We start from the raw sequence: 60,081 nt of genomic DNA, 5'->3' as shown, positions 1-60,081 counted from the left end.
TTTTTTTGGGAAATATTAATACAAGAAAACATTAATTGGGAAAGCCAATTTGAACAGAATTCGTGTTCGAAGGTAAAAATGGAAGAAAACTTGTTGGTTTCCACGGACGCCATGGTGAGTCTATTGATGCCATTGGCGTTTACTTTAGAACTGGTTCTGGTGTGTAACTGCGTTTGGGTAACGGTCCGTTACTAACGGAGGAAGGTTACAAGACTGGTGAATGGGTTCATCAGACTGAAGTCCATGTCGTGTCTATCTGTTATCACCAATGTAATAAAAGACATATACTCTTTATTTTTAATTTTCTCTTAAATTAGATCCGTCCTTTTGGATCAAGTGTCGCTCCAAGTCGTGGGTGTAAGCAGTTCAGCTTTGTTGTGAATTAATGTGTAAAATAAGCTCCATATTTTTTGGTCATGAATTAAAACGATCCCTATTAATGCTATAGTATAAAACGAACACAATAAAATGGGATATAAGGAATGTCAAAATGTTAGAATTATATGAATTAAATTAAATGTCAAATGCTTAATATTGTTAAGGAATGTCTTTTAGTTATGAGACAAAAAAAAATGGATGCTTTAATACCTCCACCAAGACCAATCTTAGACGTTAGAATAAAAATTATAAGAAAATCATATTGGTTTTTTTTTTTTCTGAATAGCTTCGACGTGAATTATTTCATATATAACTAATTATCTTCGAATTCAAGTCCACAATCACACACACGCCTTGTGTGTGGTTTAGGTTTTTTCAACTTCTCTATATGTGGTTTTGTCCTACTTCTGTATGTGGTTTTCTTGTGTGGTTTGGATATATTTTGACCGTGCTATGTCTCTTTGTTGTGTTTGAATTGCAATATTCTTCGTTTCTGTTTTTTTCTGACTTAATAGAGTTTATGAACAAAGATTTTGTGAAATGATTTTTTTTTTTTTTTTTGTGCAATGATTTTCTATATTTCTCAATCAGTACTAAAGTTTGTGAAGTGATCCAAATCAACTCCTTTTTGTAATCATATCCATGCATTTTATATCTAATTGAAAAGTAACGATTCAAATCTAGTAGAAGACTTAATTTCTTTTTCTCCCACATAGAATACTTAATTTAGTAAATAAAAGTTATAAGAAAATCGTACAAAAATCTTCTACTAGATAGCTAATGTTTTTTTTTTTCTGATACAGACCACACGTGAATTAATTCTTTACAAAAACTTTCTCCGCCTTACGTCCACAAAAACACACATCCACTTGAAAGTTCGTTTCATTCCGCATCTTATTAAGTATGTAAACAATTGTCCTCCCAATTAGTTTTTTGAAACTAATTTTAGTTTGTTGTTGACAAGAAAAAAAAAAAAAGAGATATGCCGTAATATGCGATTCGAACCATTTACGTAGTTTTACGCATTAAAAGTGTCATCATAAATACGGAAAAAGAAGTGTCGTCGGTTATAGATCATTGAAGGTCTTTATTTTCTTTTTCTTTTTTAAATTATCATTTATTATTATGAGAATGAAAAACGAATTATTGTCGGTTGTGACAGATAGAGAGACTAATGTATTAATTATATAATCTCTTAAGTAAAGCATGGATTAAAAAAAAAATTGAGAACATAGATAAAACATATCTTTATTTTGTATGTGTAATTTTACCATCTAATCGTTTTATCGTTCAACGTTTGTATCTCAATTTGGATTACCGTTCATAGATTTGATTAACCGCACAACATTCAAACTGCATTATATTGCTCCAACACTCAAATCGAAGTCACACCTAAATCTCAGCTCAACCCGTAATAACCCATTAGCTTGCAACAAGTAATATCCAGAACCAGTCAAGTAAGGACGGCGAGAAAACCCCACTCAATTAAAGACAGCAAATTTATAACATATGGTCCAACTTAGTTTAGTTATTGTCCAACCAATTTATAGTTATTTGCATCATTAAAATATTACATTCCCTTTTCCCTTAATCTAAATAGTTTGTCCCAAACAAAAAATGGACTTTTGATGAAGCCACTCGATGATCTTCAATCAAAACGATTCATATATACTTAACACGGTTTCAAATTCCCTCTCAGGCCTCTTGGAACCAGAGAGTTAAATTTCTGTTTTTTTTTTTTTTTTTTTAACTCGATAGACATATCTAGGCTTACAAGGTCAAAAGTTGAAGCGCTGATTATTAATTATTATCTTGCTTACAGCTAAAGAGAGCAATTATAACATCACAATTATAAGAACAAGAATCTCATCAGGTCTCTTAAAGCTAAGGTTTGGGACATGAAAATTCCAAAGTTTTTAAAGAAAAAGAAAAAAAACAGTATGGCAAAATTTATCTGGTGCTATCTGGCAATGAATGTTTACAAAGGTAATGATTTAAATCTAGTTCTACGATGCGATTCCTATATCAGAGAATTGCTATGGAATCCATTAGCCTTTAGCCATATATGCTTTCTAAAGTTAAAATAAACAACTAAATTATAGTGTGAGATTCTAGTTTGCCCCAAAAAAAAAAAGAAATAGTAGAGATTTTAGCACGTTTCATATAATATTAAAATATGTAAAAATCTACAAGAGAAAAAATCAGATGGAGATTTTAGAAATAAAAATTATAAGAAAATCATACATCTTTTGCAGGTATTTTTTTTTTTTTCTGAATAGCTTCAACACGTGAATTATTTTCTATATAACTAAATATCTTCGACTTCTCGTCCACAATCACACACGCGACTTTAAATTTGATTGCATGTGTGTGGTTTAGGTTTTTTTCGACTTCTCTCTAAATGTGGTATTGTCCTACGTACTTCTGTATCATGTGGTTTAATTTGATTGTGTGTGAGTGTGGTGTGGTGGGTTTTCTAGTGTGGTTTGGATATTTTATGACCGTGCTATGTCTTTTTGTTGTGTTTGAATTGCAATATTCTTAGTTTATGTTTTTTTCTGACTTTAAATAGAGTTTATGAACAAAGATTTGTGAAATGATTTTCTATATCTCTCAATCAGTACTAAAGTTTGTGAAGTGATCCAAATGAACTCCTTTTATAATCATATGTAGTCATGCATTCTATATTTAATCAAAAAGTAACGACTTAAATCCAGTAAAAGACATAATTTAGTAAATAAATGTTATAAGAAAATCGTATAAAAATCTTCTACTAGCTAGTTATGATACAATCCACACGTGATTTAATTCTTTATAAAAACTTTCTTCGTCTTCACGTCCACAAAAACACACAGCCACTTGCCAAAACTTCTAGGTCTACCTAACACCAAATCTTCATTATAACAAAATTTAATTTCTTTTCGAACTTCACGTACGTGTACCGTCCACAGTCCACACTCACACACACAGTATCTAACTTCAAATCTTCTATATATACACATACGTAGTAGCATTATAACTCCACATCCCACAGCTCTTTTCCAATCTAAGGGTAATACAACGTGAGCTCTTCTATTATTCACATTATGATAATTCGATATGATTCATCCTTGCTTTCTTATTCTATTTATAGTTTTGCTATATACATACGTTGTCACTTGTCACATAGGTAATAATTAGGAGAAGTACGCTATAATAATAGAGTTTGTGTTTCTTCTTCCGTTGTTTTCTTTACCAATAAATTAATCATTAAGTATGCTTGTTGTTCCTTCTTTCTTAGTGTGTTTCTGATATATATAGGAATTTGAATGTTTCAGTTTTTTGCATTGAAGTTAAGAGATCGAAGCAATGTCTGAGAAGATGGAAGCAATGGGAGGTGACAAGGGAGGTGTATTCGACGATGGTGTTTTCGATGGTGTCAAGAAAGTAACTGTCGGACAAGAATATGATTGTCTGTCTTATATAAAGATCGAATACGAAAAAGACGGAGAATCTTTTACCCGTGAATACGGGAAGAAGGGCGATTCACTAGAAGAGGTAGCATAAACATCATGGCTTTGTGTTTTAATTTCTTTGGTCGTTTTTTTTTGTCTTACAAGTTTATACATTAATTGTTTGTTTCCAACTGAAAATGAAACCCAGTTTGTTGTGGGATATCCATACGAATTTATCACATCAGTTGGTGGAACCTACGGATACAGTTACAACTTTGACGTAATGGCGATTCAAGTGCTAGTCTTCAAAACTTCTTCTGGGAGAAGTGTTGAAATATCTTGCGACAAAACTTTATATTCGGGGACAGAGTTCAAGCTCGAGGGTAAAAATGGAGGAAAACTTATTGGTTTCCACGGGCGCTCTGGTGATGCTATTAACGCCATTGGTGCGTATTTTTTTCCAGTGCCCGCACTTACACTAGAAAAGGTTGAAAGAGTGGGTGGTGACAAGGGAGATGTATTCGACGATGGTGTTTTCGATTATCTCAAGTCAATTCATGTCGGAAGAGGCTCTGATTGTCTGACTTATATCAAGATTGAATACGTTAAGGATGGGAAGTCTGTAACCAAAGAGCACGGGACGAAGCGCGGGAAGATATACAATGTAATATAAACATCATGGCTTTTGTGTTTTCTTTAGTCGGTTCTTATCTTAGATCAACCCTTTCAAAGTTTATACATTAATTGTGTGTTTCTAATGGCAATTATGACAGGTTTATTTGAATTATCCAAAAGAATGTATCACAGCCATTGGTGGAAGCTGGGGTTATAGTGAGGACTATACGGCAGTGGTGATTAAATCGCTAATCATCAAATTTTCTGAGGGAGATTCTTTTCAAATATTCAACCAGAATCGTTCAATGGGGGATAAAGAATTCATGCTCGAGGGTAAAAATGGAGGAAAGTTTCTTGGGTTACACGGGCGCTCTGGTCATGCTCTTGATGCCCTTGGTGCATATTTTTCGCCAGTTCCCGCACCCGTACTAGAAAAGACTGAAGCAGTGGGTGGTGACAAGGGAGATGAAGTCAAAGTCGGCATTTTCGATGGTGTCAAGAAAATAATTGTCGGAAAACACAATGATTGTGTATCTTATATCAAGATCGAGTACGAAAAGAGGGGAGAAGTTAAATCCTCTGAGCACGGGACGATTCACGGGGAACTAAACGAGGTAATAGAAACATCATGACTTTGTATTTTCTTTGATCGGTTCTTATCTTAGATCCACCCTCTTTTAAAAGTTTATACGTTGTTTTGTTTCCAACGTAAAATGAAATCCAGTTTGTTGTGGATTATCCAAAAGAATGTATCACATCCGTTGGTGGAAGCTATGGTCATAGTGATGAATATAAGGCAGTGTTGATCAAATCTCTATTCTTCAAAACTTCTTATGGAACAACTTCTTCAACTTTTGGCGTGCCGAACTCACCTGGAAAAGAGTTTTTGCTCGAGGGTAAAAATGGAGGAAACCTTGTCGGGTTCCACGGGCGCTTTGGTCAGACTATTGATGCCATTGGAGCATATTTTTGGCCAGTTCCCGCACCCCAAAAGAAGGAAGCAGTGGGTGGTAACAATGGAGACGAATTCGACGATGGTCTTTTCGAAGGTGTCAAGAAGATAGTTGTTGGACAAGATAATGAGTGTGTGTCTTATATCAAGATCTACTACAAAAAGGATGGAAAAGTTGAAACCCGTGAGCACGGTACGGCTAGCAAGACACAGAACGAGGTAATAGAAAAACATCGTGAGTTTGTTTTTATTTGGTCGATATATATATACATTGTTAATTTGTTTCTAATGCCGAATGGAAATCCAGTTTGTAGTTGATTATCCAAATGAATGTATCACATCCGTTGGAGGAAGCTACGGTCATGTCGGGCATTATAACGCAGTACTGGTCGTATCGCTATTCTTTAAAACCTCTAAAGGAAGAACCTCGCCAATATTCGGTCAGACTAATTCATCTGGAAAGCCAGTCGGAACGGAATTCTTTTTCGAGGGTAAGGAAGGAGGAACACTTCTTGGGTTCCATGGACGCTCTGGTGATGCTATTGATTCCCTTGGAGTTTACGTTTGAAATGCGAATGGGTGATGGATGCGGTAAATGGAGGAACTTAAAGGATGAAAGTTACGAGACTGGTGACTATGTGTGTCGAAGTTTTTATCACCAATAAAAGACTTATCTACTCTTTCGTTTTATTTTTCTCTTCATTTTGGATTGCATTTTGTGTAAGCATTTTAAATTTTTGTTGTGTTTCTGTGTATAATAAGGTCCATTCTTTTGAGATCATGTAATGTTTATCTGCTTTTTCATAAATGATGTTTCTTTACAAATCTAGTTTTGAAAATTTATTATCAAAATCAAAAGCTCTCGTCTTCCGGAAATTTTATGCGCTTCAATATTTGTAATTTGATGTCTCAAATTAAATAACTAAAAATATTTTATTTACTTTTTTAATTAAAATATAGTTATATATTCAATCTTTTTTCTCACCTTGAGTTATTTTAAAATTTATGTATTATATATAATGGTTGTACTGTTTTTATGCTATGCGTTTAATAAATACGATTGGTCTGATACGGTCAAGTATACGGCCATAATATCGTATATATATATACGGTAAGTTTTCTTCTTTTTGTAAAAGACGTTCGATCTCTTGTTTTGATATATGATTTATGTTGTTTTGTTTTATCATCTATCGTTTTTGATTAGCTTATATACTTATTACTTTAATAGTGCTTATAATTTTGATGTTCACGTACGTGTCTGGCATTTCATATAGAGAATAAGAGAACTATAATTTTTTTTTTTTTTTTTTTTTTTTTTTTAAATCAAACGGGCCTTCTTTTATTATTGGGCCCCTTAATGGGCTGATGCACGATAATACAAGGGGAACAGAGGCTTTAGGCCCACTGGAATAGTAACCTTCACCGGAAAAAAGAATCGTGTCCTATTGACACCGAGTTGCAGAAGGTCCAATCATCATTTCCGGCGGATGCGAGAACCACAACTTTGCAGCAAATCGAAGTATCTAGTGAACGGGGAGGAAGCATCCGGCTCACGACCACCGTTCCTTTTCCCTCGACCAACCAGCCCGCCACAAGTCTCCCGGTATGAAAAACTTTCCGACGTCTCGGCACGTTGATGGTAGCTCCCGTTCCTAGCAAGCTCCAGCTTCAGACATAACCTCTTTTTCCCAGATCTGGGTTTCTTCCAGTTTGCCGAATCAGATCTCTCCACTCCGGCCTGGCAGACGCAAGTCACGGTGACGAGAAGGACCGATAACTCAATCGGAGACCCAAACGCCCGAAATCCGTGACGGCCTTCAAGATCCATACGGATCTACCGTTAACCGCCAAAGCGCTTCAACAACCCACCATCTCCTCCGCCGACTTCCGCCGTGAGTGCTAAGCCGATCTGACAGATGAGCCACGAGAGCGACCACTGCTCCTAACCGGCGTCTTCAAACCGACCAGATCTGCAGCAACGCTCTCCTTCTGTCATCCTGGCTTCACAATCACATCAACGGAGGAGGAACCACGCCCTTGTCGACAGAGGGAGGAACACTAATTCACCTCTTCATCCCCACAGCAAATCGAGAGAAACTCAAAGGCCTTTTAGAAGAGATCTGGAAAAAGAAGAAAACTTTTGAAGAGAGAGAAGAGAGAGTTTTTTGTGGAACTATAATTCTTATAACGTTATACTATGTTACAAGTAAGAACGAAACGATATTACGTATATGGGTTTTGCTTGTCAAAGACAAAGAACTATAAAAGTAGCACATAAAGTTTATCCGTAGCGTTAAAAAAAAAATTATAAATCGAAATCTAATTACAGATTTACTGTAAAAAACTAGTCATTTTGTAAATAAATTTTCACTTTTATCCTCACTGATCCACAATTAGACCAACTCCAATGATAAATTTTTAACAAGTATGTTGGTAATATTCTAATTACAAAAAGTACAAATATTGAAACTAAAAACTTATGTAAAATTTATCGTTCCAATGGTAAAGTTTTTAATAAGTTACTAAACACTACATTTTAAATAATCAGAAAATTTGTTTCTCTTTTTCTTTTTCTTTTCCTCCACTCAATCATAAGTAGACACATATATCTAAGAAACAATTTCAAAAATTCTTAGCAAAAATTATTTCTTATCTTATTACATGTTTTTGATTTATTTTTTCTCTTTTTAATTCTTAAAAATTTGCTAAAAAAACTTGCATTGGAGTTGCTCTTAGTTTCCGTAAATGGAATATATATTTGCGACAAAGGAAAGGCCTAAAGAAAATGTTATTGGGCCTTCTTTTGTTAATCAGAGTGGCCTTCGCAGTTGGCGCTTTACGCGATTCAGTACCGGAGTTTTTTGTTCGGCGATTGTAGTAGTGGTGGTAGATCGGGACATATTCGCGGTGGATCTAATTGATCTGGATCTGATTATATAGCTGGATCCGGATCCGAATCGTCTTTGCTGATGCAATTGTGCTCAGACTTTTGAGTAGTTTCATTGATCTTCGAGGACTGTGAGAGAGAGATCGAAATGTTGCGCGCGAGAGCATTTCGGCAGACAAATAGTAAGATTGTGAAGATACAAGTACATCCCACGCATCCATGGCTTGTTACATCGGATGATTCCGATAACGTCTCCGTGTGGAATTGGGAGCATCGTCAGGTTAGCTTTTATGGAGATTCTGGTTTCGCTTCTGAATTCCGAATCGTGGATCTTTTCAACGTTTATGAATGTTTTTTTCTAGGTGATTTATGAAATTAAAGCTGGTGGAGTTGACGAGCGCCGTTTAGTTGGTGCTAAGTTAGAGAAGCTTGCCGAGGGAGAATCCGGTGAGCCATTAACAACTTTGTTCTTGTCAATGTCGTATTATATTCTGTTGAGTTGCTCTGTGTCCTGACTGAGATTCATGTTTTGCTTAGACTATAAAGGCAAGCCCACTGAAGCTATTCGAGGAGGAAGGTAAATAGATATTTCCCGCAGCTATTCAATTTGCCCATTTCGATATGAGGAAAAAATTGACTTATCCGCTCAATTTCTGCTCCTACAAGTGTCAAGCAAGTGAAGTTCTATGATGATGATGTGCGTTATTGGCAACTGTGGCGCAATCGCTCCGCAGCTGCTGAAGCTCCATCAGCTGCCAATCATCTCACATCTGCTTTCGTTTCTCCTGCTCCAACGACTAAAGGCAGGCATTTTTTGGTTATATGTTGTGAGAATAAAGCCATTTTCTTGGATATGGTGACCATGCGTGGTCGTGATGTGCCAAAGCAAGAACTTGACAACAAGTCACTTGTCTGGTAAGTTCATTCCGTTTTTTTTTCCTAAGTTTGCTTGATTCTTGGAACCCCTGGAAAGATGTTCTATTACTGTCGGCGTCGAGTCGCTTGAATCCTGAAAAAACCTTCATTAGTTAGTACGTTGAAATTTTTAGTCAAATTTAGACAGTGCATGAGTTGATGTGTGTGTGTGCTTGTAAGTATAATGGATACCATAGCACCTTGTTGTCTATTGTTCCAGTTAATGTTCAAACAGTCTTTCTACTTCTCCGTTTATTTCTGCTCTGTAAATTGTTAGAATTCTTTCTTCTCTTTGCAGCATGGAGTTTCTTTCCAGATCATCGGGTGGTGATGGCCCTTTAGTTGCATTTGGTTCAACTGATGGTATCATTAGGGTTTTATCAATGATAACATGGAAGGTTTGTTTATCCAAAACTTGGATGTTTGTTTCGTTATCCTGCTGTTATCAATCTTGTTAATTTCCCTGAATGTTTACTTCCTTGCAGCTTGCACGTAGGTATACTGGTGGCCATAAAGGATCAATTTATTGTTTGATGAATTTCATGGCATCTTCTGGCGAAGTAACTACAAATTCTCTCAAATTCCCCTTCCTTTTTTTTGCTTTGAATAGTTTTCTGAGTTATATGACAGATGGAAGTGTCATGCAATGTCATATACTTTGGGAAAACATACGCAAGGCCACCTGCTAATGTTGACTAAGATATTAAAAGTAAACGGAGTGGGCATATCGTCTTGGTAGTTTCTTACATACATTAGTTTGTCTTTCTATGATCAAATTATCACATTCTATTAAGCGGGGAGTTCAGACTGCAACATGCCTTACTCTATGGATTATAATTCCAAAATCTAGCCTTAGTTTCTTAGATCTTTAACTACTCAATAGAAGTTTGTTTTCTTCATAATGAGTTTGAGTTAACTCTTATGGATAGCATAGCATTAAGAGCGGGATGAATTTGGACATTGGCGTCTCTTTTCCAAATTGCTTGTTAATACTCTACTCGTTACATATCATGATTAAGTTATGTAGTTAGCCAATTTTCTACTAATACCAGCCTTCTTTTCCTTTATATTATAATTTGACATTTTAATGAACGCTTATCAAGTATTTTCTCTCCGACATACATGTGCAATACATGATACCAGCCATTCTGTATCTAATTGCAATTGCAGGCACTCCTTGTTTCTGGTGGCAGTGATGGCTTACTTGTACTGTGGAGTGCCGATAATGGCACTGACTCAAGGGAGCTTGTACCCAAGCTTAGCTTAAAGGTATACTTTTCATACCTACTCTTCAATGCAAAGTTCAAGAGTTACTGTAGCTGTTCAAGTCTTACGCCTGACTAGATTGGCCAGATTAGGTCACACCTGAGTAAAAGGCACCATTGTTCTTAGTTTCAGTGAACCTTCTGAGTTGATTTCTGTGCCTGTTTCTGAATGTTGGATAACTAGCATTTAGAGTTTTTCGTACATCCTTTTGTAATAGGCTGTGTAATGTTCATGGGAGTATGACATACTCTTATTGTTATTTTGGTTTAATAGAAACGCTCTTGTTTTTTCCTAGTTGAGTCTATAAGTCCCACTTCTCTGGACTGTTTATGTCCTTCCAGATATGGCTTTTGCAAAAGATTTTGCTCAACCTCTGCTGATGTTTTTGCTCTGATTATAGGCACATGATGGTGGAGTGGTGGCTGTCGAGCTGTCAAGAGTAAGTGGCAGTGCTCCACAATTGATTACAATTGGTGCTGACAAGACATTGGCCATATGGGACACAATGACATTTAAGGTAATGTTGTATCTCATGTATGGATTTTGCGTATTTTGCCGATCTGTTTTTTAAACATGCATGTCTACTTTTTCTCTACAGGAGCTGCGTAGAATTAAACCTGTCCCAAAACTAGCTTGCCACAGTGTTGCATCTTGGTGTCACCCTAGAGCACCAAACCTCGATATCTTGACTTGTGTTAAAGATTCACACATCTGGTATTTTTGGTTAAAAGATTTGGTAACGTCTATGGTAAATATCTTTATGTATATTAGAGGAGTCTAACTGTTTGTAATTTTTTAGGTCTATTGAGCATCCAACTTATTCAGCTCTGACAAGGCCATTATGTGAACTTTCTTCTTTGGTTCCGCCTCATGTACTAGCAATTCACAGAAAACTTAGGGTAATTAGCTCAATCTTCCATGTATCATGTTGTTTCTTTCTGCCTGCTAGTTGCATTCTACGTTAGTAGTTGATAATTATTTTTTCTATTACTGGGATGAGCATGATAATTTCTATCTTAAGCTTTTAAGAGCTGCATATCCATTATATGTGCCCCACAAAACATTAGCTGGGTCAAAATACTAAGTTGGTGATCTGTATAGAACTACACTTGGCAATGCAAAGATATTCTGACACAACTAGACTAGGAACAAGACAAGGACATATGCAGTCTGTGATAAAAGTTGTTACTTCTTGTAGAACAATTCCATGTATACTTAAACCTTACCATTTATAGAAGCAGACTTTAGACTGATAGCTGTTTGAACACTGAATGTATCAAAAATGAAAAATGCAATAGAGAAAAGAGAACACTTGAATGATCATAAAAACCAGATGCTGCACACAAATTTTGGAAGTTATTATTTTCCAGAATGTGCAGATGATAATCTGGGTATATTTCTACTTGAAATTGCCAGTAGATTTTCAAAGCTTGCAGGTTCCTTTTGCTTTGTTATAATATCATTGCTTCTTTCGCTTTAGTGGCTTCTATACATTGGCCATATAGTTACTTATTAATTTTATCTTTTCAGGTCTATTGTATGGTTGCACATCCTCTACAGCCACATCTCGTCGCAACTGGTACCAATGTTGGTATTATAGTTAGTGAATTTGATCCTCGTGCCATTCCGTCTGCAGCTCCTCTACCAGCACTATCTGGAAGTCGGGAGAATTCAGCTATATATATCCTTGGACGAGAATTAAAGCTCTTGAACTTTCAGTTATCCAACTTAGCCAACCCATCCCTTGCCAATAACAGTGCCTTGTCCGAACCAGGGTTATCTAAGGGAGACCCAGGTGAACAGTTGAATGTAAAGCAGACCAAAAAGCAGATTGTGGCATCTGTTCCACATGACTCATACTCAGTTCTTTCTGTAAGCAGTTCAGGGAAGTAAGTTTCTCAGCGAATTATACCATATGAATAATAAATTTCGTAGCAACTAAGCTAGTTATATTTCATGTACGTGTTGAATGTTGTTGGGTTTAAGCCAACTAACTTTATTCTCTGGTTATAGGTATGTGGCTGTTGTATGGCCAGATATTCTGTACTTCTCTATCTACAAGGTTAGTGACTGGTCCATTGTTGACTCTGGAAGTGCAAGATTATTGGCTTGGGATAAATGTCGAGATAGGTTCGCGATACTAGAGTCTGTGTTACCTCAAAGGATGCCTATGATCCCAAAGAGTGGTTCATCGAGAAAGGCTAAAGAAGCCGCTGCAGCCGCAGCTCAAGCGGCTGCTGCTGCTAGTGCAGCTTCATCAGCTAGTGTCCAAGTTCGTATTCTCTTGGATGATGGTACCTCAAACATTCTAATGAGATCTGTAGGAGGTCGCTCTGAACCGGTATGCGTCTTTTACATCAATTTTCATTCTGTAATCTTTTTTTTTATGGTTTCCTAGCCATCTTCGATATTCAATTTATTTTTTTTCATTTACATCAGACCCTCATCACGTACAAATCCGTTAATTAAACTCTAGTTATGCTTCTAAGAATTTCTGTGCTTTAGTTTGCATCGAAGATTTTGAAAATATACAAATTCAAACATAGAATCCAGTAGTTTAGTAAATTTACGTTCAACCAAATGGAATCGAGTAGTTGCTGAACATTAGAATCGTACGTATAGAGAAATCGACCTGACTTCAAGTGGTGGTATATTTTTTCTTAGTTTTGAAAACTTATCAAAGGCAGAATGTCACTGCTTGACTACTAAGTTAAGCAACAAACTTATGCTTCAAAAATTGTCCTTGCAGGTCATTGGTCTACATGGTGGTGCTCTACTTGGTATAGGCTATCGCACGTCCCGAAGGATTAGTCCTGTTGCTGCAACAGCTATTTCAACCATTCAGTCGATGCCGCTCTCGGGATTTGGAAACAGCAATGTTTCTTCCTTCTCAAGCTATGATGATGGGTTTTCGTCGCAGAAGTCTGCTGAGTCTGCACCTCTGAATTACCAGCTCTACAGGTGATTAGGGTCTCGGTTTTTTTTTCCAGAATCCAAGGGTCATTTCTGTTAAAATTTTTTGTTATTCTCAGTTATATTGACATAATCAGAATCTCTGAGATGTCTGGTAAAATAGTTACTATGGTTTGCTGGAATGATAAGCAGTGTTCACCTGTAATCTATACCGATCCCCATAGTTACATTTTGGATGCTGTACTTTGTGTTACTTTGTCGTGGTAAAAGTAATTCAGTTACTTATTAATCTAAGTGGAAGTTTCAATTTGTAGTTGGGAAAATTTTGAGCCAGTAGGTGGTATGCTACCTCAACCAGAATGGACAGCATGGGACCAAACAGTTGAGTATTGTGCATTTGCTTATCAACACTACATGGTCATATCGTCCTTGCGCCCTCAGTATAGATATCTTGGTGATGTTGCCATTGCACATGCTACTGGAGCTGTTTGGCATCGCAGGCAGCTATTTGTGGCTACACCAACCACGATTGAGTAAGATTGTATCTCTATATATGATAAGGATTTTTCCTCTATTTTATGTCAATTACCTTGATTCCTGCTTCCACTTGGATAAGACAACCTAAAAATCGAATTTAAGAAGTGACTTGCGACTAATGTGTATCAACAGTTATTGATGATCCAGATGGTGGATTAAATCAACAGTGCAAAGATTATTATTACCTATTGAAAAATAATTTATTTGATTCTGACTTCATTAAGGACATGGCTACCTGATTCTGTTACTTTCGAAAACAAACTATCTGGGGAGTAACTAATACTTCTTCCATGCCTGGATTTCCAGATGTGTTTTTGTGGACGCGGGAGTTTCTGAAATTGATTTAGAGACAAGGAAGATGAAGGAAGAAATGAAACTTAAGGAAGCCCAGGCTAGAGCAGTTGCAGAGCATGGAGAGTTAGCCTTAATCACAGTAGAAGGTTCCCAGGCTGCAAAGCAAGAAAGGATATCTTTAAGGCCCCCCATGCTGCAGGTGGATATTTCTTGCTTTTTGCATGGGATATATGTAATTATAAGAAGCTTTATTTTTATTTTCAGGTCTAAGCTTGTTTTCTTGTACTGCTTCTATGTCAATCCTTGTCAAAGTAATAAGTCTTCCTCATGAGTATACTTTTTAATTGTAGGTGGTGCGTTTAGCGTCTTTCCAAAATGCTGCATCTGTTCCACCATTCATATCAGTGCCAAGACAATCTAGAGGTGATGGCGATGACATTGTGGATGAAAGGAGGACCAGTGAGGTAGCTGTAGGTGGTGGGGGAGTCTCAGTGGCTGTTACTCGTTTCCCAGTGGAGCAAAAACGACCAGTGGGGCCTCTTGTTGTAGCTGGTGTACGAGATGGAGTTCTTTGGCTCATTGACAGGTACAAAGAGTCTTCTGTTCTTACCTGCAGACAGACTGTCTCTTGTTAAAACATTCCTTGTTGGATGCAGACTGTGAATTGGTGAATTGTTTATATTCGTTGGAGCCTTTATATACTCAGTTAGATTATGAATTTTCCTTTTCATTCTTAGTACGCTCTAGGTAGGCTCATTGACATCTCTGACCTTTTGCAATTAAAGGCTTCCCAGATTTTACCATGCTTCCACATTTAATATTTTGAATACTATATCTTGCCATATCGCCATTCTAGTCACTTGAATGATTATATAAATTTTACACCTTTGTCTGACACCCCCATTTTGATGGTAGGTACATGTGTGCACATGCCATATCACTGAATCATCCTGGTATCCGCTGTCGCTGCCTTGCTGCTTATGGGGATGCTGTTAGTGCTGTTAAATGGTATGAATATGTTTCTCATAATCTTGTGTTAACGTGTGTAGGAAAGTAGCTGGAATGCTAAATTAACATTTTTGTTGCACAGGGCAAGTAGGCTTGGGAGAGAGCACCATGACGATCTGGCACAATTTATGCTGGGGATGGGATACGCGACAGAAGCGCTTCATTTGCCTGGTATATCTAAGAGGTAATTAAGCATGTACCTTTTTGGTGCCGCGATAATTTGGTTCTTACGATGCACAGTTTCCTCTAGTCTCTGAATTGTTTATGCTGGACAGTAGACATAATTAGGTGTTCCACGTATGTATTAAATCCATCATCCTAGCTGTCAACTCATACCAAAATGCCATCAATGATTATTTTCACATTGCCTTAGGTTCGGAGTTTGACTTAGCTTTATGTTTTCTCAGGCTGGAGTTTGATCTAGCAATGCAGAGCAATGATCTTAAGAGGGCTCTTCATTGTCTTCTTACAATGAGTAACAGCAAGGACATTGGACAGGATGGTGTAGGCCTTGATCTGAGTGACATTCTCTCTTTGACAGCTACTAAAAAGGAAGATGTTGTCGAAGCTGTGGAGGGAATTGTGAAATTTGCAAAGGAGTTTCTTGACCTTATAGATGCTGCAGATGCCACTGGGCACGCCGACATTGCTCGCGAAGCTCTAAAAAGACTGGCAACTGCAGGTTCGGTCAAAGGCGCTTTACAGGGCCATGAATTGCGAGGCCTTGCATTACGCCTGGCAAACCATGGAGAATTGACACGCCTAAGTGTATGTCTGCAACTTCTCTTTCTTTCAGTTTTGGAATTGGTTTATGGCATATTTTTTTTAATCTGCAAGCCCCTAATCGAAAGACTATTTTAACATTGTTTCAGGGTCTGATAAACAATCTGATCTCCATAGGCCTCGGGAGAGAATCAGCATTCTCTGCTGCAGTTTTGGGAGACAATGCTCTCATGGAGAAGGCGTGGCAAGACACGGGAATGCTCGCAGAAGCCGTGCTTCATGCCCATGTAAGATTTCATTTTATTTACCTTTTTAGTTTATAAATAAACTTTGTATTGTTGTTGACTTCGCAACTGTAATTTATTCACACAGGCACATGGTCGTCCTACTCTAAAGAACTTGGTCCAGGCTTGGAATAAAACGCTGCAGAAGGAAGTTGAGCAAGCTCCATCTTCTAAAACCGATGCAGCTAGTGCATTTCTGGCTTCACTCGAGGATCCAAAGCTCACGAGTTTATCTGATGCATCCAAAAAACCTCCAATCGAGATTCTACCTCCTGGAATGTCTTCAATCTTCGCTTCCATTTCTGCTCCCAAAAAACCTTTACTCACACAGAAAACTTCACAGCAAGAGCCAACTAAGCCATTGGCGCTCGAAGAACCGGCTAAGCCATTGGCTATTGAAGCTCCTCCATCTTCTGAGCCAGCACAGACCGAATCAGCACCTGAAACTGCTGCAGTTGCTGAGTCACCCGCACCTGAAACTGAAGGCGTTGCTGATTCAGCGGAACCTGAAACTGCAGCGATTGCTGAGTCACCAGCACCTGTGGATGAACCAGTGACAGAGACAGTGTCTGAGCCTTCTCCCGTAGAAAAGGAGGAAACTTCTTTAGAAGAAAAAAGCGATCCATCTTCAACTCCAACCATAGAAACAGCTGCACCCACAGAAGATACTAGCCAAACAACGCCACCCCCTGAATCTGTTACAACAACACCACCTGAAACGACTACAACAACACCGCCTGAAACTACTACAACGACAGCAAAACCAATAGAGAATGCAGCAACTGAGAGGCGAGCAGTAACTAGTTATCCTCCAATAAGAAGTCAGCCAATAGACTTTGATTTCTTGAATGGCTAAACCAAAGTTTGCACAGAAGATCCCTAAACGAAGACAGCAGAGTGTATTCATAATCAAAGCTTTGTGACCAAAATTGACTAGAGGAAGCGGAGGATGCCTTCATGATTATTCACAATTGAGTTTGATGTGTTTAGTTCTTTCTTTTTTCTTCTTCTTTTTTTTTTGTATTGTGTCGTTTTTTTTTTTTTTTATATAAATATCATTTATTGACATTATTAAATGGTTTGTATTATTATTATCAAACAAACCTCTCCGAGGTTATCTGTGAAGCGTGTAAAACAGTTACAGGAGAATTTATTAGTATCAAAATGTTTGTTTTCACCAAATCGATAGGAATGGATCTAATTTTCCATTTGCCACATGACAACAACCGAACCATGGAACTTCGAATTGGACGTATTCGTAGATGCTACAACAAATGTTTTAGATCTGGCTCTTCACGACCGACTTGTGAGACCTCGTTGTCAAGTGTATAACAAAACCGACTTGAAAGCCTCTGTACCATTTAGAAGTATTAAGCTTGAGTTGGTGCAAAAGGAGAAAAGCGAGAGATTGGGTTGTTGCTTCTGTAATCGTCTGATTGGCGATAAATCCTCTCTTCTTTCTCATCTCTGTCTTCCTCTCTTTCTCTCTCTCTCTCTCAGCCCTAAGAGAGAAGCAAAAGGCTCTGCGCCTTTTCTTCAAGAATTCACCAGAAAAAGTTTGAATCTTTAACAGAATTAAAGGTTATCCTGGAAAGCTATGTCGCATATGGTGTTTCAGAGCGCCGTCGCTCCCAAACCCTTATCTCCTCTCAAACCCTGTTTACCTATCCCTCGTCCACTAGCCACTCTGCCTTGTAAGCTCCGTCGTGGCTTCGTTAGGGCGTCCTCCTCTTTTCTTGTCGATGATTCAGTTTCGGGTCTCGAGCGCTGCTTACAATTGCCTTCGGGAGTTGAGTTAGGCCCATCTTCCTCTGCTTCTTTCTCTGCAAGTACTCAGATGTCTCCTGTGATGAAAGGGAAGTTTGGTTCGGTAGGAGCTGTAACTTTGGAAAAGGGGAAGCTTGATATGACCCAGAAGATATCTGAGACCAGCCCTGAGGTCTCCTCTCTCCTCCTCTCGATTCTTTCTGGTTAATAGTTAATTTGGTGAATTGCAAGAATTTGGATTAGTTTGGTGAAATTCTCTCTAAAGACTCTGCCTTTTATCTATGGTTTTGCTAAATGAGCATGACGTTGCTTGTTTTATCCTCTCTGTTCTTAATTTTTGGATGGTTCATCAAGTTGGTGGTAGTGAGAGTGGCGATTTAATCATTTTTCTTAGAGGTTCAGAATTTGTTAGGAACTATGAGTGTCACTCGACTCAGTCTTTACTAGTGATTGTGAACTAGATTTTGGTCCTGCTTCTATGTTCGATGTAAAGGTAACTTGATTCTGAATCAGACACTACTTGATTTTAATCCTGATAAGTTGATCATTTATTTAGTATGAAGAAAAATCTTAGTTCCTTGGAAAGATAACTGTTTGTAGTGAATCTAATTTCAGCCGATCAGAAAAGAGTAGCTTTGTAAATTTCTATATCATATTTCATTACAGATTGCAACTGGAGGAGGTGGTGGAAACATTGGAAAGAGTATCAATAACGGTGGTGGCGATGGAGGAGACGATAATGGTGATGATGATGATTACTTTGATGAATTTGATGATGGTGATGAGGGAGATGATGATGGACTTTTTAGGCGTAGGATGTTCCTTGCAGAGGTATGAGAACTATACTCTTGTGTTTTTTTTGGTATTTTTCATATATTTGATTGTCATAGTGTCACGGAGTAATGAAATTTTATGTTATGGTCCAGCTTTTTGATAGAAAATTTGTTGATGCTGTTTTGAACGAATGGCAAAAAACAATGATGGATTTGCCTGCTGGTCTCCGTCAAGCATATGAAATGGTGAGATATCCTTAAAGATTTATGTTATCATGAAATGGTCATTTTGGGATGCTGACTTACTTGAACTTGCGGAAACTTGTGTCCAGGGTTTGGTCAGCTCAGCACAAATGGTGAAATTCCTTGCCATAAATGCCCGTCCTACAACAACTAGAATGATCTCCCGTGCTCTTCCTCAGGGATTGTCGAGGGCCTTTGTTGGCAGGTAATTTTTTTGGTTTCATCTGTGATCCATCTGTACATGTGGACTTCATTGTCTCTAAATTATAAGTTTCTAAATTGTCATACTATGTGCAGTCTTGACTAAGTGACTGTCTTGTGTAGGATGTTGGCGGATCCTGCATTTCTCTATAAACTTCTTTTGGAGCAAGCTGCTACGGTTGGATGCTCAGTTTGGTGGGAGGTGAAGAATCGGAAGAATAGGTATTTTCCTTTCCACGTACCCAAACTTTTAAGGTTTTGTTGCTTCTGGTTTCTTGTCCTAAATTGTATTCTCTATGATTTGCAGAATAAAAGAGGAATGGGATCTTGCACTTATAAATGTTCTTACTGTATCAGCATGCAATGCAGCTGCTGTTTGGTTGCTTGCTCCATGTCGTTCCTATGGAAACACATTCCGGTTTGACCTGCAAAATACACTACAAAAGCTACCAAATAATTTGTTTGAAATGAGCTATCCTCTTAGAGAGTTCGACTTGCAAAAGAGATTTCATTCTCTTTTCTACAAGGCCGCAGAATTGTCCATTCTTGGACTTGCAACAGGAACTCTCCAGGGTTCCTTGTCAAACTTTCTGGCAGGAAAGAAGAAGAACAGGTCATCATATATCTTCTGTTTCTATCCTTGGATTACAAATGCCTTGTTTCACTCTTGCACGTCTCTATTTTTTTTACCAGCTCTTGCTTGAGTTATAACTTATTGTACATTTGTTCTGACAGAGTATCTGTGACGGTACCATCTATCAGCACGAATGCTCTTGGTTATGGTGCATTTCTTGGAATATATGCAAACTTGAGATATCAGCTGTTATGTGGATTTGAAAGATCGGTGAGCAGCCACTTTGATGTCATAGGAGTGGCACTCTTCTTTAGCACTGCCTTGAGGTATTCCTCTATTTCACCCACTTTCCTCTCCCACATATGTACATAACATACATAAACAAAACATGTCAGCAGTTTGGATTTTGTATTGGAAAACCTCTGTCTTAGGACTTGGAAACCTGTAATCTGTGGATCAGAGCGTTGATGAATATGAATGGATCTGGTACAGGATTATGAACGTTCAATTAGGGGAAAAGTCAAGACAAGTATGGCTAGGTGTGGAGGCAGACCCACTGACGCAATCTGATGATCTGCTTGCAAAAGCATACAACCGACCCTCAGAGGAAGCAGCAAAGCCATCTTCAAGATGGTTTATCTCAAAGAATGCAATTATCTCAGGGCTACTCGGGAAGAAACAAGAAGACTCAGTTTCAGATCCTCCAAAGGCTCGACGAAAAAGGATTGTGAGGAAGAAGGTGGCTGCATCTGCCTCTTAGATAACCAATAAAACCTCTTAAATTTCGCAATATTCAGAGTCCATGAAAGAGCAACAGTGAGGTTATGTTGTTCATTTGAGGCGCACATGAAAAGTTTTGTTGCCAGAGGAAGAAGGGTCACCAAACTGGGGGAATTGGGAAAGCTATATAGCCTTTTATTCTTCATGACTCAAATCTCTCAAATTTTAAGTGCTTTTGGGGAAAAGACATTTCTATTTTTTTTTAAGGTGTGGTGATATGCTATCTCTGGTTAAATCTCAAATTGCCACTATGTATTTTCACCTTTATAATACCTTTCTCAATGCTTTTTAATAAATAGCCACATCTTTCATGTTCGTAGTGCTTTTCAGTTTACACAATACTGCAAAGTTGGTATATAATATGGTGTTCAAGTAACCTTTGTATGTATAATGAAATTTTATTTCGTCCGGTCATATTTTAATTTTGTCCGGTCATATTTTTTCTGAGCAAAATATTGAATGAGCAATAGTTTTATTCTTGTAGATAAACAAGATCCTGGAGAATAAAACTGCAAAATATATAAATTGACAATGTTATATGAGCTTTTCCTTAGCACATTACAAAAAGTTGCATATGATACAGAAGTATACGATGCAATTAATCTAAGAAACTCCACGAACCATTCTTCAATGGTTAAGGCGACCATTAGAATTCAACAAAGTGGCTATCAATGGTCTTGAGCTTCTCCAACTCCTCTCTATCAGCGATTCCAGTATCAACGTACAACATCTGTATGTATATGATAACAATATTTCCCAATCACACTTAGACAAAATTCACTCAAATTTATTCCGAATAACAAAAAAAAAAAAAAAACATATGGTGGATATCAGAGTTCGACGCTGAGACCTGATACTCGGGACACTTCAATGTGTGAGCTCCTCTTTTAAGATATCCTTCCCATCCTTTCTTCTCTACAAGTGCTTTCTCTATAGCTTTAGTAAACTGCATCCACATTCAAGTCTCACCTTCATTAATCACATTTGGCGATACACAGTTTCCTATTTATCAAAAAACAGTATACTCACATCAGCTGAGTCCAAAACCAAGAGATTGTACTGAGGAGTAAATGTAGTTCCTTGCAACCGTCTCTGAATCCCAACAATTGTCCTTGAGTGTCCTTCATGTTGGAAATACAACGGCCTGCAGTACACACCATAACATTGACGAACCTCATATGTAATGTGTTTTGAAGTTATAAAAGATAATTACAAGAACAAGAACTGAAACAGAACCACTTACCCTTTGTTTGTCATATGAACACCAGAGGAAACATTTAACCTATTATCTGAGAAGTAATTCCAAACCCAATTCATCAAAACCGCTCCTTTGGTGATCCTAGAAGAATTAGAACCATGAGAGTCAACTGATTTTCCTGTCCCACTTCCGCCCGTTTTAACCACATATCTGTCCATGGGACCATGTGACTTTACCTTGGGAGCAATAGCAGAACCAGGAACAGAAAGATACATCGATTTCGATTTCTCGGGAGCAAAATCAACAATCCTAGCTCTTAACCCGAAAGAGCGTAACAACGCAGCACATTCAGTAGTTCCAATCCATCTCTTTGAACCGTAGATTTGAGTTTTAAAATGGAGAGCTCCAGAGGCATCAAAACCCTTGTTCCAGGCCAACTCGAGCCACCGCTGGAGCGAAGGAATATCAGGAACAAAGTCAGAGCCACCAAAGAGAACTCTTTTAGCTTCTTCTCTATGAGAAATCAAATGAGAGCATTGCATCTGAATGTTCTTCCATCCACATCCCCAACCTTTATCCTCCTTTGAGGATTGAAAATGATCAACAAAGCCACATAGTAAACTAGTACTACACTCTAAAGGTTTCGACTTCGATTTAAGTTCTGATTCCAAACAGTTTCTCAGCAAACCAATCAAACCACCATGACCAACACTATAGAATTGACTCTTGGTCTGAGAATGAACCAAAGAGGCAACACTATTGTGCAAACCTAAGGAATCATCAAAGTTCTGCAAAAAGGAAACAACTTTATCAATTGGGTCTTTCTTTACGCAACCTAACGCAGAAGGGTTCTAAGAAAGCATTACAGATGATGACGAAGGATGATCAGAAGAAGAAGAAGAGGCGAGTTGAACAGCCAAGTAGTGATCGCTATCGATTTGAGAATCTGTTTCGTCGTCTTCGAAGTGGGAATTCACATGACTGAGTCAAATCCTCCGCCATAACCCAGAGAGACACATCAAGACCTCTATTGATGCCAACTAAAGAGAGCATATAGAAACAGAGAAAAAAGTAGGGTCTGTTTGTATTACCTTTGGATTAAGGAGGAGGAAAGCGTAAGGTTGCAGACAGGACACAAAGCTGACATCTTTTTCTGTTCCTCCTCTGTTTTGTTTTCTCGCCGGAGGAAATTAGACAGACACAGATTGTTGAGATCCTCAGACGTTGATCGAAACGGCGGCGTTTTATTTGGAGTGCGTGAGGCCGTGTCCGTGAGGGTGCATTAACTATCACTAATTAATTCTCTTTTTGGACTTTAAGTCTTAATTATTAAATTTTCCACAATTATTAAGTTAATTCTTGACTTAATTATTTTAAGAAAATTTCCTTGGATACCACATTATTCGGTTTTTCCAAAAATACTACAGTTTTTTTAAAACAAAATACCACAACAATTATTTTTTTTCAAAAATACCGTAAAACATTAGAAATTGAGTTTTGAAGGTGTAATTTTTGTAATTTTTGTAATGTTTGGAGTAAAGTTTAGTATTTAGGAATTAGAAATTATTTTTGAATGCTAAAAGAAATATTTTTAGTTTTGTGGTATTTTGGAAAAAAAAATGTATTTTAGTGGTATTTTTGGAATAAACATCATAATATGTAGTATTTTAGAAAAAAAAATACTCACTTTAGTGGTATTTATTTTATGTGTTAAAAATAATATAAAACTGAAATTGAGATGAAGTGAGAAAACAATCTTACAAAAATATTTTTAAAAAGTTAGAGATAATATCTCTCTAAACACCTAAACACCTAAACGGCTAAACCCTTACCCTAATAATGCATGCTAATATAAATAATGTAAACGAGATAAAATGAGAAAACATTGATGTAGTTTCTCAATTCTCACACGTAGAAAAAGATGTTCGGACGACTTTTGTTAGTTATCAGCTCAATATCTGTTGCGTCCTATGCGATATCCATACTAACACAACAAACATCGCTACGATTTATAAAGAAAACAGCCAAACGTCGTCGTCGTCATCAGATAATTAAAGGTGAAGACAAGATCAGTGCGTTACCGGACGATTTGCTCGTGCATATATTGTTGCGTCTCTACACAAAGGATGTACTGGCCACTATGATTTTGTCAAAACGATGGCAGTATGTTTGGACAATGGTGCCAAGACTAGGGTACACAAACATCAATGACGATGATACTAATAACAGTTTATTTGGTCGTTTACTTGGTCGTTTCTTTCACAAAAGTGAACATCAACAACGATGTTTATGGCGGTTTATCGACAAGTCGTTACAACTCCACAAGGGACCTTTATTAACATTAGTGATAGAACTGATCGGCCCTTCTAGATGTCATGTTGATGTAGGAAAGTGGATTGCAAATGCTGTTGATCGTAGGGTTTGCGAGCTACTGTTGAGAATCACGTGGACGTCCTTGGAACCTGCCAATTTGTGTAAGAGCCTTTACACATGCGATACGCTTGTTAAACTACATCTTTCCGACAAGATTATTGTGGATGTTCCTTCTCGGGTTAGCCTCCCATCCCTCAAAAGAATTGTTCTTTCTAGGCTTTGGTCGAACTGTCCTATTCTCAAAAGTGTGTCTGTGGATAGACATCCCCATGACAACGTGAGAAATTTCAATATAAAAGCCCCATCTCTGGAAAGCTTGTTATATTATAATCTTTATCATGTAGTAGTGCACAATGAAGGAATATGGGGATCTTTGGTTATAGATTCTCCGGCTTTAAGAGAATTTTTCTACCGTGATTTTTCGGGAGATTCTTGCTCGATTGAGAACAAGCCTTGTTTTCATAAAGCAAGTATCGACTTTGATAGTTACCCTGATGACAAGTTTATGAGATCTCTTTCCTCAGTCATGTATCTCGAACTAGATTTAAGTGGTGCAACGGTGTGTATAGAGTTGTTTCAACCTCACTCTTTTTCTTATTTGTTAATTACGATTACAATAAACTAACGCTTATCTATGTGTATGTTCGTTCTTGACTTCATTGTAGGCTGCATGGTGTAACGCTATCAACTTCCCCAAGCTAGTGAAGTGTGCTCTAACACTTTTAATTGACTTAGACTGGTTGGAATTACTAATGGGATTGCTACAAAATTCCCCTAATCTTAAAGCTCTTTTCATCTACCAGGTTCATAGTTAGTTTCTTTCATGTCTGTGGTTAGACATATGGACTAATAAAAAGCAAGTGTTCACTTTATGTTCGGTCCTTTTTTTTTTTTTTTTTTTTTGATAAACCCTATCGGCTGATCCGGTCAGCCTCGGTAGAAATGCTCTGAACTGCTTCAGAGTGGACTTCTCCCCAAAGGGCCACGACACTGTCTATCCCGAGTTTGTAATGCTTTCCGACTAATGCCAGGGGTAGTCAGGCCGCCTGCATTTCTGACTACCAGGTAAACCAATTGGGCCAAGCCCCAACTGACAGACTTCCCACACAACAATGATTTTTGTTTTCAGGGTGGATCGAACCTGGGTTAGTTCCTTCCAACCTTTCCCCAATTCTCCCTTACCACTGGACCACTGCTGTGCGGGCATGTTTGGTCCTTTTGGTGTTGGTTCACAGACATTGATTCGTCTTGAAGAGGACTTCTAACTGTCATGAGTTCCGTTCCCGGTTGTTTCTCGAGCCATCTCGAAATCTTCGAGTGGACAGGATATATAGGACGATCCAAGGAGAAAGAAACCATAACATATATCTTTGCCAACTATAAGTGTTTAAAGAGAGCTCATTTTTCTATGAAATCAACCTGCAAGGATATAGATAGAGAGAAGATGATGAAAGAGTTAAAATCTATGTGTAGGGTTTCCACTTCATCCCAACTACTCTTCTCCACTTGGAATTTCCGAGCTTTGTAAGTGAAATTTGTTTAGTGTGACTAAAATATATCATAGATAATATACTTACGTGCGATTGTCGTATAATTGTTTTAGTTAATTAGAGAGATCTAGATAGAGGATAGCTTTCTTGATTTTTCGAAGATTTAAAACAGAATATCTGTCAAATTTCTTTTATTAATTAGGATAATCGTTACAAAGTTGTTGGGCAAGCTACTTAGAAAAACTTTTCTTAACAAAATTTTAGGTTAAGAGCCCTTCAATAAACAAGGTCTCATGTGGAGTTACAGAAGTACTAATACATCCAAAATTTTGTATGAAGTAAAACTTTGAAAAAGCGAATTGAAATCGTTAAATGTATATTTTGGGAGCTATAAGAAAAATTGCTTTTGTGACCCATGAAATTGTCAAAAATCAGTTGTTAAATACTTTTTACGATGGTTTTTTTTAGACGATGAAGAATTGTCACAAATTTGTTGACGCTTATTGTCATTGGCCACATATGGATCACAAATGTGAAACGATTTTGTGACTATTTTCAGTAGTCCTAGATCAGCAACTAACTAGAAGCATTATATACTAGGATCCAAAATTTAAGACCAATACGAGACCAGTATGCAACGTTGTACAGTCGGACTAATTTACAACAAGTTTTAACGTTGTACCCTCGTGACCAAACTGTGGTCTAGAGAAATTGCTATACAACTGCTATACAACTAAGCCATAAAAGGCCTTGGCCCATTCCTTTAAACTTTCATCTTCCTAATCTAACTAGACAAGGATCCACCACACTATATATGCTATCAAATACCATATACAGTATATATTATATTTTTCTACCTTTTTTTTTTAATGTTGATCTTCCAATATTATAAAATTGGAACTTATTTTCTATGTTTGTTGATATAGGGATGACCGATGGGGCTCAAGTAGCATACTTATTGACGTGATTGAGTGTTTTAAATATCTAATTAGGATATTTATGATAAATTTATTAATTAATTAGATATTATAATTTTTTTTCTTTTTGGAGATAGTGATCACTGATCAGCATTCATTGAGCATAATTAGCATATTCCCAGTTAAAAGATTTCAACAGTTGGTAACCGGCCACTACGTGTTTTGCAATAATTTTTTCTGAATTTGACACATTATTATAGATTTCTTATAGTTTTGTAACTCTCAGTCTCTCTCTCACTCACTTTGATCGAATAAATAAGAAAGTATAGATTTTTTATTTTGGGCAAAGTATAGAAAGTATAGATTAACTCTGACTCATAAACCAGTAAAATTGTCTTGCATTTTACCGAAGCAATCCGGATTTTCCCATTGTAATTTTTTTTTAAAAAATCTAACTTTACATTTGGATCAAGCGAATTCCTCGATACTAAAATAAATTCAAATCAATTTTAAAAATAAAATTCTAAAAACTTTTTTCTTGTCTAAAATAGCATAAGATAAATCTAATGAACCGATCAGAAATGTGTGAATGTGAAAAAACTAGCTAGTGAAACGACGTATATACAACGTAGACGTATGTTGGAACTACGACAAGTCATTGTTTACTTTTTCTTGGCGTATTTTAATTATGTCATAACTTCCTTTTTTTTGTATTAGTTTGCGATGTCCATTTATATATGTCTTTTCATAATTTTGTATATTCCATACTAATATATGGGTTATATGTAATAAATAGTATTATAAACGAATAAAACAAAACGTGAATAGACATACTAATATACTATTTGGTGCAGGTAAATAAGTTCTCAAATCTTGAGAAATTATGTTTCCCAATGTAATATATAATTGTAAACTTAACACTATGAATTTTTCAGATTTTTTTTTAATTTAATCTTAATACAAATACTTGAATCACCCTCTTTTTGAGGTTGGTGTGTTGTCAAAACATGATTCACAAAAAGAAGACCAAAAATATGCACTTCCCCATAATACATACACCAAAAAAGAAATAGCTCATAATAAGCAAATCTTTTAAGAATATGAAACATCGAAGCCGTAACGATCTTAACTATACAAGAGTAGTTGTATAAATCGTGACAGCCCTTGACTTTGGGAGATATATAAATTAATGTCCAATTCAGAGAACGAAGTGGGAATGTGGGTTACGTCGACAAGGGCCTTTGTGCTCGAAGTTAATGGCCGAATATATTAGTGGAAAAGATAAAGTTGAGAAAATGATTTCCACAAATTCCTTTTTGACCAATTAAGAGAAAAGTTAGTGGAAAGAAAATTGTTTTCTCCATATTCTATATAGAGCAAAACAACCAAAATACAATAGCAAAACGCAAGAAGTGTTTACATTAGTTTTTATGGATATGGAATTGAGACTATATAATTAGAACTTATAAATAAAGTTATAAAATAAAAGTATTCCTTTAGTTATTCCTTATGTATTCTTCTTATTTTACATTTATACCTCTATTATGAGTATTATGAGGATTTTACTCAGCTCATATTAGCTTTATACTTTAGCTTATATTAGAAAACATAAGCATAGTATATAATACGATTGTAATACTCATTTTACACTCTAAGGAGAATAAAACATATTTTTACGATTCAATCTCTCTCTCGTCTCTCTCTTTAGCTCATCTTTTTCGTTATGAGTTTGTTAAACTCTGAATCTTGATAACCTCGACAAGTTACGTATTCTTTTTTTTCTTAAAAATCACATTAATAATCTTTTGATTTGTTGTTTCTCAAATAGTTGACCAATACGCAAATCTTTAAAACTTGAAAAACATATATATTGAATTCTAAACGCTGAATTGATGATGACCCACAATGAATATTGAAAAAAAAAAATTATGGTTATGTACTTATTTAGTGGATATATTATGTTATAATGTAATCCAATGCAAGGATGGTTATGTAATTATGTTAGGCAATAAAGAGTTGGTGGATACAAACATGCATTGATGTCGTATATGAATGCACATCTTAATCCTAACAATAAATTGTAGGTAAATAGTGGATAAATCATATGGATAAAACCAACATACATACATAAATAACATGTTATGAAAAATTCATCACTAGTAATCATGTAATCATCCAAAATAAGTTATAATCCATTATCTTCATTAGCCAAAAAATCTATTGTCATTTATTTAAATACTCAGTGTATAATTATAAATACTCTATTTTCAAACAAAAGAAAAATAATTTAACCATTCATTTTACTACATTTTTTGCCATATGTATAATTGAAATAACAAGATAGTATATAACTCAATCAATCAATAAATTAGTCTATATATGAAATTTGTAAACTTCTTTTTTTATATCTTCTCTAAATACATATTCTCACTATCCAATAAAACAACTGTAATTGGTCCAGCGTCGATATCGGAATATAAATTTTTTTAAAAAAATGTTCTAGAGGAAGGAAAAAAATCCCACCAGAAAATTTTTTAAAAAGGAGAACAAGAAAATATAAGATACATTGAACCTAGACATATGTATACCAAACCAAACCTCAGTCTATTAATAAAGAACGTTTCAAGAACCAAAAACAGAACACAAAAGCAAAACAAAACTAAACTCAAAAGACACAAAGAAAGAAAAAAAAACAGTATTTTCAAGAAAAGCCTTAAAATGGGGAAAGGAGGAAACTATGTGACGGTATCGACTTCAGAGGTGGAGGAGCTACGGAGGAAGAACGGAGAGATGGAAAAGGCGGTGGAGGAGATGAGGAAAGAGATGTTGCAACTGTGGCGACGGACTCAGGTGGCGGAAGAGGCTGAGGAGCGTCTTTGCTCTCAGCTAGCCGAGCTTGAAGCTGAATCTTTAGACCAAGCTCGTGACTACCACTCTCGTATCATCTTTCTCGTGAACGAGCTTACTCGTCTCTCTTCTTCCGAGTCAGCCTCTCCGTAGGAATAGATAGAGAGATAGGTTTCTGTTTTTACTTGTTTTTAGATTGTTGGATGTATCTTCCAATATGTAGAGTTTTTGTTTTCTTGCATCGAAGTTTTATCTCTTCGGAAAGTTCTATGTAAAATTCACACAAATTTAAAAGAAAAGATTCAATGTGATTAAGGGTACTGTTGAAATGGAAACTAGTCTTTTGAAACTGAAATTGTTGGAAAAAGGTGACATATGAGAAAAAGTCTTTGAAAATAAATCAAAAGATATTCAATTTATTGGGTTTGCAAAACTCTAATTTTGTTTAGAGTATAGTTAAATTGAAAAAGAAACAAATTGGTGTTTGTTCAAAGAAAAATACAGCAACTTTTTGTTCATTTCCTCTTAATTAATCAATATGTCATGTCATTTTTTATTTTAAAAAAAGAAAAAAAAATGAAGGAAACAAATTCTACAGAATTTTTATTTTAAAAAATTACATTTCGGTTTGATTTTATATTTCATTGTTGACATGACATATTGTTTTACTTTTTAATATAAATATTATTTCGATTAAAATATAATTTTAATATATGCAATTTATATATTTTGTAACAGTTTTTTTTTTCTTTTAATGAGCTCATGGCATGAAGGTTGAAAATTTTTTGTTCTTTCTTTTCTTATGTCGGAGAAAAAAGTGTCTTTATTCAAAAGATTCGGCGACCAAAGGGATGGTGGAGCTAGCTAATGTAATAGTTACCTGATCCGTTGGAAAATATCTAAACTCAAAGATCCCCAAACTATATGATATATGGCGGATCACATCACATGCCTTGGGAGTTATTTTCATGAATATGCATTTATATCGATTGGGCTAAATGTCGATGTGATACCTAACGTTTTCGAAATAGATTATATGTAAACAAATTAGGTTCTTAATTCATACAAGTAAAGTTTTTTGAATGTTTAATCTCTTGTGTATATATAATGTATAACCAAATTTATGTTTAATCTTGTCCCTTTCGCTTTTAAATTCATAGCTGTAATTTTTACGTTTTAATTGTAAACTCTTAAAAAGAAAATAGAGAAACGTCATGAAGACACATGGAGAAGTTAAACCATCGTTAAATCCAAAACACTACAAGTTTTACTTTCTTTGTTTTTAATGATGAAAACACAATGACCACTCACGACCCACTCGATCAATGACATTTCATATAATTTATTAAATTATCTTAAGAGTATTAATTTTTCTTTTTTTCTTGTTGGTAGGATCTTTAGAGTATTAATTATTCTTGTGTTAAAGTTTCTTTTGATTAACATATAGTCAGTAACCACAAGGAGTAGATATGAAAATAAGAAAATATAATGAGATTCATTCATTACTGATTACCCTAAGCTATAATTAACCATTAAAAAGAAAAATGTTCTAGAGGAAAGAAATAACTTAACCATAAATAAGAACGAAAAACAAGAGATACCAATACATGTACCCACCCAAAAAGCCACGGTCGTAGAGAAGTCTATATAAGGAACACTCAAACATACCAAAACAAGAAGAAGAAGAAGAACAACAACAACAACAAAAAACAAAGAAATCATCAAAAGCATAAAAATGGGGAAAGGAGGAAACAATGTGAAGGTTGGTGCAGCTTCCGAGGTGGAGGAGCTACGACGAAAGAACGTAGAGATGGAAAAAGAAGTGGAGGAGATGAAGAAAGAGATGTTGCAGCTTTGGAGGCGGACACAGGTGGCAGAGGAGGCCGAGGAGCATCTTTGCTCTCAGCTAGCTGAGCTTGAAGCTGAATCTTTAGACCAGGCTCGTGATTACCACTCTCGCATCATCTTGCTCATGAACGAGCTCTCTCGTCTCTCTTCTTCTGACTCAGACTCCGCCTCACCCTAGACAGATAGATATGTTTGTGTAATGGACATGTTCTTAGAATTGTTGGATTGTGGATGCATGATGTATCTTCCAACTTGGTTCATATCAATACCATTTTGTATAGTTTTTCTTTTCTTTTTTGTTATTGTAAACTCGAATTTTCCTTGGACAATCAATATAGTTGATCAAAAACACATCGTTGTTGTTTGCTCATCGATTTGTCTATACCGATCATATTCAATGTTAAATCTAAAAAAACAAAAACTATGTTGTCTGAAAAAGGTGATGGATTGTAAAAGTGTTTTGAACGTAAAGCAAAAGATGCTAGAAAATATTGAAATGAACAAAATTAAAGACCTCTAAATTTCTTTGAAGATTTTAAAAGCAATAAAGAAATTATTTGCTTTTCTTCTTCATTTTGTGTTTTTTCTCTTCTTCTCTCATACCCAATTGTAAGAAAAGTATAATATAACTATCACAATTATAGTTTGCTAAGAAGATAATCACTAAAAAAAGAAGAGGGATCGAGCTTTGACAGTGAGTCTCGAAGTTTTTTTACTAATCTTGAATAAAAACAAATGTGTCTTTATTCAAAAAGATTTGCCGACCTATGGGATTTGTGAAACTAAATGTGATCTTTACTAGAAAAGAAAAAATATTGAAAGCAAAACCTAAAAGAGAGGATATATATATGCTAATTCGTAGGCAAATGAACAAGTCCCATATATGTATGTATGACATATGACCTCACATCTACATGGCCTTCATTGCGAGTCATTGTCAAGACTATGTGTTTATTATATCAATAGTTTTAGATGTCGATGTGATACCTAACTTAATTATTATAGAAAACAAAATCACAATCCGAAAGATTTTAATGTTGAAAGAGATCATTATTAGGAAAATTTAACAACTAGTTTTTTTACGAAAACTTTAGGATGGTCATGGTTTCAACAACTCAAAATATGATGAGAAACTACTTGTGGTTGTTTATCTAATTCATTTTTTTTTTCTTGAAAACATTATTATATGTATATGTTAACTTGCCTGAACCAACTTTATAAAGAAAATGTCATGAATAAGGGAAAGCATATGCAATAGCCAAGCACATTACAATTTTTCTTTAAAGCACAATGACAAAATATCTCATGAGCCACCGACGGCAATGACATTTCATATTGTTTATTACATGATTTTTTGGCTAATTATTTTAGTAAAAATTTGTTAATTAATTAACATAGTCATTAAGCACAAGGAAATGTGAAAAGACTTACAATGACGTTTCATCATTATACTAACACTATAATTTAAGTAGCAAGAGATTCAACATGAGCAAGATCTTATAAGGACTTGCAACTTTCGTAATCCATCATGAAGGTACATAAGTGGAGTTGCTTGGATGTAAGGATTTGCATCTTTCATATAGGGATATGCTTCTTTCGTATCCACATTGAAGGTGTAGAGGTTAATCCACTATATAGTAAGGCCTAAGTTTCAAGAGTAATACAGTCGAGGTATATCATTTGAAGAATATATTTGATGCTTTATATCATCAGTTTTATGATTACCGAGTGGTTTTTCGTTATAAGAAATCTAACATGATAAGTTCGTGTAATCGAATCAAACATATAGCTAATAACATCAGCCAATAATGATTAATAATAGTGCTTGAGATCCTTATAACATCATCTTACAAAGATTAACGATACTGCCGAAGACAAGCAGAGGCTCTCTAGTCTCAACCACGACCTCGTTTGCCCTTCAGCTCAGGGTCCCTGTATAATCACCAAATTCGATGTCACTTTCATTGATTTCACATATTCATGTCACTGAAAATAGAGAGGGAAGTTGTATTCGAACCTTTGGATGTGATCAAGTATCAGTAGCCTTGGTCCAGGCGGGATGCTCGCGTCTTTTAGCGCACTAGACACACAAACATAGTTTTGAGGGGCATAAGATGATTCCAATATAAGACAGTTTTGCTTTTTTTTTTAGTTGATACAGAAACGAAATCTCAGAAGCTCAAAACAGTGTAGTACCTATCAGTGAGCAATGGCAGAGTTGGGTCTGCTAATAAACCCTTCTTGAAGTTTTTCTCATACTTCTCTAGGCCCAGTTTCAATAACATAGATCTTCCCCGGGTGTAAAATGGATCTTCAACGCTTGGTTTAGAGAACCTTTGACCCAACTGAACAAGACCGAAAAGAAGAGAATAGAAACTGATGATTAATGACATGCCTAACTACTTTCAAGAAGACCATAATCTCCTATATATATGATTACTCACCTTAAAAAATACTCCTTGGAAAAGAGCGAAACCAGCGGCAGTGGTGATTGCATTCATAGGTTGACCTTGTAATCCTGCGCTCACTAAAGAATATGCAACCCCTGATCCGAATGCTGCGACCACACTGCACAATTCAAAATCATCACTCTTTCCACCCGAGTTTTAACAAACAAATAAGCCACTGTGAATCATCATCACACATCAAAGATTTGAGTTTATGTTGTTTCAAATATAAACACCCTACACAGGAACAGTGAATCACTTAAAACAACATAATGAATCATAACAAACTGATTCGATATGAGATTGTACTGTGAAGCAATAAACTGATCAAAAGAACAAAAAAAAACAAGCAAAGTCAAAAAATTTCCCCTGTCATGGAATCAATCCTGTGATAGAGACTGATTAGGACCTGTAACTAAGTTGAAAACATAAACACTAGTTGCAGACACTAATTGTCTCTAACATGAGGTCCAAAATTGAATTCTAAAATTAATTCACTCCTAGATCACTGTTTGAAATAATAGAATCAAGAAACAACAATTCACAAACACACACACACAATACAAACATTAGTGATAGCTACAGCTCAATACAGGTTAAGATTCATCTCAAAATTCTCAAAGCACCAAAATGAAAACTTACGCAGATTCTAAATCCTCCTTGCCTCTAATCCGTTTCATAACACAAGCTATACCAGCATTAACACCAGTTATAGCAGCAAAGTTCCGAGCTTGAACCAAAGGTCCACCAACAAGAGCCTACAAACAAAGTTTTCACAACCTTTAATAAGTTGAAAATGACATAAACCAAAATTAGGGTTTAATGGAGGTTTAGGAAACCTGAGTTTGCTTTAACGAAGCCATAGCTTGAGGGTCAACACCAGCTTGAGGCATTTCAGGGGAAAGAGTACCCATTAGACCACCGATAAAAGCTCCCTGAACTCCTCCCATGGCGGTGACTACGGCGGCTTCCACTGGTAGCTTCTGTTTTGACAACCATGATTTGAAACCAGTCTCAACCTCCTTGAATTTGATTTGGAACTGTTGAATTGGATTCTGTTGATCCTTCATTAAGCTCATCACCGCCATTGTTTCTTGCACCTTGTCTCCTCCGTCTTTCCCCATTTTTTGGTTTTTTTTTTCTTTCTTTCTTTTGTCACACTTCTCTTCTTTCTTCCTTCTTCTCCTTATCTCCCTCCTTTTGCCGTTTCCGTGTTTCTAGTTTCTACGATATCTTATTGGGCCTTATAAGAAGCCCATAATATGATATTATATTAGTTTATTGGATCTATTACATCAATCTTTAGGCTTATTGGGCTTTAGGCAATAGTCTTGTACCATTGCGAACAAAAACACTTTGGAAACGCTAACAAGCAGTTTTTGTGCCTAATCTTCTTCCCGCGTCTTTCACACAAACTTCAATCTCGCCGCCGGCGAAACCTTTGCTTCTTCTCTCAGTCAATTCAGATTCCTTTTTTAGATCTCGTCGCCGGATTTCAACGTCATTGGATCCGTTGATCACTCAATTTTGTCTCCTTCTTCTTCTTCGTCAGGTGAGCTTCAATTTCATGGGAGATTTCATCGAATCTATGGCTTTTAAGGTCTCTTTTAGGGTTTTTGATTTGCGAAGTGTTATATGTATCTAGGAGCTGATTTTTTTCTAATTGAGTGGAGATTGAAGTTGGGAAGAAGCTTGGATTGTTGTTTCGAAGTTGAAATTATGAGCAGCAGCTCCAGAGAGGGATCTCCCGATTGGCTTCGCTCTTACGAGGTTTCAGATTCAAAAATCTGGTTCCTAATTTGAATCATTGGTTTTGGTATTTCTTACAGTATATCACAATTGTAAAAATTGGATGCTTTTGTTACGCAGGCACCTACGACTACTTCATTGTTGTCACTGTCATCACTATCTAAATCATCTCCAGATGATAGTCCTTATAGGGAATCTGAAGCCATTTCGTCTCTTCCTGTGCCTGGTGACTGTGATGACATTGTGATTCTTGAGAAAGAATCCGTGGAGTCTTCGTCTAGGAAGAAATCCAAAACTAAGGTTGTGACGAAGCAAGTGAGTATCGAGCAGGTGTTTTCTAGAAAGAAGAAAGCAGATGTTAGTCTTAACCTTGAAGGTATGGACGATGATGCACCAAAACTGTGTTTTCTTTTTGCTATTGTGATTAGATACAACACATTATAGGTCTTCTTTCTTGAGAGAGAGAGAGCGTGTATATCTATTTTGTAGGGAGTATTGTTTATCTGTTGAGCTATTAAAAGGATGCTTTTGACTGGAGATTGATTTGCAGGGAAGCAGAATGGAAACAAAGTTAACGGTGAAAAACTCTCTAGCATGCATAAGGATGCTCAAGTAAGAAACTTTTATTGCTTCTGTTTGCTTTAGTGGGTAGTTATTCTGATTTAAGATTTTCTTGTTAGGATGTCCCTGTTTGATAAATGAATTGTATTGTCAAGATTGTTTTAAACTTTCCTTAGAGCAGGTTTTCCAATTCTATGAACGATGATGGAATTTAGTAGGCTATCTTGTCCTCACTCTACTTGTCTTAGTGAGGGTTTGTTGTTTGCATGGATCTATTCAATTAACGAAAGATAGTATCAAAGAGGTGTAGAAGTGCTAATTCTTAAGTTGGTATGGTGTTGAGAACTTGTGATAAGACTTCTTCTTATTCTCTTTAGCAGGGAGAAAATGATTCTGTGATGCTTGTCTCATCTGATTCTGAACCATCCTCCAGTGGTCCGACCAAGCAGGAAGTGACCGTGCCAATTGAAAAGGATGTGGATCTTGTTCATGAAGCTAAAGAGGGAGAACCTGTACTTAAGAAGGCTCCAAAGGAAAACTCTCCAAAAAAAAAGCCAAAAAGTAGTCGCAAGGCACCCAAGATTGAAAATAGTTCACAAGAAGTTTTGAAAACTGAAGGTAAGACTTGTAACAAACTTTTGTGAGTTCAGGATTCGTCTAAAGCAATGTAACGGTCCTTCCCTCATGCAGATAAAGATACAGATACAGATGCCATAATAGCCGAGGACGTAATAACGGATAAGAATATCAAGCCTTCTGTAAGGACCTTGTGCTAGGCCCATTATTGTTATTTCTTCTCTGTTTCTTCCTTATGACCAGATTTACAAATTCCAGGGCTCAAGTTCAAGATTACCATTGGTACTTTCTGAGAAGGTGAATCGTACAAAGGTAAATACAAGTGTGTTTCTTTGCACATGGTTTTACACTCTACGTTTTTATATCATTGTTATGGAAGCTGTGACACTTCTTGTTTTGGAAATGCCAAAACTACATCAACTTTTAGAATTTATTTTTTGATAAAGCTGATATAAAACAGTGAACTATATTTACAGGTACTCGTTGAATGTGAAGGTGACTCGATAGATTTAAGTGGAGACATGGGGGCTGTTGGACGCGTGGTTGTTTCAGACACCACTGGGGACATGTACATGGACTTAAAAGGCACGTTCCCTCAACTATACATATTAACTGGCTTCACTCTCTCTCTCTCTTTTTATTAGCAAAATATGTAGCAGAATTAGCTATGCCTATTGAATGTAACAGAGCAAATTCGGTTACAAGGAACAGGTAACAGAATTAGTTCATGACTGGAGTCTCTTTACTAACACTTTGTCATTTTATGTTTCAGGAACTATATATAAATCAACAATCATTCCATCTAGAACATTTTGTGTGGTACGTTTTTTGTTTTCTTTTACCTTTTTGTATTATAAGGGCACACACTTTTTGGTATACAATTATTCACACCAACGATCTTGTATTTCAGGTTAACGTAAGTCAGACAGAGGCAAAGGTTGGTAATTTCTATCGTGCTTCCTTGTTTCAACCATCTTAAGTTTTTTTCTTAGATCTCGACTCTGTGTGCACCCTAAAATTTTGCTAAGTTAAATTTTAGGAGTTGGTTGAGAAACTAAAACATAAATCATAATGATACCCTAATTTTTGCATTATATGCTTTCTTGTCAGATTGAATCTATTATGAATGACTTCATACAGCTGACACCACAATCTAATGTGTACGAGGCAGAAACAATGGTCGAAGGTCAGCTTGATTTCTCTGTCTCTGTTTAGTGTGTAAAGACATTATTTATTGCTACCTTGTCTTCTTGTAGCACAATTCTCGATTTAGTAAACTGATTTTACGAAGATGATTGTTTCTCCGGCTAATTTTTTCTGACCCATTTAGGCACTCTGGAGGGATTTTCATTCGAATCAGATGATGAAAATAACAAAAACACCAAAAATGCTTCAAAGCCAACTGATCAAATTGGCGGCACAGAGGAAGAAACCAACACAAAAGCCAAAACCAAAGCCAAAGCAAAAGGCGAAACTGTATGATAACAAAACTCAGAATTCCCCCCTAAGAAATTGATATAAAATCCCTCAGTGAAAGAATATTTGTTTCATGTGAAATCTTTGCAGGTTTTAGGCAAAAAGAGAGGAAGACCATCTAAAGAGAAGCAGACACCAGCAAAAAAGGCTAAAAGTTCTGCTCCTAAGAAGCCAAAAGCCAAGAAATGAGTTATGATTTTGATTTGATTTCTCCCACTTTTTAAAAAACTTGACATTTCATTTATTTAGGTGAGACAACATTATATACGTCAAATAGAGTAGTTTTACATGTACGAGTTTCGAAGCCAGTACAGACATTTCAAGGCAAACTATTTGAATAATGAAGCTCAGAATTTTTTGTGGAGACTTTGATAATGACGCTCAGGATCTATGAGGTTACGTATCACCACTTCGCATTAAAAATGAAAAATATTGACGATTCATGTTGTGCCTGATTGCCTCAAAGCAGTAAGACTGAAACCAAGAAGCAACAAGACAGGGTAAGGTCGAAGAATATCGGATGAGGATTGAGTGTCTCTTTGACTCTGATCCTGAATTGGGGGATTCATATACTGTTCGTTTGGAACTTGGTTCCCAGAGGGAGGCATGAACTGCCCATTCCCATTTTGATTTTGAGGTGGGGGAGTCATTGATTCCTCGTTTGGTCCAGGTGGGTTCTGAGTGAGAGGAATCATAGGTGGACCGTACTGATTTTGAGTTGGTGGAGCCACAGGCTGATTGTATTGATTCTGGGTGGGAGGAGCCATTGGTTGACCATATGTTGGTGGAGCCATAGGTTGACTGTACTGATTCGGAGGTGGAAGAACCACAGGTTGCCCGAACTGATTCTGAGGCGGACTGGGAGGATCTGAGCTTTGGCTGTCCGGTCTTTTTACCCTGGATGGGGATAATAATCAATCAGAATCTGCAAATACTTATTTTGAAAAGTTGCAGAGAGCATTGTAACAAACTGAAAAGTGAAAAAAGCATATGATTTCATACCTACCAGGACAGAAGATAATGGCATATTCAGAAGCCTTACAAGTGAAAGTACTGGTTCCATCATCAAAGGCATAGCTATAAGCTCTGGGACAGGCTCTCTTGAAGATGGAAGAGTATGATGATGGTCGGCATGTGGTCGGGTTAGCAAACTGACCGCTGCAACAGTACTGGTCCAACCCAAAGGCCTCACAAGCGCTCTTGCATGCAACAACTCCTCTCTGTTCCTCTTCCTCTCCCATCACTTGAAGCTCCTTTGGACAGCTAATGTTGACATCAGCAACACATCCTGTAGCATTACAAGCTCCAACTAGCCCACCACCTGTTGGGAGAGCAACTATGGGAAGATTATACCCATCAACAAGACTGATATCGTAGAAATCTTTGTCATCAGAACCATGACCAAGTGTGATCTCAAATAGTGATGTCGGCGGTGCAGCACCATTACCGGCACACTCCAGCTTACCGCCGCAGTCTCCCGTCATACATTTTCCCATGCCATTAGCATCAAAGTTGCAACCGGTCCTAGCCCATATCCGACCTGACCAGCCTAGAGTCGATGGAATCCTCACAGACTGTCCCACATCAAGCCTGAACCCTGTCGTGGGTAGTGCCTGGGTGCCAGAGCCTGCAAGAGTTCCGGGCCATATTGTAAAGGGGCAGTTATTTGTGATGACAAAAGTGGATGCATAAGAAACAGAAAACATTAGAGAAACATAAAAAAGAACAGCAATGAGAACCATTGGTGATTTTCCCATTACATTTAAGTTTTTAGAAATATGAATTTGGCTGAGAGGTCCATGGAGCAGGGTTTATAACAAATAAAATGTAGAGGGAGAAGAAGGATTCAATGTTGAAGCGGTGAAGTTGCTTTAGAGAGCTTCAAGCCGCAAGACAATAAGTTAGGGTTTAGCATTACTCTTAGGACACTGGCCTCTCCGACAAGACAATTCTTTGCCTTACTTCCCCAACCAGTTTTGATCCGTTTATTATATTATAATAGAAAACTAATGAAACGATGTATCATGTAAGAGAATCTACACTAATTTCTTTTCAAACCAAATTCCTTGACAATTGTGTTGATAAAAATTATGTAATAAGTAACCAAATATCATCGTAAAAGTACTTCAAAGAAAAAACGAAATTCAATAATGAATAGTGGTGGAAAGAATCAACAAAAGTACAATAAAATAGTGATTGTTACTATCATTAGCTATTAGGGAGAAGTATTCCCGTACCATTTATCTTATCGTAGCGGCTGAGTCAAAATCTGATACTTTGCTTCTTCTTCAGAAGAGAATCTTCCATGATCCCAGGATACTATATGATTACCTAGACATTTACATTTTGTGTCAGCTAAACTATTACATTAAATCCACGTTGAAACAAACAATTTGAGGCAAACAATTAAAGATTTTTTTACAAAGCCCTCAAGTTGCTGCAAACTTAGAAATAATATTCTAAATGAAGACTACATGGGTTTTTTTCTTTCTTATTTTTAAGTCAACCAGATCATCATTGTATATATACATCAGAATAGATTATATTTTAGGTAGCCTAGGACTACAATAAATAGCTAGGAAACGAGGAGGTTGTAAGTACGCTATGACTTACCAAGACTCCGATTTAGGTGGGAGCAAAAATAAGAGCTCAGATTCCATCCAGGCCAGATATAATATCTTCAACAGACACTTTAGCATTTCAAAGATAGTGTACCTGGTCAGAGATATAAGAAAAATATCAGAACCTCAAATACAAGAGTCTATGGTTATCACGACTAATTTACATGGCAGAAGATAATATACATGAAGTTGTGAGCTCAAATTAAAAAGAAAACGAAGGATAACAATTCCGTAAACATCATGTCACATAAATACCATGTGTAGCTGATACTTTTGAACACAGTTGGCTGACCACATGCTCGTTGGGTAGTTCATATCTATTCCACGGGCGTCCTTCCTCTCACAGTTGAGTATCAACTTATGCAGCCAATGAATTAAACCAAATGTGTTGTTTCCTGCTGAGCACAAACACAAGAGGACCTGCAAAGTACGGTTTCAACTTCCGTCTGTTAGACTCGAGTTATTCTTTGATTAAAAAAATAAAAATAAATCAAACAGTCAAATCAGTGTACACAAAAGAAACACAATGAAACACTCCTTAATTGCAACATTTGAAACCTGCACAAACAGAAAACATCTTCAGAACCCCAAATACTCATCAATCAAGGAAAGGAAAGATGGATAGAACACAAAATTTGTTAGAATTAGGTTCCGATCAGAAAGGATGTTCCTGCAGGATAACAAAACCAGAAAATGTCCTGTATCTTCAGAAATTGGTTACCAAAGTGTATAACCCTGCAGCAGCACACTTACAGAATCACCCATGGTGCGTAATGATAGGGCGCTAAAAGTCGATGGTAACCAAAACAAGATACATAGCTGAATAAAAACATACCTAAATATTGTATCCAATCACAAGGAAAGACCAAAGAAGCACAAGAATAGATACCAAACATCACCAAGAAGAATAAGCAAGTTTGCTATTCTATTACACCTAAATGCAACAGTGATAAGGTCCAGAATAAAGCATTAGAATTATAAAGTCTCTCCTACATAAGTACTACATAAAGTTCACAATACTAAGATAAAGCTCTCTTTAAAGCAGGGAGGATGCCTAGATCCCCCTGCTGGAGCAATAAGCACAATGTCTCTTATCCATAGTTGTTCAGAAGAAAGGGAAAGGGAAGTTATTCTACTTAAGATAAAGAGCCTCTCAGTCTCTGGAATATTGAGGAGATCAGCATGGATCTAACTCAAATCCATCCCGTCTCCAGCTGGGGTGCAGATGGGGCTCACAGCAGAGAAAGACCTCTCGAAAGGAGAAGCATGGAACTGGGCATCACGACGACGACGCTTAAACGAACAGCTCTCAGAAGGATGACTCTCAGCATCAAGCTTCCTCCGGACTCCTTTCACAGCCTGCTCCTCAACCGATGAGAGAGGGAAAATCCTGCCGCTGGCACGGCACAAAGAGCTATGGTTATCATAGAGAATCCGCTGGTTACAGTTCTTGTCGCAGACATGAGTCAGCCCAGTTAGTTTGCAGCGGTACATATTCCCACAAACAATTTCATTCTCACATTTCCAATCACATTTGTGACACTGGATGGGTCCATCGCAATCGCGACCCAGAATTGCAGACAAGTAAATAACATTGGCAGATGTAACCATGGGAGATTTTCCAAATACCTCCATCTTTCAAAAGCAAGCCTCTCTGATTCTGAAAAAAAAAGCTCCACACACAACCTTTATCACTCTGCAGAACCCAACAAAAAGCCGAAGAAACCATCAATATCATCACACAAATGGTAAGCAAAAATGTGAAAATCTGAGATCACTCCAAAATTAAAGCTAATCAATTCCTCTACTTCACAACCTCATTCAAGATCACATGGAAAATTTCGTCTGCAAGAGAAATTAATCTCGGAATCTACTTTAAGCAAAATTTGAATTAAACACAATTAGACTCCAGATGTGCTAAGCTACAGACTCCATGATACCAATCTCTACGAACATATAGATAAACGTAATTTTTAAGCTGCAACAAGTAGCTACCAGATCCGACTGTAGAATGAAGAAGATTCTCCATGAAATCACAAATTTTAAAAGCAAATACACAAAAGGAAGATAGAGGAGAAAGAGAGATACCTGGAGAGAGAAGATACTGCAACGAAACCCTAATTTTGACTCTTCGAGAGAGAGAGAGAGAGAGAGAGAGAGAGAGAAATGAAAGCTAAGATGAAGGAAGAAGAACAAAGTGAGGGAGGAAGAAGATGAAGATATTTATAGATTAGATCTAACTCCGTTAATTAACGGTGTTTGTGTACTTAATTAATTCGTCTATTTCTTTTGTCGTTTATTGCGAAAAGAGAATGATAATAAATAAAATAATCACGTGTCATTTGTCCAATGGTTATATTTTAAATCCACGCGGCAAAAAATTACAAAATCCCCCACCCAAATTTCACCTATTTTAAATTTTAAAAAAGTTCTCTTATTAATGTGATATTTGAAGATTTAAGATTTTAAATTTCCTTGGTAAATATGGTTATTATTGAGTTTGTGTTAGTTATTATTAAATGAGATTAGCAACATTAAATTTACCAACAATCATTATTTAATTAATTTTTGTGGAAAAAACGAGATAAAAGGAGAAACGGTAATGGAGAGAGAGTGCGATGACTTTGGCCAACCTAACTTCATCCGTCTTCTTTGCTCCTTCACATCCTCTTTTTTTTTCCAACTAACCACAAAGTTTTGACTTTTTTGGACGTTGACTGGATTTGGGCTTAGTTAAAAAGCCCATTTGCAAATTTTATATAGCTTTAAAAGACTTTTTCACCGAAGTAACAGTTACACCGACCAAAATTTTGTCAACTGGTGTAAAACAGAAAACAAAAGCAACGATAAAGTGACAAAATTTTAGAAAACTGAAATTTTCAAGTGAGAAATATATTAGAAATAATTGAAAAAGTTACATACAAACTAGAATGTTGAAATTTTTTTAAACAAATGATGTTATTTAAAAAAAAAACTAAATAGTCATAATCTAATGGTAAAGGGAGATAATTCCTACCATCTGGGCTCGAGTAGCATTAGCCACCGTGATTCGAATAATTTAACAAGGCCTTTTCAGAACCATTATTTGGTAATCAAGTAGTAGTGGTGGTTTAGAGGATATATTAATTTTTTCCAAATGCAAAATTTATTAAATCACTCTATTTGGTAAGTCAAAATAATGGCATGCTTTAAATCCGTTTTCAAAACTCAATAAATTAACTATGCGACGAGGATACTCGTCAATCGTCATTTCAAGTTAATCAGGTGGAACATTTATGGTTATCGAAATTTTGTTTATCTAAAATATTTTCTTGTGATTAACTATGTTTAGTGGATAGATATTATTAAATACTTCAAAATTCAAATAAAGTGAGCTTAGGCAGACAATACTGATGTATCATGTGTTATAATAACCAAGTGTTAACCTAGACGAAGATCTAGTCGAAGATAAAAACACCCACGTGAATGAAGTACGGATGCTTACTTCGAGACAGATCCAATAATTTTATAATACTTGAAAATAACACAACAAGAAGACTGGTTTTAATGTGAGTCTTTCATTACAAGTCAACGAAAGTCTTTTATTAATATGGTAACGGTAACATGTCACACACACAGACCACTCCCATAGGACTGATCTTCTTATCTTGAAGACTTGGGTTGTAGTATTTGTTGAACATGCAAATGAGTGACACATAAAGTAAACTGCTCTACTTCTAGCAAGTGGCACCACATAGTAGATAACCTAATTTAATTGTTTTCTTTTAAAAGAAATTTGTCTTCAAAGTAAAACAAAAAACTGTATTATGTGATTTTAGCTAGCACAAACAATTTTTCAAGACTATTTGTGACAAAGTATTTGCAAATAACTTAGTTTTCTTTTCTCATTTCCATTGGAATTTAGAATTTGGAACTTGGAAGTGTTCACTATTACGTGAGATGATGCATTATGCAATCTTACATTTTCTCTATGCCGTGGAAATTTTTTGATCCCACAATTTTTTTTTTTTTTTTTGGAATTTTTGTAAATTGAATTGTTAATTAAAAAATAAGAGAAATAGAAACATCGCTGTGATGGTGGTGGGGAACACTCGAGGAATATACCAATGCCGAATCAGCTGTGAAATAAATAAAAGTTGGACGTCACAGATAGTTAGTGGGCCTCTAGTGGGCCGTTGGTGGTCTCAAAAGGTTTCCACTTTCCTCAAATTTTCCCTTTTTTGGTCTTTTTCAATTAAAAGCAACAATATTTTTTACTGGTCCGAAATTAACTATTTAAAATAAAATATATTCTAAAAATTTAACATTATTATCAGAATTGTGTTTTTCTTATGAATTTTATCAATGGTTTATAATTCAAAATAATTTTTTACCTCATTCTCGTTTTTTAAGTTAGATTATAGTTATTTTCACATTTTGCAATTAAATTTGTAACTTCAAATTTTAATTATTATTTCACTATGTCATAATAAAAATATAATACTATGGTATATTTGTTATGCAATAGTTCAATACTTATTAGTATAAGACTGCTAGTTATCGAAAACTGTTCGCATGCTTTTGAGGTGTGAGTTGTTGAAAGAAAAATATTTGGAGTGTATGTTGTTTGACAAACAAAATTACATAACATCTTTCGCATGCCTTTTTTTTTGGCTAATTCACTAATGATCCTTTTGAGTTTTGACTACAAATGGTCAGCATAAATCTTTTAATTTTTTTTAATAATATAGAGTAACTTTATAAAATTCAGATTATTAATACCTTGTTTCCACTAATTAAGATGAACTATCAAATAAAGAAACTCTGTTTTATAGAATTTCCTACAATGGTTTACGAAATTAGTCATTTGAGATCATTTGAAACAACAAGAATATATAAAAAATACTATGGTCTTTTTAAAACTACATCTTTTTTTTTCTTTACATCAAAAATTCAAAATACGTCTCTTCTCTATTTTAGAGGTTCTATAAGGTTTATATAAATAAAGATAATAAAATATATATCAAATTAGGTAGAAAGTGTGACCATATTACCACTAGCTAGTAAATTTCGAATTTTCTTCTTTGATTTGTAAAAATAAATTATTCTATGATCTGTCGTTTTTTTTTATTAATATATCGCAACTGTCTAAATTATGTAGTCTTTATAAATTATCAGTGCATGCATCGGAATTCCCGTGAATTGGAAACTGAACTTTTCGTTTAATATGGTTGTCAATTTTGTATCCAATAGTAAATGTCGTTTCACAATTTCAACTAAAATTTCCAATATTATTTCAGTTAATCGATGCTCGATATATAACGTGTATTTTTTTGCTTAACTTTTTAAAATTTTTTTGCTAAACTATAACGTGTATTTTATGTTCCAATTGTACTTTAAATGTATATTAGATGTTTGGTATTTAAAAAAAAAAATGTGCCAAATGGCATCGGCTGGTCCAAACTTAACAGCTAGGGCTCGCCTTTTAAAAGTGGAGATTTCTATGTAAAATGTATATATATACAAGTAATTAATTAATTACATTAACACGTTTTATATGTAAAGTCTCAAATCTATAAATAGAGGTAGCTAGAGAGAGTGAGAAGAAACGGCTGAGAATCCGGGAAGCTCTAAACAAATTAAAAGAGAGGGCATTAGATACGTGAAGGCTCCACGTTAGACCCGTACTTCACTTTGATTCTCTCATCAAAATCTTCTCCTTCAAAATTCTTATACTTTCTTGTGATCGATTAAATCTCGATCTAATCAAAGAAGATGAAGCGTGAGTATTTAGATTACACACTTGTGCCTTTAGGGCTTGGTTTGATGTTGTTCTATCATCTATGGCTTCTCCACCGTATCATCAACCGTCCCTCTTCGACCGTCGTTGGCCTCAACGCCTTCAATCGCCGCCTTTGGGTTCAAGCCATGATGGAGGTTCCATCTTTTATCTCTTTTTCTTATAATATATCTTTTGCTTTTCTAACTTTATTTCACATATACATCTAGATCTCTCCATAGACTTAGCTCATTGGTTATATTTTGAGGGTTGTTGGAGATAACAAAGTAGAATCTCGTGCATATCACGTGTTGATGTGTATGTGGTTATATATGATACATATTGCATATATTGTGTTAATTTTTACATAATGATAAAGATGAATATGTAGATCGAATAAGATGTGATAATTCTTACAGATAAGTGTATGCATGCGCATAGATTTTTCAGGGAAAGATAAACCTCTCAATGGTTTAAGTTCCTTATGAGTTGGAGGATGTGAGGTTGAGAATATTAGTACATGGTTTCTTTTATATATGAGTATATAAGTATATTCATCATGCATGCACTTAACAAATTGACAAGTGAAACTGAAAAAAGTATCAAAATAAAATATTTTTCTTTTTGTTTCTCAGATCTTTTATTTTCTCAGAGTATATGTGAACATAATTATACTTAAAGTTGTTTACGTAATTGTCAGTTTCTAGAAATTTCCTAAAGAAATGAGTCCTCAAGTGTGAAAAGCTAATGACACTAAAAAGATGCTTTGCAATATTAGGATTTGTTTTTTGAAAATGTCAATAAATTACATTGTTTCCTCCACCATTTTTATCCTTTGTTTGATTGGATCTTCAGATTTTTTTTTGTTATTGTACTAATAGATTTCAAATACAACTAATGAAAATAGGATTCATCCAAAAACGGCGTTTTAGCGGTTCAAACGCTAAGGAATAACATAATGGCGTCAACACTATTGGCATCAACCGCAATAATGTTGTGTTCACTAATCGCGGTACTAATGACCAGCGGTACAGTAGAGCGTTCGGTTTGGTTAGTGTCTGGTGACAAAAGCGACTTAGCCTTTTCACTCAAGTTCTTCGCGATCCTCGTGTGTTTCCTAGTCGCGTTTCTCCTCAACGTCCAGTCAATTCGTTATTACAGCCATGCAAGCATCCTCATCAATGTCCCATTTAAACAGCTCATGGCTGTTTCTTCAGGTGGTCGTGGTAATAGTGGTCTCATGATAAACCAAGACTATGTGGCTGCAACGATTAACCGTGGGAGCTACTTCTGGTCGCTAGGACTAAGAGCGTTCTACTTCTCATCGCCTTTGTTCCTATGGATCTTTGGTCCTATCCCGATGTTCATAACTTGTTGCGTTCTTGTTTGTTCGTTGTACTTCCTTGATTTAACGTTTGATTCGATGAAATGTACCGTTGGAGTCGCGGATGGGGAGGAGCCAGAGGTTAGAAGGTTAGCTCAGAATGTTTAGTAGTTTTATAAGTGACAATGGTTAGGGATTCAGAGAGTTTAGTTTAATGGAAGAAGGAACATACAAAATCTTGAAAGTTGTATTGATTCAGGTTCAATGGTTGTTGAACCTGTGTCGTCAAAAGAGTCACTCTTGTCGCTAAATGAATAAAAATTGTTATATTCGCATATGAGTCACATGAAAATGGACCATACTATGTTTATTTTCAACCTTCTTCCTTAAGAAAAAACTATATCAGTTACAAACTAAAGAAATATTTTTAAAATTTCAGTTGGACTTGCATAATATAATCCACTGGCATCGTCACATCGGTTAAATGAAATTGTGATATCATCAACTCGTGATAGTACTAGGAGGTGACATTTCAGTTGATTATTGTGGTCAACCACATTAATTGTTTGAGATCTCCTTAAAAGCCTTTTTATTTGAAATAAGAAAAACTAACGTCTGTAACTCGCAAACACTAATAACGTGGTCGTGCGTGTTTGTAAAGCAATTAGAAAGAGGAACCAATAGAAGTTTATGCAAGTTCTCAATTGTGGAAGTCATAACAAAGTTCAAGAAGCCGGCAATATTTGACCCAAAATTAAGAAAATGTTGTTCAAAGAAAAGAAAAAAAACCATAGTTGGATCTGCTCATGTCAATATATCATGTCATGATTCTGGAAAAGAAGTTTTATTTTTTCTTTTTATTTTGTAGTTTTTATTTTTACCTTTTTAGCTTCTCAATTTGTTCTCTTGCACAACATCATCGAACTTTGGTACATGTCTGATTCCTTGGGACTGCTGCTCTCATCGAGTCTCCAATCAATTTTAATTTTGGGTGGACAGTATAAGGATTAAGGAATAGTAGACTTTTTAATATAGAGTTTTTGGTTGTATATACCTCTTGTTGGGCTTAAATAACAAGCTCTATTAGTCAAATGGGCTGGCCACTTGTGTATATTTGGCAAGTAATTATTAAAATACAGTATTTATGTTTGTTTAATTACTAAACCACTAGCACTAATTAAAAAGCAGTTTAAGTTTAACCCGAAAAAGAAAGAAACTTCCGTACAAGTTCCTTTACCACATCCACGTGTCAGTAAACAATTCATCAACTGACATCTTTCTCTTTGACGTAAGCTAACTTTACTTATTTAGCCCTCACTGCCACATGCTAACATGACTACTTTACATCCTCTGTTTCAGGGGCAAAAATGGTATTAACATCTTTTTTCTCTTTACGCGTAAGGAACGTGGTTTTTGATGTTTCTGGGAAGCAGGGTCGCCTGTAGTAGTAGCACAACACTGTTTCTTTGATAACTCTCTTGTCTCTGACCAAATCGTGTCATACATCTCCTTCATTCTTCTTCACTTTAACAAATTCTAGGGTTCTTCTTTTTTTTCCTTATCTGATCAAAAATTCTGGAATCTGGTTTTTTTTTTTCTCGATACCTTTTGAATCGCATCTCTGATCCATTTTTTGTTTTCATTTTTTGGATTTAGAAACTGAACTCGATTTTTTTTGCTAATTTTCGTTGTCTTCTCGAAGTTTAAAAACGTATGAAAGAAGATATAGATGTATTGTCTCTTGCTTCACTACCTGTGGGGTTCAGATTTAGTCCGACGGATGAAGAGTTAGTTCGGTACTATCTCCGGCTCAAGATCAATGGTCACGATGACGATGTCAGAGTCATCCGTGAGGTTGATATCTGCAAATGGGAGCCATGGGACTTGCCTGGTATATTCTCACTTCTTTATCCTCTCTCCAAAGTATTATCCAAATCGATCTTGATGGTCTTTAGCTCTGTTGTTGAGGTTTAATTTTTGGAAATAAGTTTACTTGCTTAGCTTTGGGTAGTGGAATCAGTGGATTTGAGTAAAGATTTATACTTTTCTTGGTTGTGTGTTGTTGTTGTTGTGTTTGCAGATTTCTCTGTGGTGAAGACAACAGATTCAGAGTGGCTCTTCTTTTGTCCATTGGATCGGAAGTATCCGAGTGGAAGTAGGATGAATCGAGCTACTGTGGCTGGTTACTGGAAGGCGACGGGAAAAGACCGTAAGATCAAATCAGGGAAGACTAAGATTATTGGTGTTAAGAGGACTCTAGTGTTTTATACAGGTCGTGCTCCTAAGGGTACACGGACCTGTTGGATTATGCATGAGTACCGCGCTACTGAGAAGGATCTTGATGGAACTAAGTCTGGCCAGGTAAAACCAACTTATGAGTAAATGCTCTGTTTTTACTTTTGTGTTTCGAGTTTCTGATTTTGGTTCTTGGGTTGTTTTGGTTTGCAGAATCCATTTGTTATTTGCAAGTTGTTCAAGAAGCAAGATATTGTGGAAGGAGATGTACCAGAAGATTCAAAGTCATGTGAAGTTGAACCAGCGGTCTCGTCTCCAACTGTTGTGGATGAGATGAAATCTGAGGTTGAGATGTCTGAGGTATCTCTTATTTTCCCTAAAACCGAAGACACAAAGCCTTCTGATGTCGCGGAATCATCTCTTCTTGTCTCTAGTGAATGTCGTAGTGAAAACTCTGCAGCTGAGGCTACAACCACTGGAGTAAGGATGAACAAAATACAATCTTTTTTCATTAGAGGAGACAATTTTGTAAAACTTACAAACTTTATTTTGCTTAACAGCTTGAAGATATCGATTGGCTCTCATATATGGAGTTTGATTCCATGGATCAAAAGTTGTTCTCTCCGTTGCACTCTCAGGTTCAACCAGAGCTTGGATCCTCTTTCAGTGGTTTTCAATCTGGGTCAAGCGAAGTGTTCAAACACCACAATGGGGATAACATTCAGACTCAGTACGGTACAAACGAGGCCAATGAACAGATGAACAAGTTCTTGGAGTCTTTTATTGACGTTCCTTATGAGCTTCCAGAGAGGAAAGAGTTAGTGCAGCAGACGCCAGAACAGATCCCACACGAGCCACATAATATTCTCAGCACATGCAACAAGATCAATGATGTATCTGAAACAGGAATTAAGATTAGGACACGACGGGCACAAGCTCCTGGTTGTGCTGAGAAGTTTGTAATGCAGGGTGAGGCTTCAAGAAGGTTGCGACTTCAGGTTCATAAGTCAGAAGCTGACAGCACACAAGTCCAATGTATCAAGAAAGAGGTGAGAAGAAGTAACAACAAAATGTTTTAAATGGGAACCCTTCATATGCATTACAACAATTCCTAACTCTATTTGTTATGCTTTAAAATAGATTCAGGTGAAGGACACTACAAGGGAGACTATAACAAAAGGATGTGGAAATGTCACCAAATCAAAGAGCAAGACCAGTTTCATTGCCAAGAAGATTGCAGCTATGGGATATTCATACAAAGGGCTTGTCAGAGCGGGTGTGGTAGCGCTTGTGTTTGTGATGTCGGTTTGCAGTGTAATCGCATAAATCCGATGTTTGTTCGACCATTTGTATGATGAAGAATAAAGAAAGTGCTTTACGGGTTGAGAATGCGGGTTTGTGTATAATAGGGTCTTGGCTAGGTTCTGCATCTGTTGTTGTTGGTTCAAAGCCTAACCATGGCCAGTTTAGTACTTAGGAGGGTATAGTAGTTAGTTAACATATACGACAATTTACAGTTGGTATGTTTAGATGTAAGAGGTTATCTAAAGCCTTTTGGAAGTTTATTGCAGACCACATGCGTCTTCAGATTGTGTTGTGAAACCGTTCGTGATTTGGTGCTAAGTGGCACTAGTATACTCCATAATTTTTAATCAGGCCTATAAATAAGTTAATAAATCTATAAGAGTTCTAACTCATTTTGATGGATTTTGATCAAGATGGATCCATCTATCGACTTGATTCACACCAAGCACTACTCGATATTTAGAAACCGTGGCCATATCGTGTTCATCAACAAATTTGCAAACATTTTTGTTGTGGCTATTTCTGTAGCCGATAAATACCATTACTTAATACCTAGAAGCTGCAAAAAGAGCATTTTTCAATAGTTTCAATTGTTTGTTTTTCATATACGAACACAAAAAACGTGTTTATGCCAACATGAACGATCACAAATTTCAAATAACATGTATGAACTTCAATTCTGATGCCTAAATCATAATTGACCAATTCGTAAGTTAGTCAACTGTTAACGTATTTCTACTGAGGCTGGCCGTATCAGCCGATAGGGTTTATAAAAAAAAAAAAAACTGTTAATGTACGATCAAAATTGTTGAATTTAATAAATTAAGTCATTTTATCGCTAAAAACTACTATTACCTACATTTATTCTATTAAATATTACAGAGTGTGGAGTGTATAAAGTATAGTTAGTTAGAGTTTGTTATGGTTTATATGTGTATACTGTATAGATTTACTTGTACCAACCTTTTTACTAATTATCGAGTATACAATTTAAATTGTTTTTCCCTTCGTGAGTGATGAGTTTTTTTTTTTTTCAAAAATATGAGTTCCTAATCCACCCATTGGTTCTCGATTTTATTAATTTCTCGTTTGATTATTTTGCTTACCGAACTGATTATAAGATTTGGACTTAATCATGTCAACTTAGTTATCGTCTTTGGTATTATGTTTTTTGTTTGATTGTTGTAGTTCACAAGAAGATCACATAATATAGATAAATCACGCCAACTTATTTCTCGTCTTCGGTCGTTTGACATCATGATTTCCATATATCACACAAATCTTTACGGATGACGCTCAATATAAGATATATGCTGAATTTTATTAATGGTACTATTCTTAAACCTCCTAATAACTATCGTAATCTGGATCTTGGTCTAGGTATAATGATATGGTTGTTCTACATCGATTATGAGTATTATCTTGGTTGTTACTCATGCTTATTGCTAAATGTTTTTGGAAGAATCTCATGCTTACCGTTAAAATAGATGATGCTCCTTAAGTTTGTAAAATAGAACTAACGTTTGAGTTCAATGCTATCAGGTTCTATGGATGTCATTACCTAACATATTCAATATTTAGAGCTATATAGAGTATATATATACAATATATAGTATTTTTTTTATAACTAAAATTTGTTCAAATCCATTATAGTATGGATTAAAATAGTTTACGGTAGTTGATAACTAATTTTTACAATGTAGACTACGAAAAAGTTAGATAAAAATACAACTTTTCAGAATACAAATTGTAGTTTAGTAGTTTGTATCGGTGTTGTATCATATTTTAGATTTAAACCAATAATACATGCATGAGTACAAATTACAATTCTTTCCAATATAACTAAAAACATCGTAAATGAGTAAAATATGTAAATTCGAATCTTAACGCCATTGCAGTTGGACTCATGTCTCCACATGCGATGCACCGAACACCAACTAACTTTATCTCAAACAATTTTTAGGATTCACGTATCATGTTCATGTTTATTTTAATTCAAACTCAATTATATTCTGATTTTAATTACCAAAAAGGCGGCGCACACTTTTAAAGCGTAATATACAAATTAGTGATTATGATATGACTCGATTGCATGAAAATATATATTAACAAGGCACTGCATGAAACAAAAGTCTATTTATTCAAGCACATATAGAGTTTTTAGCTTAGTCAATATGGCTTTTCTTTTTTTGACTTTTTGGATATACTTTTGAATCAGATTAAAGTGTCACGTTGCCGGTTGGTATAAAAGGAAACTTCATGTTATTTCCAGATCGATTTGCGAATTATTTCATAAAACCATCTCTTATATTTGTTTTATATATATCAATATATACCCAAAAAAAAAAAATCTTAAAATTAAACCAATCAAATAAAACTCTAGATTCTTGGCTTAGTTTTTGATTCGTCATACTTTTACTTTTTTCGGATTATGAATTTTGAGATAAAGAGACCAGTCAACAATGAGAGTTTTGCTATGTCCTTTTTCAACTAAAACGATAGTTTCATTGTTTAGTTCAGACTTTAGACTCAAACAATGAAAACGATCGGATTTGAACTATGTCAAATTATTCACGACTTCATAGTTCATTTATAGGTAAAAGGTACATGTACCAAAAAATTATGTCCGAATTCGCAGTTTAAACCAAACTTACTTGATAACCAAAAATAAATAAATAAACCAAAGTTACACAAATTTTGTGAGATAATATTAGCAAATTTACCAAAAGTTGGGCAAAATTTCTTTTTCAAAATTTAATTTGCACATAATATATATAGATGAACCAATTTATACAAATAACTAAATTAGATATTGAGTTGAGTCATTCGAAATCGGTTTGCTCTAATCTAAGTGCCGTAGAACAGCATCAAAGTATTTTTCGACGTAGACATCTATTATCTACGTACGTACGTGGAAAACCATTTGAGTATATTTGTAGAAGATTATTTCAAAACATTCTGATATATATATTTTCAAAGTTTATAAGCAAAGAAAGAGAACAAATACTAAAGATTCCTAGAAATTCTTGCCTAACTCACCAATAAACATACTTTTGTCAAATCAAATTTGGATAGAAGATGAGATGCATACATAGACACGCACATATATGTATGCATGGAGCATGTTGTATTAGCTGACTCAGCTCCAGGTGTTTGGGCACATGTAAACATGGACCCGAACTGTTTACCTTTTTTTTTTTCTTTTCTATAGATTATAAAATAGATTACTTCGTAAAGATTTTTAAGAAAATGTTAAAACTGTTGAACTACAAAGGGGTTCCAATTCCAAAAAGAAATAAAGACATGGTAAAAGTTAGGCTATTATAAACCTATTATATCATTGGAATGTTGTCTATAATTTAAAACTTAAACTTCGACTTAAATTCCTTATGAATAACTAGAAAAAATACATTAAGTACCAAGCATGGATTATATATACAATGAGAATCTGAGTGAATTCTCTGCACTTCTTTCATCTATCATTTTCTTGTAGCTAAGTTTGTCTTAGTGGTTAATTAGCCGCAAATGCGCTATAAAAGGTTCACTTTGAATTATACTTTATACTTATGTTTCATCTAATTGTATAGCTTTTAATTATATATGTATAATTCTATTCACTCTTTTCAAAATAATATATATATATATATATATATATATGTCTATATCAGTATATGTCACTATGTCTGAAAGTCTATATAACTAATAGGGCACATTGATAGTGATATCAACCAAATGGATATGATGATCTACGTGCCCATGATTTATTGATTAACTTCAACATAATTACGTAAATTAACACACGTACGATCGAGTGAAAAAACAGCTATTGGTCTACAAGAGTTGTGCCAAACAAGAATAATTTGTCCAAATTTTAATCTTAAAGCATCCCACGTGATTTACACCATGCCAAAGGTTCTCACAAAATTTTAAGTCCACAATTTGTTTTTCATTTTATTGGGCACTCCACGTTGCATCCATCCCCAAAAATTGCTTTTTAAGAAATGGAAATGCTACTTTACTATTTTTATGAAATATCGAACACATTGTTTAGTGAGTCTTCTAGCTGATTAGATAGTTCTCACTTCCCAATATCGAGAATACAATTTTAAACGAAACTTGTGATTAAAAGGATTTTGATGCTTCTTCTAAAAGGGGATAAATCAAATCAACCAACGAAGAAAAACTACGTAATAGTTTCCATACAATGTATACTAGTATAGTTTGATTTGTCTTTTCTAACCACTTTGAACCACAAGAATTTACTTGGACGAACGAGAAGGCAATAATACAATTTCTGAACAATTGTAATTATTTATACGATTACATTAAGAAAAATTAGGGTACCGAGTAAATAAAGGTAAAGGTGTATCACCAAATTAACAGTGATAGAATATAAATACATTCGTTTCAAAATGTGCCAAAACTTAATTAAGCTTTCAACTTTGTAATGTTACTAATACTAAGTATTTTCTTGATAGATAAAAAAATTAGCTGTCAACAAAATGTATGGTAGAGATGATCACGCGTCGTCTAATCATCTTTTTCTCGAACTAACATTGGTTTATATTAGACATACGTACGAATAGGAAAAATTGGAAGAAAATTACTATAGAAAATAAAGAAAAAATGAAAAAATTATAAATGTAAATCAATAAAGTCGGTGAGTATGATGCAAAGTATTGTCCTTTTCGATGCCAAAGATTATTATCTCATGGTCCTATTCCTTTTATTTATATATAGTTTCCTCGTTATCAAGAATATACGTTTTCTCCCATGAAAAAATAATAGAAGTATGACAACTGGAGGAATTTACAAAGAATCCATTGTTGTGAATTAGAATATAATTAATACATATGTGGTTCGTTCGTTATAACTTAAATTAAAATTTGATTTCAGATGGCTAACTGAAGAAACTGACACGACAAAAACGAACAACAACATCCGGAAACTAAATTATAATGTTGAATTCATCGAGGTTCACCAATCCATACAGAAATTAACAAACGAACTATAATTCAACGATGACATTACAAAATCATTCAAGGTACTTGATCAAGACCATCCACATTCTATGCCTATAACAAAACCTACCGACCTCGGACCATTCTTGTCCCCGGCCTTCTTCAAAATATGGTATTTTTGCAAACAGTACATAAATAAATAAATAAAATCGAAAAAGTTGTTTGTAAAATAATTGCAAAACATAATTAGTGGTGAGAATAAATCTATATATAAGGTACAAGGGTGAAGGGGTGTGTCTATATATGTTGGATGATTAGTTTCTGCCATGTGCTATGGAATCAACCTCTTATGCTTTATGTTCTGTTTAGTTCCTACCTTATACTAAAAACTTTAATTATTCATCAATAATTCTATATTCCTCCTTCGTCTTTTTTTTAATATATTTTATTGTTTCATATAAATACTCGCTCTCTCTAACTCATTCTCTCCATAACATAACATACCTCTCTTCCTAGTTCCATTTATAATCGTCGTATAACAGATTCTTAAAATATGGGTGAAGAATTAAAACCAGTAAGCTTCAAAGCTCTTCAGTATTCTTTATTTGCAACCAAATTATATACATATGTGTCATTAACTTTGTAGTTGATGTTTCCATTATTAGGAAGCAAAGGAGGCAGCGTCTGCTCCAGAGGCCGTCCCAGGGCCAGCCACGGCGGAAGAAGAGGAGAAAAAGAAAGATGTGGCGGAGGAGAAGAAAGAGGCAGCTGAGGAGGAGAAACCAGCGGAGGAGGAGGAGCCACAACCACCACCACCGCCTCCACCATTCATACTCTACGTCGACTTGCATTGTGTAGGATGCGCTAAGAAGATTGAAAGATCTATTCTAAAAATCAGAGGTACATAAATATATAAGAATGATATAAATGTACTATATATTAAAAGAATAGAAAACTCTATTCTCTATTTTAAAATAATAAAAACCAATGGATTCATTCCTAAAATCCTAACTACCTAAATATTCTTTTATAAAGATCCATAAGCAAAATAAATAATAATTATTAAACTTTTAACTGTAAAAATGTGTAGGTGTGGAAGAAGTGGTGATGGACATGAATGAGAACCAAGTGACGATAAAGGGAGTGTTGGATCCGCAAGCTGTGTGCAACAAAATCAAGAAGAAGACTAAAAGAATGGCCAAAGTCCTCTCTCCGCTTCCGGCGGCCGAGGGAGAGCCTTTGCCACCGATCATAACCTCTCAAGTCTCTGGCGGTATCACCACCGTTGAGCTCAACGTCAACATGCACTGCCAAGCTTGTGCTGACCAGCTCAAGAAGAAGATTCTCAAAATGAGAGGTACATATATATACTTTTATTTTTATCTACTTATCAAAACCAAAATATTCCTTTATCAATATGAAGTTTATCATATTTTTAAGAATAGGTAAAATCCAAAACATATTTCGGTTATGTGTAAATGATAAATGGAATTTTCAGCTATAATATATATTTCTCACTATCTAATCAGATGCACCCATGTAAAAATAATATATCATTCTGCATAGGTGTCACTTTAAATTCATTATATATCATGTCAAAAAGAAGAGTCACTATATATCTCGTTGGCATCACGTGCATGTTTTAAACTAAAATTTGTTGATGACAGGAGTCATGAGGTTTAGTTTTTTAGATGCGTTTTGGTTTCTAAGATTCTAAATCGCTTTGTTCAAAAGAATTGATTAGTATTAGAAACTTTCCGTAAAAGTTAATTAAGTCATTCAAAATTTTGTACGTAAGATTATTATAAGGTTATTATAATAGTGAGTTTGAACGTTAAAAAAATGTGTTAGTATTGTCGCTAAATACAAATTAAAGAATATGGTTATCATGCAAATCGTTGTTGACAAAATAAAATAAAAACATATGGTTCTATTTGAATAACCGACTAATATTGTTTTCTAGGGGTCCAAACAACTGTGACGGAGCACACCACCGGAAAAGTGATAGTGACCGGAACAATGGACGCGGAGAAGCTTGTAGATTACGTCTACCGTCGAACCAAAAAACAAGCCCGGATCGTACCTCAACCTGACCCGGAACCTGAAAAACCGGCCGCCGAGGAAGAGAAGAAGGAGGAGGAGGGCGGGGAAGGCGATGAGAAACCGCCAGAAACCGGAGAGAAGAAGCAAGAAGAGAAGGAGGGAGAGGAAGGTGTCGGCGGAGAAGAAGCGGCGGCTATGGACGACGGAAGAGACTATGAAATGGCGGCGATGGCGGAAGAGGAAGGGATGAAGAGGATGATGTATTACTATCAGCCTTCATACATCATCGAAAGGGTTCCACCGCCGCAGCTTTTTAGCGACGAGAACCCTAATGCTTGTTGCATTACTTAATTAATTTGGTCTTACCGAAAATATATATACTATAATTAGGATCATCATTAATTACGCAAGAAAATGAAAAAAGAAAAAAATAGGTAAAGAATGTGTAAACTATATATTATTTGTTATAATGTGTGTTTGGTATCTTTATAATTGTTGATGGATACGTTATTACACTTTGGTATATACGTGACCGCAACTGTAACAACGATATCGATACGGAATCTATCTATTCAAATTCATGTAAGAATATGTTATGAATTTGTTTTGTATATATTCTTGAGGAAACTTTTTATTTTTAGTAATTAGGAAATAAAAGAGAGAGGAGATTCAAGTGGGGATCAATGGGAGATCTACGTGGGTCTGCACATGGTGTGCTTCTTCTTTTTTACTTTTGCTACGTCAATCTCCATTTTTGGACGTGGCAGCTTTTACAGCCTACCTTGTCTATTAATTCTTCTCGACCTCTCATGTTTTTTTTTGTTCTCTTTACGAATAAAGATTTAAATAAAAAGTGGGAAAGGTTTCGATGAATATTTGGTTTCCAAACTAATATATGTAATGTATTTGCAAAAAGACTTGTTTGGGTTGTATGGGATAACCGGATAGGTCAACCTATCGAGTGAGGTGGAGATTCGATGAGCTAGAACTTGGATTGGATCACAAAGCCCACAAGAGAGTTGAGCTAGTCCAATATTGACAACTTCGAAATCTACAGAAACCGTAATGCATTAATGAAAAGAGATGGAGACAAGATCCTCTTGAACTTTTGTTGACTAGAGAGTGACAAGGATTCCTCTTAGCTATCTTCTTTATTTGTATGTTTCAACGTGTTGTGGTTTCACAAACAAATAGAATATTATTACCGTAATCACACATTAATTTATTTCAACAAAATTTACATTTTTCTATCTATATTATCTATTTTAAAGTCATATAAATATATAATAGTTGATGTACATATTTAAATATGTAAAGTTTAAAGGTCACCGTCACCGGTTCGAGTAACGTTTGGGACGAGACCATATAACATGCTTTGGTTTTGAGTTTGAAAATCTCGGATCTGAAAAGATATATGGGTTTCGGCCCAGAACCATTTAGTTATTAAAACAAATATCTAAAGTTTAATTTCTTTTATCATAACATTTATATATATTTAAGTTTCTTCGCTCCATATGTATGTTAATCCCTTATTTTTATTTCAATTGGGGGATGAAAACATAGAAATGGGAGATGTATTATGAATATGTAATTATCTTTCAGGAACATATTAAATGTGTTACAGCTGTGTGTGTGATAATTCCCTAAACCTTCCATGTATTCTTGTTATAACATAAAAGTCTACAGACTTGAGATTAAGAGAGATTATTACATTAGTTGTGTTAGTTTTTGATTTATTAAGAAATCCATGCTGTTTAAAATAACAAGTGATGAAAATGGACTGAGCTTTTAACAATTTATATCATGTT

The 60,081-nt window shown here is 35.6% G+C and overlaps 14 protein-coding genes across 20 annotated transcripts; 10 read left to right on the top strand and 4 right to left on the bottom strand.

The window, feature by feature from the left end:
* Positions 1–3,409: 3,409 nt before the first annotated feature.
* Positions 3,410–6,121, top strand: LOC17881391 (myrosinase-binding protein 2). 3 transcript variants are annotated; one of them, XM_023781861.1, is made up of 6 exons: positions 3,410–3,430; positions 3,696–3,915; positions 4,021–4,476; positions 4,586–5,041; positions 5,152–5,598; positions 5,687–6,121. In XM_023781861.1, the coding sequence occupies exons 2-6, from the start codon at positions 3,727–3,729 to the stop codon at positions 5,945–5,947; spliced, it is 1,809 nt and encodes a 602-aa protein (XP_023637629.1). In that variant the 5' UTR covers positions 3,410–3,430; positions 3,696–3,726; the 3' UTR covers positions 5,948–6,121. The 3 variants fall into 3 exon arrangements, with proteins under 3 accessions (XP_023637629.1, XP_023637631.1, XP_023637632.1); XM_023781863.1 differs by having other exon boundaries at positions 3,411–3,430; positions 3,711–3,915; XM_023781864.1 differs by having other exon boundaries at positions 3,418–3,440; positions 3,711–3,915.
* Positions 6,122–8,200: 2,079 nt separating this feature from the next.
* LOC17883991 lies at positions 8,201–17,388 on the top strand. Its single transcript, XM_006286734.2, has 21 exons — positions 8,201–8,546; positions 8,629–8,713; positions 8,804–8,843; positions 8,933–9,181; positions 9,480–9,579; positions 9,667–9,741; positions 10,352–10,450; positions 10,848–10,964; positions 11,046–11,161; positions 11,247–11,346; positions 11,978–12,336; positions 12,461–12,788; positions 13,197–13,408; positions 13,675–13,893; positions 14,204–14,390; positions 14,542–14,777; positions 15,107–15,199; positions 15,282–15,383; positions 15,607–15,967; positions 16,072–16,209; positions 16,295–17,388. The coding sequence occupies exons 1-21, from the start codon at positions 8,415–8,417 to the stop codon at positions 17,060–17,062; spliced, it is 4,116 nt and encodes a 1,371-aa protein (XP_006286796.1). The 5' UTR covers positions 8,201–8,414; the 3' UTR covers positions 17,063–17,388.
* A 222-nt stretch (positions 17,389–17,610) lies between these two features.
* LOC17881061 (protein RETICULATA-RELATED 1, chloroplastic) lies at positions 17,611–20,860 on the top strand. The gene is made up of 8 exons (XM_023780190.1): positions 17,611–18,145; positions 18,640–18,804; positions 18,900–18,992; positions 19,079–19,194; positions 19,314–19,412; positions 19,498–19,803; positions 19,926–20,090; positions 20,257–20,860. Exons 1-8 carry the CDS (start codon positions 17,804–17,806, stop codon positions 20,522–20,524), a joined length of 1,554 nt encoding a protein of 517 aa, XP_023635958.1. The 5' UTR covers positions 17,611–17,803; the 3' UTR covers positions 20,525–20,860.
* Positions 20,861–21,041: 181 nt separating this feature from the next.
* On the bottom strand, positions 21,042–22,981 carry LOC17881596 (zinc finger with UFM1-specific peptidase domain protein). Its single transcript, XM_006287728.2, has 6 exons — positions 22,834–22,981; positions 22,609–22,723; positions 21,788–22,530; positions 21,574–21,688; positions 21,395–21,490; positions 21,042–21,274 (listed from the first exon to the last, which is right to left on the bottom strand). Exons 1-6 carry the CDS (start codon positions 22,887–22,889, stop codon positions 21,191–21,193), a joined length of 1,209 nt encoding a protein of 402 aa, XP_006287790.2. The 5' UTR covers positions 22,890–22,981; the 3' UTR covers positions 21,042–21,190.
* A 682-nt stretch (positions 22,982–23,663) lies between these two features.
* Positions 23,664–25,643, top strand: LOC17884412 (putative F-box/FBD/LRR-repeat protein At5g52460). The gene is made up of 5 exons (XM_023779997.1): positions 23,664–24,317; positions 24,468–24,674; positions 24,781–24,918; positions 25,077–25,180; positions 25,370–25,643. The coding sequence occupies exons 1-5, from the start codon at positions 23,664–23,666 to the stop codon at positions 25,641–25,643; spliced, it is 1,377 nt and encodes a 458-aa protein (XP_023635765.1).
* A 3,460-nt stretch (positions 25,644–29,103) lies between these two features.
* On the top strand, positions 29,104–29,698 carry LOC17883320 (protein RESPONSE TO LOW SULFUR 2). Its single transcript, XM_006288906.2, has one exon. The coding sequence runs from the start codon at positions 29,241–29,243 to the stop codon at positions 29,520–29,522; it is 282 nt and encodes a 93-aa protein (XP_006288968.1). The 5' UTR covers positions 29,104–29,240; the 3' UTR covers positions 29,523–29,698.
* Positions 29,699–30,934: 1,236 nt separating this feature from the next.
* Positions 30,935–31,599, top strand: LOC17884568 (protein RESPONSE TO LOW SULFUR 2). The gene has a single exon (XM_006289488.2). The coding sequence runs from the start codon at positions 31,105–31,107 to the stop codon at positions 31,393–31,395; it is 291 nt and encodes a 96-aa protein (XP_006289550.1). The 5' UTR covers positions 30,935–31,104; the 3' UTR covers positions 31,396–31,599.
* A 1,292-nt stretch (positions 31,600–32,891) lies between these two features.
* On the bottom strand, positions 32,892–34,814 carry LOC17883715. Its single transcript, XM_006286481.2, has 6 exons — positions 34,504–34,814; positions 34,307–34,422; positions 33,662–33,785; positions 33,414–33,562; positions 33,235–33,297; positions 32,892–33,149 (listed from the first exon to the last, which is right to left on the bottom strand). The coding sequence occupies exons 1-6, from the start codon at positions 34,786–34,788 to the stop codon at positions 33,113–33,115; spliced, it is 774 nt and encodes a 257-aa protein (XP_006286543.1). The 5' UTR covers positions 34,789–34,814; the 3' UTR covers positions 32,892–33,112.
* A 246-nt stretch (positions 34,815–35,060) lies between these two features.
* Positions 35,061–38,390, top strand: LOC17883722 (DNA-binding protein BIN4). 2 transcript variants are annotated; one of them, XM_006289738.2, is made up of 13 exons: positions 35,061–35,216; positions 35,310–35,434; positions 35,534–35,789; positions 35,964–36,025; positions 36,355–36,592; positions 36,665–36,732; positions 36,809–36,862; positions 37,027–37,135; positions 37,323–37,369; positions 37,461–37,487; positions 37,661–37,736; positions 37,881–38,026; positions 38,117–38,390. In XM_006289738.2, the coding sequence occupies exons 2-13, from the start codon at positions 35,384–35,386 to the stop codon at positions 38,213–38,215; spliced, it is 1,233 nt and encodes a 410-aa protein (XP_006289800.1). In that variant the 5' UTR covers positions 35,061–35,216; positions 35,310–35,383; the 3' UTR covers positions 38,216–38,390. The 2 variants fall into 2 exon arrangements, with proteins under 2 accessions (XP_006289800.1, XP_023637707.1); XM_023781939.1 differs by having other exon boundaries at positions 36,352–36,592.
* Positions 38,252–41,577, bottom strand: LOC17884177 (pathogenesis-related protein 5). Of its 4 annotated transcripts, none has more exons than XM_023781942.1 (6): positions 41,483–41,577; positions 40,903–41,382; positions 40,640–40,741; positions 40,264–40,357; positions 39,029–39,653; positions 38,252–38,923 (listed from the first exon to the last, which is right to left on the bottom strand). In XM_023781942.1, exons 5-6 carry the CDS (start codon positions 39,520–39,522, stop codon positions 38,467–38,469), a joined length of 951 nt encoding a protein of 316 aa, XP_023637710.1. In that variant the 5' UTR covers positions 39,523–39,653; positions 40,264–40,357; positions 40,640–40,741; positions 40,903–41,382; positions 41,483–41,577; the 3' UTR covers positions 38,252–38,466. The 4 variants fall into 4 exon arrangements, with proteins under 4 accessions (XP_023637710.1, XP_023637711.1, XP_023637709.1 ...); XM_023781943.1 differs by lacking the exon at positions 41,483–41,577 and having other exon boundaries at positions 40,903–41,067; positions 41,160–41,421; XM_023781941.1 differs by lacking the exon at positions 41,483–41,577 and having other exon boundaries at positions 40,903–41,421.
* Positions 41,578–41,599: 22 nt separating this feature from the next.
* Positions 41,600–42,825, bottom strand: LOC17883440. The gene is made up of 2 exons (XM_006289002.2): positions 42,736–42,825; positions 41,600–42,343 (listed from the first exon to the last, which is right to left on the bottom strand). Exon 2 carries the CDS (start codon positions 42,280–42,282, stop codon positions 41,836–41,838), a length of 447 nt encoding a protein of 148 aa, XP_006289064.1. The 5' UTR covers positions 42,283–42,343; positions 42,736–42,825; the 3' UTR covers positions 41,600–41,835.
* Positions 42,826–46,231: 3,406 nt separating this feature from the next.
* Positions 46,232–48,081, top strand: LOC17883549. Its single transcript, XM_006288476.2, has 2 exons — positions 46,232–46,563; positions 47,313–48,081. The coding sequence occupies exons 1-2, from the start codon at positions 46,402–46,404 to the stop codon at positions 47,895–47,897; spliced, it is 747 nt and encodes a 248-aa protein (XP_006288538.1). The 5' UTR covers positions 46,232–46,401; the 3' UTR covers positions 47,898–48,081.
* A 1,271-nt stretch (positions 48,082–49,352) lies between these two features.
* On the top strand, positions 49,353–51,616 carry LOC17882416 (NAC domain-containing protein 91). The gene is made up of 5 exons (XM_006287620.2): positions 49,353–49,620; positions 49,810–50,090; positions 50,178–50,444; positions 50,525–51,013; positions 51,105–51,616. The coding sequence occupies exons 1-5, from the start codon at positions 49,443–49,445 to the stop codon at positions 51,288–51,290; spliced, it is 1,401 nt and encodes a 466-aa protein (XP_006287682.1). The 5' UTR covers positions 49,353–49,442; the 3' UTR covers positions 51,291–51,616.
* Positions 51,617–56,557: 4,941 nt separating this feature from the next.
* On the top strand, positions 56,558–58,796 carry LOC17883336 (heavy metal-associated isoprenylated plant protein 9). The gene is made up of 4 exons (XM_006288184.2): positions 56,558–56,804; positions 56,896–57,130; positions 57,321–57,587; positions 58,194–58,796. The coding sequence occupies exons 1-4, from the start codon at positions 56,784–56,786 to the stop codon at positions 58,622–58,624; spliced, it is 954 nt and encodes a 317-aa protein (XP_006288246.2). The 5' UTR covers positions 56,558–56,783; the 3' UTR covers positions 58,625–58,796.
* Positions 58,797–60,081: the final 1,285 nt, after the last annotated feature.

This window comes from Capsella rubella, unplaced genomic scaffold (assembly GCF_000375325.1).
Source record: "Capsella rubella cultivar Monte Gargano unplaced genomic scaffold, Caprub1_0 scaffold_6, whole genome shotgun sequence".
In the NCBI taxonomy this organism is placed as follows: domain Eukaryota; kingdom Viridiplantae; phylum Streptophyta; class Magnoliopsida; order Brassicales; family Brassicaceae; genus Capsella; species Capsella rubella.
Note: the sequence above shows the minus strand (reverse complement) of the source record. Positions and strands in the feature narration are given on the sequence as shown.

What these genes read in the sequence shown, in the direction of transcription:
- LOC17884568 (XM_006289488.2), top strand. Translation starts at nt 31,105, where the DNA reads ATGGGGAAAGGAGGAAACAATGTGAAGGTTGGTGCAGCTTCCGAGGTG.
- LOC17883320 (XM_006288906.2), top strand. Translation starts at nt 29,241, where the DNA reads ATGGGGAAAGGAGGAAACTATGTGACGGTATCGACTTCAGAGGTGGAG.
- LOC17883440 (XM_006289002.2), bottom strand. Translation starts at nt 42,282, where the DNA reads ATGGAGGTATTTGGAAAATCTCCCATGGTTACATCTGCCAATGTTATT.
- LOC17883549 (XM_006288476.2), top strand. Translation starts at nt 46,402, where the DNA reads ATGAAGCGTGAGTATTTAGATTACACACTTGTGCCTTTAGGGCTTGGT. An exon ending in GGGTTCAAGCCATGATGGAG is followed by an intron (nt 46,564 to 47,312) that starts GTTCCATCTTTT and finishes TAATGAAAATAG; the next exon opens with GATTCATCCAAAAACGGCGT.
- LOC17883336 (XM_006288184.2), top strand. Translation starts at nt 56,784, where the DNA reads ATGGGTGAAGAATTAAAACCA. An exon ending in TGGGTGAAGAATTAAAACCA is followed by an intron (nt 56,805 to 56,895) that starts GTAAGCTTCAAA and finishes TTCCATTATTAG; the next exon opens with GAAGCAAAGGAGGCAGCGTC. An exon ending in GAAGATTCTCAAAATGAGAG is followed by an intron (nt 57,588 to 58,193) that starts GTACATATATAT and finishes ATTGTTTTCTAG; the next exon opens with GGGTCCAAACAACTGTGACG.
- LOC17883991 (XM_006286734.2), top strand. Translation starts at nt 8,415, where the DNA reads ATGTTGCGCGCGAGAGCATTTCGGCAGACAAATAGTAAGATTGTGAAG. An exon ending in GGGACACAATGACATTTAAG is followed by an intron (nt 10,965 to 11,045) that starts GTAATGTTGTAT and finishes TTTTCTCTACAG; the next exon opens with GAGCTGCGTAGAATTAAACC. An exon ending in GTTCTTTGGCTCATTGACAG is followed by an intron (nt 14,778 to 15,106) that starts GTACAAAGAGTC and finishes TTTTGATGGTAG; the next exon opens with GTACATGTGTGCACATGCCA.
- LOC17882416 (XM_006287620.2), top strand. Translation starts at nt 49,443, where the DNA reads ATGAAAGAAGATATAGATGTATTGTCTCTTGCTTCACTACCTGTGGGG. An exon ending in ATGGAACTAAGTCTGGCCAG is followed by an intron (nt 50,091 to 50,177) that starts GTAAAACCAACT and finishes TTTGGTTTGCAG; the next exon opens with AATCCATTTGTTATTTGCAA. An exon ending in TCCAATGTATCAAGAAAGAG is followed by an intron (nt 51,014 to 51,104) that starts GTGAGAAGAAGT and finishes GCTTTAAAATAG; the next exon opens with ATTCAGGTGAAGGACACTAC.
- LOC17883715 (XM_006286481.2), bottom strand. Translation starts at nt 34,788, where the DNA reads ATGGGGAAAGACGGAGGAGACAAGGTGCAAGAAACAATGGCGGTGATG. An exon ending in CTTCGTTAAAGCAAACTCAG is followed by an intron (nt 34,423 to 34,503) that starts GTTTCCTAAACC and finishes CTTTGTTTGTAG; the next exon opens with GCTCTTGTTGGTGGACCTTT. An exon ending in AAGGAGGATTTAGAATCTGC is followed by an intron (nt 33,786 to 34,306) that starts GTAAGTTTTCAT and finishes TGAATTGTGCAG; the next exon opens with TGTGGTCGCAGCATTCGGAT.
- LOC17884412 (XM_023779997.1), top strand. Translation starts at nt 23,664, where the DNA reads ATGTTCGGACGACTTTTGTTAGTTATCAGCTCAATATCTGTTGCGTCC. An exon ending in AAGCTCTTTTCATCTACCAG is followed by an intron (nt 24,919 to 25,076) that starts GTTCATAGTTAG and finishes GAACTGCTTCAG; the next exon opens with AGTGGACTTCTCCCCAAAGG. An exon ending in CCTGCATTTCTGACTACCAG is followed by an intron (nt 25,181 to 25,369) that starts GTAAACCAATTG and finishes TTCGTCTTGAAG; the next exon opens with AGGACTTCTAACTGTCATGA.
- LOC17883722 (XM_023781939.1), top strand. Translation starts at nt 35,384, where the DNA reads ATGAGCAGCAGCTCCAGAGAGGGATCTCCCGATTGGCTTCGCTCTTAC. An exon ending in GCATGCATAAGGATGCTCAA is followed by an intron (nt 36,026 to 36,351) that starts GTAAGAAACTTT and finishes TATTCTCTTTAG; the next exon opens with CAGGGAGAAAATGATTCTGT. An exon ending in TAAGTCAGACAGAGGCAAAG is followed by an intron (nt 37,488 to 37,660) that starts GTTGGTAATTTC and finishes CTTTCTTGTCAG; the next exon opens with ATTGAATCTATTATGAATGA.
- LOC17881596 (XM_006287728.2), bottom strand. Translation starts at nt 22,889, where the DNA reads ATGTCAGCTTTGTGTCCTGTCTGCAACCTTACGCTTTCCTCCTCCTTA. An exon ending in TCCTCCTCCTTAATCCAAAG is followed by an intron (nt 22,724 to 22,833) that starts GTAATACAAACA and finishes GATTTGACTCAG; the next exon opens with TCATGTGAATTCCCACTTCG. An exon ending in TGGTTTTGGACTCAGCTGAT is followed by an intron (nt 21,491 to 21,573) that starts GTGAGTATACTG and finishes ATGTGGATGCAG; the next exon opens with TTTACTAAAGCTATAGAGAA.
- LOC17884177 (XM_023781940.1), bottom strand. Translation starts at nt 39,783, where the DNA reads ATGGGAAAATCACCAATGGTTCTCATTGCTGTTCTTTTTTATGTTTCT. An exon ending in ATTATCTTCTGTCCTGGTAG is followed by an intron (nt 38,924 to 39,028) that starts GTATGAAATCAT and finishes ATCCCCATCCAG; the next exon opens with GGTAAAAAGACCGGACAGCC.
- LOC17881391 (XM_023781861.1), top strand. Translation starts at nt 3,727, where the DNA reads ATGTCTGAGAAGATGGAAGCAATGGGAGGTGACAAGGGAGGTGTATTC. An exon ending in AGGGCGATTCACTAGAAGAG is followed by an intron (nt 3,916 to 4,020) that starts GTAGCATAAACA and finishes AATGAAACCCAG; the next exon opens with TTTGTTGTGGGATATCCATA. An exon ending in CTAGCAAGACACAGAACGAG is followed by an intron (nt 5,599 to 5,686) that starts GTAATAGAAAAA and finishes ATGGAAATCCAG; the next exon opens with TTTGTAGTTGATTATCCAAA.
- LOC17881061 (XM_023780190.1), top strand. Translation starts at nt 17,804, where the DNA reads ATGTCGCATATGGTGTTTCAGAGCGCCGTCGCTCCCAAACCCTTATCT. An exon ending in TATCTGAGACCAGCCCTGAG is followed by an intron (nt 18,146 to 18,639) that starts GTCTCCTCTCTC and finishes ATTTCATTACAG; the next exon opens with ATTGCAACTGGAGGAGGTGG. An exon ending in TCGAGGGCCTTTGTTGGCAG is followed by an intron (nt 19,195 to 19,313) that starts GTAATTTTTTTG and finishes TGTCTTGTGTAG; the next exon opens with GATGTTGGCGGATCCTGCAT.